We start from the raw sequence: 60,948 nt of genomic DNA, 5'->3' as shown, positions 1-60,948 counted from the left end.
TCCCAGATGAGGTAGCTCAGATGCCACTGCAGCATTTTCAGTGTTCAGGGTGGTAGCATCCTTTTGTTTTCTCAGCCTATGGGAGGTAGCAGCCACCTTCAAATACAAATTTTGTGATAAACATACCTTCCTCTTTAACTTTTCCTGATCTATCATCTCCTTTAAACCAAATCCTTGCATTAAATTTAAATTTTACAAGTACTAGAATTTTCCATATTGGATATGAACTAACAGCTCTACATAGTGCTTTCAGTTTCACCAATTTCTTGATCCTGTTTCTTGGATTGCTTAAAACTATTACAGAACATGATTAAGCCGATAGAGGGGGGAGGTATGGCACAAACTTAGCCCCATAGTTTTTGGGTTCTTTCTACTCAGTTCCAGGCTTCTATACCTTATTTCTTTATTATCTCTTCAGCCTGCTGAACAGAATTGAGCAGAATCCATTTGGGAGATAGATCACTAATTAGAAGTATAATCAGTCCTATGTTGTTTCTAAAATCATTTTTTTAATTGTCTCTATTTCTTTGGTTTAGAAGATGGATTATTGCTCCACTTTTCTGGAAGCTTTCTCACACTGTTTCTCCAGGGATGCTGGATAAAATGCTGAACGCCCAGCTAAATTTGAATTTCAGATAAATATTTCACAAGTTATATTTATAATTAAAATATTTTTGTTTATATAAATTCAAATTTAATTAGATGTCTTGGAAGTTTGTTAAAAATGCCCCACTGTGTTCCAGTCAGACCTACTGATTCCAAAACTCTGGGGTTGGAGCCCAGCAATCTGTGTTTTAACAAACCTCCCAGGAATTTGTAACAGGAGCTGGAGTTTGAGAACCACTGCCTTAATGTTGGCAAACACAGAGCACCTCTAATTTTACTTCCTATTTCTTTGCCTTTGATGAAAGTTTTAATTTCTTGATTATATTATTTCCCACTATATCTGTTCTAGTCCAAGAATATTTCTTGCTGTAATTCCTTAGGAAGACACTACTAATTTATTTCCCAATGCATTATTATCTCAGAGTATACTTTTAACTTCTCATCCTCAAATTTTGGAACCTAAAACTTACTTTTTTCTGATATAATGCCTTATATCCTGAAATATTCTTCCTTGCAATCTGCCAGGTGATTCAGCCCCCCTGCAGCCCAGATTTGGGCTGTTTATTTAGCTCTAAGTTTCCATTGAAGATGAATCAAAAAGGACTACATGGCTAGTGAGTTAAAAGAGCCTCATGTGTTAATGCTGGCTTCTGGCACGACAAGGTACCACAATGCACACTTGAAAGCACTGAAATTCATTGTCATTATAATGACAGAATGTAAGACACTGTGGGTGGAAAGTTACATAAGTTATTTAGGTTAAGAAAGATTTAACAGTGGCCTGCAAATCACACTGAAACAAGTAACCATTTGTTTCGTCTACTCGTAAATTATGTTTTTGGTCTGTTTCTAATGGGAGCTGCCCTGCCTGGTTTCAGGAGCTGTAAACCCCCATTGCTAAGGCTGAGTGAGTGACCTTTGGACCATAAGCCACTAAGGATACAAAGCTTATCTCTCTGGCAGGAGCGCCACTTCTGCTCCTTTTTTCATAACTGGCCCCAATGCTTGATCAGTTAGCCAATGACGAGTAAGATTCCCCAAGGAGGGAACCACCTAAGACAGGCATGATCACGTGGAGGTCCCAGGGAAGGACTTAGGGGGCTATGGAGAAAGGGGGTGATGGACCCTCACCCCTCAGCTTTGATGAAGCCTGAGTCTTCATTTCTCCTAATTCCTTGGCTATCTTGCCTCCTCTGCCTGACTTAAGCCTGAAAAAATGACAGAGGGTAGTACAACCCTGTGCTAGAAAGGGCCAGCTCCCCAAGTGCTCATGCCTGAGAAAGAATACCTAAAATCCTGTGAAGCCTGCTTTGCTAAGAATGCTCTTAATTAAATGATAAAGATCTGGAAAGGAAATGTGTTTATTTCCCAAAGTTTTGTAGCCCTTTAGCTAATAGACCCTGACTCAGAATAGGCCCTCATAGTTCTTTGTATGCTATCTATTGTCTGATCCTTACTGCCTGACAATGAGTAATGAACTTTACCTGTATTCCTGCGCTAATTGAACCCAATAAAACCTGTCTCTGCAAGGGTCAGTATGCTCTCCCCCCGAGAGAGTAGCCAAGCCATTCTGAGCTGCTCCCCACTTGAGGGAGTAGCCATGCAGTTCCTTTTCCTCCACAGAACTCGGTAGTCCATGTGAATTTGTCTCATACCTCATCCATGACACCATAGGCACTGAGGGCCAGTGCCCACATCATGTTTCCTTAGGGAAATCTGGAATATAAAATGTTTGTGATGGATCCATTTAGGTTGATTTGGAGATTTTGATAGAGGCACTGTTTGAATTCACAGAGAAGAAATCTCATTTTTTTTACAGGTAAATAATTCTTGAAATAGGCATTATAAATTATGATGTGGCTTATTTACCATCAATACACACCCCCTTAGTTAGGTGTTGAATGGATCAATTGCAAGACAGCATTGGTCCAGGTAAATGTTAGAAAATAAATGTTGCTGGGCAAGGTGATTTTTAATGAATAAGATTGAAATGATTTCTTTTTCTACAGAGGAAGGATTCATGCTTCCAGAACACATACTTTAACTGAGAGAAATGTCGGACTTGAGCATTGGTTTCAAATTATGCAGACACTGATCAACCTCATTACTAATACAAATATTCTCATTAAAACAATAATGAGATAGTATTTTTCATTGATGTTATTGGCAATTTAAAAAACATCAACAAAAGATTATAGACTATCAAAAGTATAGTGAGATCTAAATGCTTAGATTCTTCTTATAGGAATGTTAGCATAAATTTTATGAAGGTTAATTTGATTGTATATATCAAAATTTTTCCAATATTCCCTTTGACTCAGTAATTCAATCAATTGTGTTTCATCTTAAATAACTAGACATTAGGAAATATTTATGTACCAGAAAGTTCCTTAAAATTTTTAAAAATAACAAAAGTTTAGAAATGTCTCACTTGAATGTCTAACAGTAATAGAATGGCCAAATAAATTATGGTGTTTATAAGACAGAATCATTATATGATAATTAAATACTTTTTATATAAAATTCTTGTGATATAATGTGAGATGAAAAGAAGGATAAAATATGATACAAGGAGGTGGGAGGAGATAATGAGGGGAAGGATTTTCAGGAACTACTATAAAGGACACATAGAAAAAACCAAGAGTGGGTGGAAGCAAGAGGGGGAGGTGGGTTTGGCTGGAGTGGTGGGGAGTGGTGGGGAATAAATGCAAATAACTGTAATTGAACAACAATAAAATAATTTTTCCTTTTCTTAATTTTTATTTGTTTTTATTTTTTATTGTAATTCAAGTACAGTTTTCTGCTCTTTACCCCCACCCCAGCCCACCACCTCATCCATCTCCACCTCCCTCCCCTGTTTCCACCTCCCCTGGTTATGATCCTTGTTTCCTTTATAATTTTTCCTGCAAACCCTTCACCCTTTTCTCCTAAAATTCCCTCCCCGTCCCCTCTGGTCCCTGTAAGCCTGTTCTCAATTTCAGTGTCTTTGGATATATTTTGCTTGTTTGTTTGTTTTATTGATTAGGTTCCTGTTAAAGGTGAGATCATATGGTATTTGTCTTTCACTGCCTGGCTTATTTTGCTTAGCATAATGCTTTCTAGTTCCATCCATACTGTTTCAAAGGGTAGGAGCTCATTCTTTCTTTCTGCTGCATAGAATTCCATAGTGTAAATCTACCATAGTTTTTTTATCCATTCATTTACTGATGGGCGCTTGGGTTGCTTCCAACACTGGCTATTGTAAATTCTGCTGCTATGAAGATGGGGGTGCATAGGTTCTTTTGGATTGGTGTTTCAGGGTTCTTAGGATATACTCCCAACAATCAGATAATTTTTTAAAAAAGAATATTATACATAAACTATCTCAATTTTGTGTATATATACACAAGTGTGTGTGTTCATAATAAAATGGAGAATAAAACACATTAAAATGCTGATAACTACTTTCTGTAATTGATAGTTTTAGTATCTGCCATCTTCCTTCATATACCTTCCCCTGTATTTTCTAATATTTAAAAATAATAATTTATTACATTTAAATTGAAAATAAAATTGTATGCTGTTTTATTAAAAAGTTTTATTGAAATTTTCCCAGGAATCCCAGAATTAGTCTAATAATTTAATTATTTATTATGTTATAAAACTAGCTTTTATTGAGTGCCTATTATGTGCTAAGCACAATAATACACATGAACACATACACATGCACAGATAAACTATCTCAGGCAGTGATAAGTATTATGAGAACATAATGTAGGATATAAAAAATAAAGAATAGAAAGTGATGGAGTTGGGATACCATTTTTTTTGAGGGGAGAGAAGGCCTCTTCTATGAGACTTACACAAAATAAAGAAACTGGCTGGACAGCTATCTGAAGGAAGAATATTTCAAGCAGAGACAAGCACAAGGTAGAAAGGTCCTTGGGTTGACAGTGTGTTTGGCATGTTTAAAGTATACAAAAAGGCCAATGTGACTGGAGAGATTTGAGCAATGAAAAAAAAATTAGAAAATTAAGGTGGAGCCAGAATATAGGACATTGTAAGACCTAAAAAATGTCATTCTTCTGTTAATGACAATGGAAAACCAATGGAAAATTCTGAGCAGACAATTGACCTTATCTAACTGGTTTGAGAAATATTATTCAATATAGTGAATAAAGAGGCTATAGAGAGAGGAAAAGTGGAAAAAGACCAGTCTTCCTAACTGGAAGCTTGAAAGACTAGTTAGAAAGCTTTCAGTATGATTAACTTGAAAGATAATGATTGTTTTGATAAGGATGGTGGCAATAGAAGAAGTGAGACATGGTCAGATTCTGGATGTAGTTGAAAATACAGCCAATTAGATTTTTTTTTAAGATTTTATTTAGTTTTTTAGATAGGGGAAGGGAGGGAGAAAGAGTTGGAAAGAAACATCAATGTATGATTGCCCCTCAAATGCCCCTCACTAGGGACCTCTCCCTCAACCCAGGCATGTGCCCTGACTAGGAATTGTACCAGCTACCCTTTGGTTCGCAGGCCAACACTGAATCCACTAAGCCACATCAGCCAGGGCATAATTAGCCTTTTTGATGGAATAGATGTCAGGCATAAGAGAGGAGTCAGGATCATGCCAAGATTTTGAGCTAACCAATTTGAAGAATGAAGTTGCCTTAATAAAATAGAGAATACCATAAGAGAAACAGATTGATGATTTGGGAGGGATGGACAGAGAATCAAGAATTTTGTTTTGGATACGTTTAATTTAAAGTACCTATTAGGGCAAGTGTGTTTTTCTCTTCATGCCACCTGCACCTATGGCTCTCTGGGAACGTGGCATGTAGCCTTTTCTCTGTGGACACCGAGTACGTGTCAGTCGTGACACCAACATCTTCTTCCTGCTCGACGACTCCTTACGTGTGGGCCTTGGTCTCCACTAGTGCACCATTCTTGTCTTCAGTATCTGAACTGTGGGGCAGGTTACTATTCTATGGTGTGCCCATTGGAGCTTCAGAATGAAACAACCTTTTTGGACCGCTTGGGAGAATTTATAGTGCTGGATGAACAGATAAACTCTTTCCTTCCTAGAGGAGGGAAGATGGTGATGGAGTAGGAAGGAGCAGATTCCATTTCCCCCACACACATGGGAGAAAATCTTGGCTGATCTATGGAGGAACAGCGCAAACAGCCAACAGTTCCCCAGAATATATGAAAATAAGAGACCAGAAACTGTAATGGACACTGAAAAAAAGACAGTTAGGAGACTGCTACATGATGGTAGAGTCTTAGGGACCAGAGCAAAGACAGGAGCAGCAGTGGCCTCAGCCGGTGCCCAGTGCCTGGAACCCAGTGCCGGGTGCCCAGCACCCAGCTCCCAGTGCACCTCAGCCAGTGCCCAGCGCCGGGTGCATCTACCACGGACTCTTTGGGAGTCCAGTGCCTGCTGAAGGGTCCTTGGGAGAGAGCTGGGTTATCAGCTCCTTCCCTCCCCAGCCAAGCAAGGTTGGGCACTGGGAGAGACCTGTTGGCTTAAGTTTGCAGAGACTGTGATAATGACAAAGGGCAGAGATCAACCTTGGACTCTGTGGTCGCCAGCTCAGGAAAATTGAGAGGTGCAGTGTCGAGCTCTAACTCACGGGTCTGGCTGGGGAATTAGGCTCTGCTGAGAGGCAGGCTTTCTTAAGGAGACATTTTTGGAAAAGTAAACTGAAGGATTCTCCTTTGACAGCCAGCCTTTGGCCTGCTCCCCACCCAGCCTGGCAGCGATCCAGAGATTGGGTGGAAGCCCTTGAATTCCCCCACAGAACTGGGAAGGTCCCTACCAGATCCCGAGGGACCCAGGCAGCCTGGCTGGCATGCAAATGCGCCTGCACCCCAGCCCACAGCGAGGACCCTGGGGAAAGTACTCTGGAAAGGACTTAGATCCCCTTCGTGGGGCTCTGGGGAGAGGCGCCAGGTTAGCTCTTGGGAGAGCACTCCCAGAAAGACCACACAAATCACTCCTCACCTACTACAGCCAGAAAAACCAGTTTGGCCAGTTTGAAACCAACAGGAGATTTTTTTTAAGCAATCTTTTATCTTTTTAATTTTATTATTGTTTTGTATTTCAATACTTTCCCCTCTCTTTTCTTCTTTCCTGTTTTATTCCTTCCTCCCTTCTTTCCAAACTTATTGCTTTTTCCTCCCTTCTCCTGCCTTTTTAAAATTTTGTTTTGTTTTCTTTTACCCACAAGTGAAACAAACAACTTGGAACTGAGAAAAGACCAGAGTTGGAACCAAAGAGGGGGCATCCCAACAGTAGAGACAGAGAGACTAATTTCACTTTGCTATAGCAGAGAAGACACAAGTTCCTGCATATCTGTATCATTATTTTTTATTATTCTCACTTCTTTTATATTTTAATAGTGTCTTTATATTCCTCCTCTCTCTGTATAGGCTTCTTTGCCTTGGCTGGTTATATTGTATCATTTGACAGGTTTTCCCTGTTCTCTCCTCCACAGTGTATTGCTAATTTTCTATACGTCACCCCACTTGTTTTTGTTTAGCCCACTACCCAAAGTTCTATACCCCCTATTCATATTATCTAGATCACATAGAGTCTGTCATATGATTGTTACTCTAATATTACTATAAATAATAGCTGTTCTGTACAACTGTAAATACTTCACAATCTATATCTCCCAGATCCACATCACCCACTTCACAGTTTCCTGAATTCTATTACTGGAGTGATTAATTCTATTTGCCCACACACTACACCTATTTACTATCCTTTACTCTCACCTTACCTCAGAATCTGACCTCCAACAACCTTACTGCTTTGTGGATCCAACTCACAAGCCTTCTCTCTCCAACAAGAAATTTATCGTTTGTCCATCCTTTCTTAAAAGTGGCAAGTTGGGTTGAAATTATGGTTAACATTATATATAGCCTAAAAATTTTCTATCTCTTCTCTACCAGCTGTGACTGTAAATATCATAAAATACTCTCCTGCTGTCATAAACTATTTTGCCTCCCACTCCAACAAACACACACACAAAAAGGAGTAGGTGAAAGCAGAGAACACCAGGATACCCAAAGGAGACTGCACCACTGAATTTCACAGGTATTCTACCACAGAAGTTCACACCATAAAACCAGGGAGTCAGAACAAATCAATTTAAGAAGCTGAGAGTAACAAGATGAATCTCACAAACAATGGGAAGACAAAGAAACAATCCCCAAATGAAATAAAAGGTGGAAGCCTCAAAAAGAATGTGAGATGAAATACAGGCAAGTCAACTATCAGATATTGAATTCAAAGCACTGGTTATCAGGAATTTTAAAGAGTTCACAATGAGCTACCAGAAACTAGAGGGTAGCTACAATGAACTCACTGCAAACTTTATCAACATGAAAAAGGAAATAGAAACTATCATCAAGGGGAAATGAAGAATACAATTTCTTAACTGAAGAACACAGAGGAAGGAATCAAAAGCAGGATCCATGAAGCAGAAGATTGGATCAGTGAGTTGGAGGACAAAGTAGAAAAAAACTCCCAGAATAAGCAAGAAAAGAAAAAGATCAGAAAGAATGAAGAGGGATTAAGAGAAATGCAAGACATGTGAAACATAATAATATCTGAATAATAGGGATACCAGAAGGAGAAGAAGAAGAACGAGAGATAGAAAACCTATTTGAAAAAGTAATGATGGAAAACTTCCCTAATTTGATGAGAGAAAAAGTCTCTCAAATCCAGGAAACACAGAAAGTCCCAATCAAGAAGAACCCAAAGAGGCCCACTTCAAGACACATCATCATTAAAATGGCAAAGTTCCAAGACAAAGAGAGAATCTTAAAGGTGGCAGGGGAGAAACAGGAAGTAACATGCAAGGGATTTTAACACCAATAAGGATAGCTGCTTTCTTCTCAATGGAAACACTCCAAACAAGAAGAGAATGGTAAGAAATATTCCAAGTAATGAGAACCAGAGGCCTGCAACCAAGGCTACTTTACCCAGCAAGGCTCTCAATCAAGATAGAAGGCCAAATAAAGAACTTCCAAGACAAAAGAAGTCTAAAAGAATATGCCTCCACCAAACCAGATCTGAAAGAGATACTAAAAGGACTGCTTTAATAAAAAGAAGGAAAAAAGAGAGAGAGAGATAAGAACACAGGTACAAAAATCGCTGCCTGACTTATTTCAGGCCCTTATTTTGATCCTAGTGCATTTCAATTATATCTGGAACTGAATGGATTTTTTCTCTCCAAAAAGTGATGCATTTAAAAAGACTTATCAATAATAACTTTAAACATAAATGGATTAAATGTTTCAATCAAAAGACACAGAATAGCTGAATGGATAAGAAACCATGACCCACATATATACTGCCTGCAAGAGATCCACCTCAGGACAAAGACCTACTCAAACTAAAAGTGAAAGGCTGGAAACAAATTTTTCCAAGGAAACACACAAGAAAAAAAAGCTGTGGTACAAATACTCATATCAGACAAAATAGAATTCAAAAAAGGGCCATAACAAGAGACCCAGGAGGTCACTTCATGACACTCAAAGGAAGAATCCACCAAGAAGACATTAACATCATAAATATATATGCACCCAACATAGGAGCACCCAAATAGATAAAGAAAATCTTGAAGGACTTCAAGAAAGATATTGACACCAACACAATTACAGTATAGGATTTTAACACCTCACTGTCAAAAATGGACAGATCTTCCAAACAAAATATCAACAAAGATGTAGCGGCATTAAACAACACCCTAGATGAAATGGACTTAACTGATATATATAGACCCCTTCATCCCAAAGACGCTAAATACACATTCTTTTCAAATGCACATGGGACATTTTCAAAGATAGATAACGTGATAGGACACAAAACAAGCCTCAACAAATTCAAGAAAATTGAAATCATACCAAGCATTTTCTCCAACCACAAAGGACTAAAAATGGAAACCAACCCCAAAGGAAAAACCCAAAACACCCCAAATCATGGAGATTGAATGGCATGCTATTAAACAATGTCAAGAATGAAATTAGGAAAGAAATCAAAAAGTTTCTGGAAAATAATGAAATTGAACTCACAACGACCTAAAAGTTATGGGACACAGTAAAGGCAGTCCTGAGACAGAAGTTCATAGCAATACAGGCCTATCTAAAAAAGAAACATTTCAAACAAATAACCTAACCCTATGCCTACAAGTACCCAAGGAACAACAACAAAGACAGCCAAGAGCAAATAGAAAGAAGGAAATAACCAAGATCAGAGCAGAATTAAATAACATGGAGACTAAAAGCACAATTCTAAGTATCAATGAGTCCAAGAGTTAGTTTTTTGAAAAGATAAATAAAATCGGCATGCCTTTAAGTAGGCTCATCAGGAAAAGAAGAGAGAGGACCCAAATAAACACAATCAGAAATGAAAGAGAAGAGATTACAACTGACACCACGGAAATACAAATGATTGTAAGAAATTACTATGAAGAATTGTATGCCAAGAAATTGGAAAACCTAGGTAAAATGGACAAATTTCTAGAAAACTATAATCTTCCAAAACTCAATGAAAAGGAAGCAGAAAACCTGAACAGACCAATAACAGCAGATGAAGTTGAAGCAGTAATCAAAAAACTCCCATCACACAAAAGCCCTGGACCAGATGGTTTCGCAGGAGAATTCTACAAAGCATTTAAGGAAGAGCTAACTTATATTCTTCGCAGGGTATTCCAAAAATCCCAAAATGGTGGAAGACTCCCAAACTCTTTTTGTGAAGCCAGCATCATTCTAATTCCAAAACCAGATAAAGACACAACAAAGAAGAAAACCTTCGGGCCAATATTGCTGATGAACATAGACTCCAAATCCTCAACAAAATATTGGCAAACCACATCCAACATACATTAAAAAGATCATTCACCATGACCAAACAGGATTTATCCCAGGGGTGCAAGGATGGTCAAATATTTGCAAATCAGTAAGTGAGTACACATCACATAAACAAAAGCAAAGACAAAAAACACATGATCCTATCAACAGGTGTGGAAAAGGCTTTTGATAAGGTATAACAACCATTTATGATAAAAAAAACACTCAGCAAAGTGGGAATGGAGGGGGCATTCCTCAATATAAAGAGGCCATATATGAGAGACCTACAGATAATATCACACTCAATGGGCAAAAACTAAAATCTTTCCCACCAAGATCAGAAACAAGACAAGGTTGTCCACTTTCACCACTTCTATTCAATATAGTATTGGAAGTGTTAGCCACAACAATCAGACAAGAAAAGAAAATAAAAGGCATCCAAATCAAAAAGGAGGAAACAAAACTGTCATTGTTTGCAGACGACTTGATAGTGTACATGTGAAAGTCTATAGACTCTACCCAAAAACTGCTCAAACTAACAAATGAATTTGGCAAAGGAGCCAGATACAAAGTCAATATCCAGAAATTAAAGGCGTTTTTCTATACTAACAATGAAACAACAGAAGCAGAAATCAAGAAAAAAATCCCATCCCATATAGCAAAAAAAGAAAAAAGAATATCTGGGAATAAACCTAACCAAGGAGTTAAAAGACCTATACACAGAAAACTACAAAACACTGAAGAAAGAAATCAAGGAAGACATAAACAAATGGAAACAGATACTGTGTTCATGGATCAAAGGAACTAACACCATCAAAATGTCCATACTACCCGAAGCAATTTACAGATTCAATGAAATACCTATTAAAGTACCAATGGCATATCTCACAGACATAGAACAAACACTTCAAAAATCTATATGGAACCATAAACCACCCTGAATAGATGCTACAATTTTTAGAAAGAACAAAGTAGAAGGGATCACAATACCTGATACCAAACTGTATTACAAGGCCACTGTAATCAAAACAGCCTGGTACTGGCATAAAAACAGACACATAGACCAATGGAACAGAACAGAGAGCCCAGATATTAACCCAACTCTCTATAGGCAATTAATATTCGACAAAGGGGGCAGTAAAATGGAGTAAAGCATAAACATAAAATGGAGTAAAAATAGCCTTTTCAACAAATCGTGTTGGGAGAACTGGACAGCTACATGCAAAAAAAAAAAAAAATGAAACTTGAGCACTAACTTACACCACACCACAAAATAAATTTAAGGTGGATAAAAGACTTAAATATAAGCCGTGACACAATTAAAGTCCTAGAGGAAAACATTGGCAGGAAAATCTCAGATATTTCAAGCAGCAATATTTTTCCTGATATGTACCCTAGAACGAGGGACATAAGGGAAAGAATAAACAAATGGGATCTCATCAAAATAAAAAGCTTCTGCATGGCCAAAGAAAACAGTATTAAAATGAAGAGAAGAGACTGTATGGGAAAACATATTTGCCATTGATACCTCAGACAAAGATTTAATCTCCAAAATATACAAAGAACTCACACGACTCCACTGTAAGAAAACAAAGAACCCAACTTAAAAATGGGCCAAGGTCTTGAACTGGCACTTCTCCAAGGAGTACATACAGAGGATCCAGAGACACATGAAGAGATGCTCAATATTGCTTGCTATCAGAGAGATGCAAATTAAAACCACAATGAGATACCACTTTACACTGGTCAGAATGGCCATCATAAACAGAACAACAAAGAACAAATGTTGGAGAGGTTGTGAGGAAAAGGGGACCCTAGTTCACTGTTGGTGGGATTGCAGACTGGTACAACCATTATGGAAAATAATATGGAATTTTCTAAGAAAACTAAAGATGAACATGCCTTTTGACCCAGCAATCCCAGTGTTAGGAGTATATCCTAAGAACCCTGAAACACCAATCCAAAAGAACCTATGCACCCCAATGTTGATAGCAGCACAATTTACAATAGCCAAGTGTTGGAAACTACCTAGGTGTCAATCAGTAAATGACTGGATCAAAAAACTATGGTACATTTACACAATGGAATTCTATGCAGCAGAAAGAAAGAAGGAGCTCCTACCCTTTGCAACTGCATGGATGGAAATGGAAAGCATGCTGAGTGAAATAAGCCAGGTGTTGAAGGACAAATACCATATGATCTCACGTTTAACAGGAAGCTAAACAACAAAGCAAACAAGCAAGCAAAATATAACCAAAGACATTGAAATACAGAACAGGCTGACAAGGACCAGAGGGGAAAGGGGAGGGAATTTCAGGGGGAAAGGCTAAGAATTCACAGAAACTAGTATAAAGGACACATGGACAAAAACTAAGGGAGGTGGAAATAGGAGAGTGGGGGGAAGCACTTGGGGAGGTGGGCTGGGATGGGAGTAAAAGACGGAAAACTGCCCTTGAACAAGAATTAAATTTTTAAAAAAGGTACCCCATTAGATACTCAAGTGGTGATATACAGTATACAGTAGAGTATAACTGGATGCAAATATCTGAAGTGTATGAAAAAGGATGTAATGGGAAATTTATGATTGGCACTGCAGTTCTACAAAATATTTAAAGGGAAGAGACTAGATGATCTAAACTAAAGTTTTGAGTGCAGATATAGCACATGTTGGAAGATGAAGATTTAGGGCCTCCCGGTGTTAGAAGTTAGGCAGGCAAATAGGAATTGTCAAAGGAGCCAGCATCTGCAGCCTATGTGAAACCATTATCTAGGGTAGAGATTCTTGAATTTTAATGTATATATGAATCACCTCAGTATTGCATTAAAATGCAAATTCTGACACTGAATCAGGATGTCATTTGTGATTCTGCTTTTATAACAACAGGCTTCCAGGCAATGCCTATTCTGCTGGTCCTTGGACCACACATTGAATGATAATGACCTACGAGAGAATGGCAGAATAAATTGATTAGGGGAATATTCTTGTATCTCTGGCAAGTTCTAAAGGTTCACATAAAATTCATGATCATGAATTTAGACTGAAATTAGCACTGTTATGTGTTTCTTTAAGGCCACTTAGCTATTTTGGTGCAGGTGTAAAGTAGGTGCAGGTCATATTTAAACTGGGTTCCGTTTTTCTAAATGAGTAAGAAGGAGGGTGAGAGGGACCAAAGAGCAGACAAACTAAGCAAGGGAGTGATTGTAATGTTGGACTATGAAACAGAAGAACAATAGAGAAAAATGAAAATATTAAGGGGTGATTGATCAATGGTAAAATTTTGGTGAGGTCAGTGGTTTGGAGATTGCAGTGTATTGGGACAATGTTAGGGTTGGAAGATGAGATGGGCTAAGATAGAAAGACTGGAAGTGTTAACAGAAGCATGACATGCTTGAGATTATGGAGGGATTGCAGTCATTTCAAAGTCCAGGTTATATCATAGTGGCCAATAATTGAGGTGGAATGATAATAAAGACAACTAACTAAGTGGCAGATATTGGAAATATATCTATGTAAAAATTAACATCCCTAAGTATTGAAACAAAAAATGTGGAAGAGAGAGAGGGGGTGGGGAGAGAAATGAACTATATACTAAAATTTTAAGGAATCAAGGACAATTGTTCTGAGATTTGCAGATAACTGAAAAAGGGAAGGACAGTGGCGGTGGAGAAGGAGAGTAGTTATTGAAGTTCAGAAATATTTTCCATTCTCCTCGTACAAGTTGTTTGGTAGAAATTCCCCAAAGAAGTTATGACTGTTCATACAAATCACTTGGCTCCATTAATGTGAGTGTAAGATGTCACATCTTTAAGAGCCAGTATGAGTCTCCATCTCTCCTTATCTCTGTCACAATGAGTCATTAGATGTAGGTTCTATCTATCTGGCCTCCAAGTGATGGTGACATAGAATAAAAATTTCCATTGACCAGAGGTGGAATCATTAGATGAATAAACTTCTGTTGTTTTAAGCCAGTAAAATACTGGATTGGTTGTTAATGAATGATAATGAATGCCATCTTAATTAATATGCTTAATTTGAAGTATGAACTTCAAAGAAACTTGAAATTCTTAGAGAATAGCTTTGATGTGTTATTAAGAGCAAGGAAGTTAATATTTCCTGTTCTGGGCTTAAAGCTACCAGCTGTGTGGGAGAGAAAAGAGAGAAATTATATCTTCAGAAGGCGAGGAAAGAGAGACAATTTAGAGAATTTTGCTCAGCATTTGAAAGGGGTATTTGAAAGGGGTAGCTAAATAAAGGGGATATTTGGAAAAAGAGTAGGAGTGTGCTGGGAGACTTGCAGTAATCAACAATACAGGACAGAGGTCGCCAAACTTTTCCTTTATAGGACCAACTAGTAAATATTTCAGACTTTATGGGTCAAGAGTCAAAGTCAAAGATATTATGGGTGCTTATGTAACCACTTAAAATGTAATTATTAAAATATATTTTTAAGCATTCTTAACTCTCAGGACATACAAAGCCAGAAGGTGGGATGTAGTTTACTGACTCCTGATCCGGAGCATAACAGATGAGGTCCTCCTTGGTTTTCAAGAATGTTACCGTAATCAGTATATAATTACTGTTAAGCATTCTCCCACTAGGCTGTTTCTGCTGCTGTGCCTGTAACATCCACTCCCACCTCCATTAACTGTCACTGCCAGCACCACAATAAACAATAGAGGATTACTATTATTCCTTCAACATTATCATTCTGAGTACTTCGAGCATTACCTACCACTTCTTAGTGCTTGTTTTTTTCTATGCTTTCTGTGTAGAATCATTAGCTCATTTATGGTTTACCATAATCCTGTGAGGCTGGTGGTATTGTTTTCATCAAAGACCTGAAAAAACTCTGACTTAGAAAAAATTAAATTCTGGTCTGAAGCCAGAAAGTTGGGACACTGAGACGGCCTTCATGTGCTGATCACCGCTGCCCAGCAGCAGTGGTCTGCTCAAGCAACTAGAACCAGAGCACAGAGATGCACAACATTTTTAGCAAATTGAAATCGTGTCTGGCTCTTTGGAACATGAGAGATTCACATGAAGCTTCTGGGGCCAGTACCCCAAAAGCCCAATGTTTATTATTTCAAAACCACATATGATGAGATGTACAATGGTCTACTAACAAAAACCAAGGAACTCTTACCAACAAAATGGCATTTTACACATGTTGGACAGAAATAAGCAAATCAAGCCCCAGCCAGAAGGGTTCCAGAACTGCAAACACTTGTTTGACTTGATCCTCACCTGCAGAGAGATGGAAGACCTGAATTCTGGTAAGCAGGAGACTTGCCCACCAGTTCATGTGACCAACATGGACATCCAGAACAACCAAGAAGAGTCCACCCTGGAGACATCTCTCACCTGTGAGCTCCACCAGTGCATTCAGCACAGGAGGACTAGAGAATGAGACAGAAGAGATGCTGAAGTTCAAGTAGAAGAGCAGCCATATCTTCCTACACATTGTCTGCTTCTACTGAGCAGCCATTGTTCCTCCTCTTGTTAATACTTGTTACTTCCTGACCCCTGTTTTGACTCTAAGGGCCACTGCCTGTGGATGGCCACCTCTGCACTGTAGATTGAGTTGAGAAGACAGATATGAGTGCAGATCCGCAACTATGAAGTTTAGTATCCCACTCTTACTTACAAGTGCAATATTGATTATAAAGTTTTTTTTCTTTAACAAACACAGAAAAACACTGTTTGTAGTTCATTGTCACCCAATATATGTTTCCTTCATTGTGCATTCTTCCCCTCCCTCGTATCTGGCTAGAATATACAAACATCTATAGGGAAAGAACCTGCAATTGTCCAATGAACAGATGCTGCTGGTCAGAAAGAAAGGAAAATTAAATTCTTTCCATACTTGTGGATACCAATACAAACAATATTCCCTTTTCTACAAAATGTCACATCTAAAAGTTATATTGTGTTGCTCATTAATACAGTTCCTCCTTTTCAAGACATTAGGTATGTTTCAACTTCCCCTGTTCAGAAGGAATACCGGTAGCAAGAAAGACAAGCTATACAATTTGCTCTAAATGTTATGAATCCTGTGACCATTGATATGTTGAAGTGTTCTTCTGTCCTGCCCTCTTTTGACCTACGTTATGATCTCCCCCAAATTGGTTGATTTGGGGCCTGAAATGGCTGCCTTTATGTTAGTTTGATCTCACAAAGTCAGTACTTGAGGTTTTAAATATTTAAAATCAATGAACAGCTTGAGAAGAAGAGGACTGATCAAATGAGAGGTATGTGACCTCAATTTCTTCAATCTATTTGAAGTTGACTTTGATTTCCTAAAGGAAGATAAAAAAGATTGAAAGTAAAATAGAAAAGTGTACTTTTGTTGTAGCCAGATAATGCGCTTGAGCTATCCGACCTGTCTCAGAGAAAAGAAAAGCCAATTGAATAATATGATGAGGCCTATTGAAGAGGACTAGGCAGGCAGATAAGACACAACAGGATAGCCACATAGGATAGGATAACCTCTCAACATTCACTGTCCATTCACCTTACATGCAGTTAAAACAACAGCAGCGGTGTAATAACACTATTTATATTCTTGCAACTTGCTTATCCTCTTAGTCATCATTTTGGGGGTATTTTTTAATTTGTAAGTATCTTTATTAAACATTTGTGACAAAAATTACATAGTGTTACATGGTATGAATTTTATATCTGTATCTACATCTAACTCCTTTTTAATATACAGGCTATTAACAACTTTTATATATTAGCATTTCCATTATGTTTTAGTATTTGCAGCCATTTATGGTTATTTTCTTAGAACAATTTCCTACAGATTGAATTTCCTATTAGAGCTTAAAAGTCAACAGTTTTCTTAAGATCCGTGTAATCACCAAACTGTAATTATTGAAAATAAGAAGCTCCTTGAATTTTAAGGAAGTATTTCAAAAGGTTTTTTTAATCTGGTTTACTTGCATGGGAGTTGGGGGACAGGATAACATTGGAATGAAAGATGGTAATAGGTGAATATCCCAGATAAGAGATACTGTATTTTCTAAGTTCCGATATTTTCTAAAACGTTCACAGATTTTGAGTTATCAGTACAAACATTGAGCTTCTTTCAACTATTCTAATTGTTCTATATATTTTGTATGTAACATATTGTATAATACATACATATGATACCATATCATCTCAATAAATTGTGGTTAGTGGTTAGTGTGTATGGCGAGTGGCAACTTTTCTTCTCGGGATGCTTAGGTTTGCTTTAACACTTTACATTGAAATAATTTTATCAAATGATAATATAGCTAATTAATGACAAATTTGTTTCTAGACCCTCTGCACTCTATTGCTGCATTCTCCAATATCCATTTGACTTTTAGTCCCATAAACAAATCATCACCTTTTAAAATTAAATGGTTTTGAGTGACAGGTATAAGTTATTTTGGTGAAATATGTGGATGGAAAGTGTCGTTTTTTGTAAATAATTGATAAAAGATAAGTTATATGTATACTGAGTTTTAAAAAACTCAGTTTTATGCTGTGAAATGCAGCATATTTTAAATGTACTAAATAAAATGACTTTTTTAAAAGATTATTTAATAATTCTTTTAAGTAATTATTAGATGTTTTCTCAGATCTAATCCGGTACCAACATTCTTTGAAATCAAAAAACAATTCCACATATAGAGGACTCTGAGATTTCCCTGATCATGTTCCAGTAAGTGACATTTCTATATAGCTCGGGGTGCTATCTTAGAGAGCTACAAGGGACAATTGTTTCATTTTTATTATGGGTATTTCCAGGCTGATGGGATTTCATAAACCCTGAGACTTGAAAGATGGACAAGTTAATAAAGTAATGAACATTTGTTTGAAAAACTTTTAAAGACTGCTCTCGAAGAATAAAAGTGAAAAGTGAAGAGACATCAAAAGGGTTACTCATGAGGTCTGAAGTTGATTAATTCATCTTTCTACTATTTGGGGGTCAAATGCCAGACATTTAATGGAAGAGATTGTATACGTTATTAAGCAATAGAACCAGAGGGGGTCTTAGAAACTAGTTAGCCTAAGTCTCCCATTTTGTAGATGATGAAGCTGAGATCCAGGGACTTCCTAAAGGGCATTTGTGGGTTGTAATGGGCTGCGATTAGATCCAAGGTCTCCTGTTTCTCAGTCCCAAGCTCTTTCCTCGTGTTGGCTTTATTGTGAGACACATACCCAATTGTGCAAATAAATACTGAGTTTGTACTTTCACTGAAGGATCATATGGGTTGATTCCTCTCGGTGTTTGAGTGAGTAAGTTATATTAATGACCTCGTCTCTCCAACCCAGGTGTCATTCTGTGAAAGAATAGACTGCCTCATTTAATCCCCTCTTGTCTTCAAGTTTTATTTTCTTTTTATCTGTCTGCTAGGCAATTTTTGTTATGGGCATTGTTAGGCCCTTTCTGTGATTGAATTTATATGTCCTTCTTTCACTTTCACTTTCACTTTCTTTTTGTCAGTTCATACACATTCATTAGATATTCCGTTTGCTGAGCTCTTTTGTTATTTGGAGCCTATCACTTAATTTTATTTTCTTTCAGTCTCAAGCTCATTTTGAGTAATGTGTTTTTCTTATCCTCTTCTCCCAGGGAAACAAAGAGGAAATACAAGACAAAGGGGGAAAACATTCTTTTTGCAAAGAGTGAAAGCTAATCTCAGTTTAGTTGGCACTGTCTTCTTTTATTCATCTTTAGTTTTGCAAAAAAAAAAATTTAGAAGTGAAGAGTATTCTCCTGAATTACAGGTTATACCTAAATTCTGAGACATTTTTCATTTACTAATAGGCTCATTAATAATTTTTTTACCTACTTAAAAATATTACATAAGGAACTAGTCGAAATAAATTAAGAAGTAAAATTAAGATAAATTTTACTAATAAATGTACCCCTTTTATTGCCAATACTGTAAAAAAGCATGACTATAATGTGAAGCTTATTAAAAAACACATTGATCTATTCATAATAAAACTTTCTTTTAAATAAATCATATTAAGAGACTGGTTGACTGTCTTGATATTTTGTTGCCCAAGATATGTTTGGAAGTAATTTCTGAGCCCCATAAGGAAAGTAGTTCCAATGCTTTATGATGGCATCCTATTTTCAGACTCTCAGTGCCCATCATGATTTCAATGACTTTGGCAAGAGGATAACCTTCAAATCACATTGGAGGTTTATAAAAATCATATATACATGTACAGAGTGGAATAAGGGTTTGCACTCAGTGATAGTCTGTAATGAACTTCTGTAAATGATTGTTTACATGTCTAAAGATATATATTAGCTTGTGCACATGTCTTCACTGCAGAGATGTTTGTGGGGCCATGTCTTTGGGAGCAAATGCACGTTTTGCCAACCATCAGTTTTAGTGCATTTCTGAGATGCCGTAAAATAGATGAAAATCTTCTCTTATACTTTGTTCTATCCATTTTTGAATAGATAATGCCATCTTGTATATTTCTATCTCTACAGTTAGTTTTTTCAATCATTCACAGACTTCTAAATAAATAGATTTTATTTGTAATTTTTAAGGCTTGCCTCATAAATTTTTACCGCCTTATCTTCAAACTCAATATTAATCTAAGTCAGTGTTTTCAGGTCTTTCTCTCCATGTCTTTCTCCCAACCTCTATCTCCTCGCCGTTGCACTCATTCCTTCCACCTCTTGGATTGTCTACGTGCTTCTGCATTAAGCCCATATCTTAACACTAAGGACCTATTACTTCAGATTTAACTTACTCAAATCAGTTATTTAAACCACAGAACTTAGAATTCTCTCCTTGAATTCTCTCCTTTTCTCATACCTTGAGTCTAATCCATCAGTAAATTCTGGGGGTTCTGCCTTCAGGTTCTTCTACTGCAATCACACTGATACAAGCTATCATATTTCTCATCGAGATTATTGCAATTACCTTCTAATTGGTTTTCTTGCTTCTACGCTTACCTCTAGTGTTAGTAGTGAGGCTAGAATGAATCTTTTAGGGTGACAGTCAGATCATGCCACAGCTTTTCTTCAGACTTGCCAGTGACATCTTATACCACACTCAGAGAAAAGTCCTTGCAGTGGCTTCTGGGTCCATCACTGATATGCCTCCCTACTATTTCTCTAATTTTATCTCCCACCATTCTTGTCTGATCAGATTCCCTGCTCTTTCTTGGACTTGCAAACATTGTCTTGCCTTAGATCTTTCCCACCTACTATTTTCTCTCACTGGAATGTTCTCACTCCAAATGCATGCATGGCTGCCTGGACATTTTCCTAAGGAGCTGTTCAGTTGCCACCTTATCAACTCAGAGAAAGTTATGATACTGATGCTTTTCTGCTGCCCAGAGGTGACCACCTGCTTAAAATAGTATCACCCTCTGCTGCACTCCCTCTTCCTTCTCTCTTTGCTTTCTTTATCTCCCCCACAGATTTATTATCTGGATATATCTGTGTATTTTGTTCCTGGTCTGTCTTGTGCCTCCAAGAATGTAAACCTTGTGAGAGCAAAAGCTTTCACTTAACACATACAAAGTGTTTTTAAAAATTTGCTTAAAGAATAAAATTGAATGAAAGAAAAGATGTTAGTAATGTGTCTAAAAACATAATCATTGGTGTAACAAATGCTTACATAGGATTATGCTACTGCTGCTGCTTTGCTGTCTCTTGAATTTGCATCTTGGCCTAATGAATGACAGAGCAAGTCCTGAACCCTCCTCTTAGGGGAAGATATGTTCAGTGTCACAGACCCTCCCTTCTTTCAGGATATCTTGATAGCATAAGCACCTGTTCATCTGGGCTCATAAGGTATATTTTGTTATCGCAAGACTTTTTTAAGATACTTTATCTCTGTGATGTACATCTCATTTTACTAAGCCATTTATTAAAATCAACAACGATAGAGCCTCTGACCTTGCTCTTTTTTTACTGCTGAAATCAGATCAGGAAATTAATAAAACCAAAAGAAAATAAATCTTTAAAATCCATTTGAAGTTAACAACTTCAAGGAGAAACTTGAAGTTTCTGGAATGAGAATATTTATTATTATTGCCAGGTGAATAACTGCTTTTTCTATGTCACATCTTTCTTTCAAAAGTATCAGACATGGGAGATTTTTGCTTCATGTAACCCTGCAGTTAAAGAGTTAAAGATCTATTAACTAAAATTGAAAACTTTCAACCCTCTTGACCTTTGAGAACATGTTATATTTGTAAGAAACAGTGGGAGTGGGGCTTTGTAATCAGGAGGGAGGCCAGTTTCTAGAGATAGAAATGATAGAAGAAAAGTTTGACATGTAATTTTTACCTAATAAAACCTTTTAATTTGTTTAGATTTATCAGAAATGTTTTCTAGTGCAAATACACTTTACTAAACTGGTGTACTCCTTGATCAAAGCTACTATTGTTTGGGAATGATCTTAATAAATAATATTGATAAAGAGAACTATCTCAGGCATAGCCACTACTTTCTAAGTAACTGTTTGCTCTAGGCTAGGCATTGTTCTAGCCTCTTGGTAAATATTACATCAACAGACCCTCACATCAATACAATGACTTAGCTGTTATTTGTCATACACTGTGGATGAAAAAAAAAGCATGGCAGGATAGTATAGCTAGCAAGTGGCAGAAAGTCTGTATTTCACTACTGGACCACCCTAGACAGTAAGGCTTAGGCTTTTGCTTTAATGTTTCCCAACAGAAACCTGAATCACTTATAATATGTGCTTGATAGTAGATGGATTTACAATTTACTAGTGGCACAGAGAGGATCATTGGATCAGGACTCCTCTCGGCCAGGTACAAAGACTTTCTTGATCTCACTTGTCATTCATATTGGGCTTTGACTTTGGATTACTAGTTACTTCCAGACACTTTATAGTGTGAACAGGTATGTCCTTGGAAATCTATATGCTTTTTTTTCTGTGCCCCTTGAATTTGCACCTTTACAAATCCTCAAAATTTTAGTGGCTTAAAAAATGAATATATATTTTATTCTCATTATATGTATGGGGTTTGTTTAATTTAGATAGGACTTGGTTGGACCAGACTGGACTCTAGCATTCTGGCTGAGTTTCAGATTTGTGTTTTCACTCCCTCCAACATTTCTTTCCAAGGTGGATCTCAGGAAGACAAGAGAGGGAGCTATATGATATGTGATGTTTATATATCCTCAGTCTAGAACTGGCCCATTGTTACTTGCACCCACATTCTTTTTGCCAAAGCAAGTTTCCATCAGTGGCATGGGGATATGTTCTCCACCAGCCTGGATGTGGAATTCCAACACAGGAAGGGAGGGAGGAAGTGAAGAAGTGAGAATAATGTGGAAACCAAGTGTTGACTCCGAAGTTCATGCTGGATTTATGGCATGGCTTTATCTACTGAAATGTAAGTAAAAGCATTTATCTCATGGATATCTGGTAAAGATAAAACGACATAATCTATATATATATACTGCAGGGGACGTTATCTAGCATCATAAACAATCAGTAGTAGCTTTTGTTTTTCAAACTGCACTTCCATTATTTTTATATCACTAGCCTCTTCAATGCATGCAAATCAACAGATTCCTAATCACTTATTTTACCTTTAATAAAAATTATTAAATAAATGCTTATTGAACTACTACTCTGGGTTAACCTTTTACATTAGTAACTAAATCTGTTTTTTCATCTGCTTCCTTGCATAGTTTCTAAACATTTTCATATTCAGATTCCTGATACATTATTTCTTCTCTAACTTGCCACTATTAGCTTAATTTCTGACTGTGGCTTTGCTTGAGTATATGTGAGTTGCTTTTGACAGCTTGTGACTATTTTTTATGTATACTAAATATGTGAATTTTAATTATTTATAACATTTGGGTTTTCGTACTCTAATTTGCCATTTCCCTATTATTTAAGCTTCTTTATATGGCATGTCCCCCAACAAACAAACAAACAAACAATAAAAAATGGGAACTGGCTTAAGCAAATGGGCAGTTTACCTGAACATTCCAGGAGTGAGGGCAAATTATTCCAGAAGTAAGAACACATCATTTCAGGGGCAAGGGCACATCTCAGGAAAGTTTATGGCAGAATCCACTTTCTTTCTCTTACTGTTCCTGCCATCCATCTGGCTGATTTGTCTCTATTCTCGTTCAGAATCCACTTCGCCATTTGGAGCAAGATGATTTCAACTGCTCTAGACTAAATGCTAGCTGATAACCCTGTGAAGAGGAACATTGTTTTATGTAACATTATCTCAAGCATTCATGACAGATTGTTGGCTATTTATCAATGGTAACTATTTGCTGATTGAAAGTGGGAAGCAATAATATTCATCTGACCAGTTTTCTCTTAAAACCACTTCCATGACATGATGGGACTTAATTATATTTTTTTTCAGTCACTCCTGATAAATAACAAATTTGAAGAAATAAAAAATATCTGAAATACAAGAAAAATTACTGCTGTTTAGAAGTTTCTGCTCAAGTTTAATTTTCTCTTAACTGACTGTATAGAAAAAACAAATCTATCTCTGAATGGACTACCATGGACTGAAAAAATATTTTGATTGGCTTAAACCTAAATTCCATTCTCTACTCCAGGAACTAAGGGCTGATCTCAGCCTCATCTATGTTCATGGGCTAAAAACAGGGCAAGGATAGTTCTCAAAAATCAACACTGAGGGACAAAAAAAAAAAAAACAGTAACAAAAACAAAAAAACTGTTTAGTGCATGCCTTTTCTTTATTTTATCTATTATTTTTAATGTGCTGGGTCTAGGTCTTTACCTCACTGAAGTAAAGATTCAGCAAATAATGAGGTGCACTTGTGTAGACAGAGGAGTGTGTTTTATAGGTACCCCTCTCTTCTCCATCTACCCCAATTCTTTCTACCCCTCTGGTCTTTCCGACTCCTATCAACTATTTATATACTATGGCCAACTTATCAGTACCTGTTACTGATCACAAAGATACAAATGTTAAAACACATGTATGTAACATTATACTTTACTGAACACTTTCTCACCTGTTCTTTTATTTAAGCCTCATAAAAATTTGGCAAGCAAGTATTACCAATAATTGTAATTTGTATAAGGCCATACAAGGACTAAGGCTTAGTTATCTGTCTTTATATTTAATATTCACCCCACTGCACTACTCTATGGTCTAAAACAAGCAAACAAAAAGACAACTCATCTTAGAGGCCTTAAAAAATGGATGCTTATATACATTTGAAAAATTATGTGGAATAGAAAATATTACCCTCGACAAACTTTTGTCTTTGAAGTAAATTTCATTAATAAAACCACTGATTTCAACAAAGTCAGAACACAGATATAGCTATATTTTAAAAGTTTGAAAGGGTTATATGTGGGTTCTAAATCAATTAGTTTACAGGCTCTGCTTTTTATGTTCGCCATTAATGTACTGTTAGAACACATTTTACATTAGGAGTTTTGCCATGTATTAGAAATCATAGGCTCTGTAATTATTATATAATTCATCTAGGCAAATTACAATGCTAGGTAATATACTATTACGACCATATATAACCTAATCTTGCTTGACTAGACTAGAATCAATAAAGTATTTTCAATACCATTCCTTTGCCTGTGAATGGAAATGTTTTATTTGCTTAGTTCTTATCAATCTGTTGAATTGGGATACTTTCATGCTATTGTACAAATAAGACTATAGAATCTTCTTTATTATAAAAACTTATTTATTCTTTTCAGTAAGTTACTGAAAATAACTAATTCCTAACTTAATTGTAGCACAATTCACTGGGAAATGATTTTGCATATCACTAAGTTATTTCAAACTTATAATAAAATTGTTGTTAGCATTTTTGTATAAATAAACTTACAGAATAATTTCCTCAAAACACTATTTTTCTTTTTCTAAGGAGTGTTTGTTGGTAGTTCAGGCATCTAAATATGGAAATTTCGTGATAATTGTGAGGAGTGGAGGCACTGTTATCTTAGTCTTATAGAATAGGAGAGGACTCAGATCAAACAGAGAAAGATTTTTTAAATTTCTTTTTCTCATCTAAAGATTTTTATTTAATGTTGGTTCACTGGTAGGGCACTGGATTTTGGTTTTTTGCTTTTCTTTTTTCATTCTACAAAAAAAATTAATTTTTATTTTTTTCAAGCCCAGTTGTCTCCACTTTCCCCCCACCACTCTCCTGTACCCCTCTTACCACTACTTCCTGCCATCAATCCTACCCGCCTTTGGCTTTGTCCATGGGTCCTTTATACTTTTCTTTTTTTGCTTGTGAAAAACAAACTCAAAGTGATAAAAGTAATTCCAAATAAATATGAGCATATCCGAGCAAGTGAGCCAGCAGCTGCAGCAGTGGGGCAGCAACAGAGACTCCAGGGAGCCTCCACCCACCTCTTGTGCTGTCTTAACAACCTTCACATGGTTGAGACACCAACTTACAGAAAAGTAAAGCAGGCTTCTTGTCAGTAGTAAGATGTATAGTAAGAATATTAATGAAAGCTTTATATATTGTTTTCTTTTGTGACCCAGATAACCTCTAACACAAGCGACATCCTGGGTCAATTTGACTCCTGTGTTACCTGATAATTAAGGGTCAATTATTACAATTTTTATCCTTAAGGAAATGTAGAATCTAGGGGAAAAGAGATTTTTCTTTATGAAAATATTTATATATGGTAATAAAGTTTAAAACAACTTGAAATGAAGACATAAATGAAAACAACATGTATCTGTAAAAAAATGGAAGAAGCATGGGGCCTGGTGAAGTTACCTTCAACAGAAGTGAGCCCACTTCTGTGGGTAGCAGGACCCACCATGCTGACTTCTATTTTGGGAAGTGGGTTTAGTTGATGAAAATTCAATTTCAGGGAGAGATCTGTCTAATTCATTTACTTATCTTGTTTGTTTGTTTGTTTGTTCATTCATTTTAGTTATTCATTGTGGTCTTCTGCCCTACTTTATAACCTTTTGAAAGCCCTTGTTTCTTCCCCAAATGTGAAGATATCATAATAATGTTTTCTTAGTACTTGAAATTTAGATTTGGAACTCAGAAAACTTAATTCAAAATTTCAAATATTCATTAATATTTATTATTTTCTACAAAAATAATAGATAATTCAGCAAATATTTATTTATTTTTCTTTAAAGATAGGAGGTCTTCAGTTTCCTCTCTTTATTATTTCTTTCTTTCTCCTTCCTTCTTGGAGGAGATGTAGTTTTCCTCATGAGAGAAGATATCAAAAAAATGTCCCTAGATGAGAAAATAGAAGTGCTATTTTTGTTGATTGAATACAAGTATCGTATGCAAATGTAGTTTTATTGCTGTGAATTTGGGGGGTTATAAAGCTAGCTATGAAAGGTTGATAGTGCAGGAGTTTTGTCAGAACTCTGAAAATCCCAGGTATAAATTGGAATGTGGATTGGGTACCCACCAGCATTGAAAACAGGAAACTGATGGGACTTGCGAGTGGCAGTAAAATAGAGGGCATCATAGATGTAAGTTAAATAAGGTGTGTTGTCAACAAGTATAAAATGTGGGTGAGTGATAGGGAGATGAAGAGATCTACCAAGACAAAGAGACATATCTTCCCTATCCACCTTGCAGAGTGGCACTTCACATAACCAGTCCACCCTCTGTGGGTCACTGCTGGCCTGTATCCAGCTGAGTCCATCAGGTTGTTGTCAGGGAGCCACTCTGGGCTCTCATGTGTACCCACTCCTGAATGTGTATGCTTAACTGAAGTCAGAGAAAGGTGGTGTTAACATTGTGTTGTAGTATCAAGAACCCCAAGAAAGGTCTGATAACCTACTTCTTTGCCCCAAATAGCATCTATGTCTCTGGCTAATTCCTCCTCTCACAACTTTATCCCATAAGATCTTCATTGCTTAAGTGATACCTCCAAAATCTAAACTAAGCAAGTTGCTTCTCCGTGAGACCCTTCTACAGGTCCCACTTGCCTGCAACATAAATGTCAAACTCCTGGCATGAAGCACAGGTCATTTTTATTTGGTCTCTCTGTGTTTGGTCTTACCTAATATTCTATCAGCCTCCGTATCTTCTAACCATAAACACTAGTTTTGTCTGGAGGCACTTTTTCTCAGCTTAAGAATAATTTCCTACATTAATCCCTGGTCTCAGTGTCTCCTGGTAAGCAATAACTCATTCCTCATGACACAACTCACCCATCACCTCTTTGCTGAACTTTACCTGATTCACTCATTGTTTCATATGTATGAGAGTAGAGCAGGTATTCTTTTCCTCTTTCTTCTGTACTTTCAGTTTTTTCATGACCTGCGTCCATGGAACTGAGTTTCCTGAGGTTCAGAGCAAGTGCTGTACCTGTCTTGTTTGCCATCATCTTGCCAGCGCTTGGCACTGGACCTGGTACATATTAAGTTCTCAATAAATTTTGTTTGAATGAATAATTATGGGAAAACTCTAAATGCTAATATGAGGTGCTATTTGAATTAGCTTAAAAGTGTACTTGCAGTTAATTTAAGTAAAAAATAACAATATGTAAGGTTTTCTAAAATATTATAAATTTCAGAATCATTATAATCTAAAATAATGGAGAAACTCTGGTTTAGGCAAGAGAGGAGGAAGCCTCAGTATGTGAGGTCTTAATGCTGGTTTTTGAGAAGTGAAAACATGTAAAGAGGATGAAGGTAAGCCTGGTACCAATTCCCCAACTGCTTGTCTGTGATCTACTCGAGGGCAATAGCTACATCCAGACGGGTTCTTTGGACCTCAGTGCCTACCTCAGCAAAAAGTTCATAGTTCTTGTTCATTAAATATTTGTTGAAAAATAAAAATAAAAAGGGGACTTGCAGCCAAGATGGAGGTGTAGGTAGATGCATTGTGCCTCCTTGTACAACCAAAAGAAGGACAATAAATTTAAAAACAAAATGCAAACAGAACTGCAAGAAAATTGAACTGTATGGAAATCTGACAAGCAAGAAGTTAAAGAAGAAATATTCCTTCAGAATAGTAGGAGGGGCAGAGACAGCCAGCTGGGGCAGAGAGGATTCATGGCAAGGCAGTAGAAAGAGGACCAGGGCAGGTGAGGTGGTAGCTGGCGGAGCGTGCGCATAAACTGGCAGAAACAACTAAGGAGTGACAGAGATTGCATAACTCAGGGTTCCAACACAAGGAAATAAAGCCTCAAAACCTCTGACTGAAAAAAACCTGTGGGGTGGGGGGAGGGTGTGAGAAACTGCCAGCCTCACAGGAGAGTTCACTGCAGAAACCCACAGGGTTCTAGAGTGTACACAAACCCACCCACCTGGGGATCAGCATCAGAAGGGTCCAGTTCGTTTGTGGGTAGTGGGGGAAGTGACTGAAAGCCAGCTAAGAGTGGAGCAAAGGGCATTGTTCCCTCTCAGACCCCTCCCCCACATAATGCGCCATGATACAGTGTGATGGTTTGCACTACCCTGGCGAATACCTAAGGCTCCACCTCTCACAATGTGACAGGCATCCCAAGACAAAAAAAAAAAAATGGCCCAAATGAAAGAACAGATCAAAGCTCCAGAAAAAATACAACTAAGCAATGAAGAGAAAGCCAACCTATCAGATGCACAGTATGCACAGTTCAAAACACTGGTAGTCAGGACGCTCACAGAAATGATTCAGTATCGTCACAAAAAGTGAAGGCTATGCAAATGAAATAAGAAAAAATGTACAAGGAACCAACAATGAAGAGAAGAAAACTGGGCTCAAATCAATGGTTTGGAATAGAAGGAAGAAATAAACATCCAACCAGAACAGAATGAAGAAACAAGAATTCAAAAAAATGAGAAGCATAGGAACCTCAAGGACAGCTTTAAACATTCCAATATCCAAATCATAGGGTTGCCAGAAAGAGAAAAGGAAGAGCAAGGCAATGAAAATTTATTTTAATGAATAATAATGGAGAACTTCCCTATTATGGCAATGGAAATAGACTTCCAGGAAGAGTCTATTCAGACTCAGAGTCCCAAAGAAGTTGGATCCAAGAAAACACACACCATGGCACATAATAATTATATTACCTAAGACTAAAGATAAGGAGAGAATCTTAGAAGCAGCAAGAGTAAAGGAAAGAGTTACCTACAAAAAGGAGTGCCCATTAGACCATCAGCTGATTTCTCAAAAGAAACCTTGCAAGCAAGAAGGGGCTAGAAAAAAGCACTCGAAGTCATGAAAGGCAAGGACCTCTATCCAAGACTACTCTCTCCAGCAAAGCTCTCGTTTAGAGTGGAAGGGCAGATGAAGTGCTTCCCATATAAGGTCAAGTTAAAGCAGTTCATCATCACCAAGCCCTTATTATATGAAATGTTAAAGGGACTTAGCTAAGAAATTTAAAAAGATCAAAAACTATGAACAATAAAATGACAGCAAACTCACAATTATTAACAACCAAACCTAAAAAACAAAAACAAAAACAAACTAAGCAAACAACTGGAACAGAAACAGAATCACATAAATGGAGATTACATGGAGGGTTGTCAGTGGGGAAGGGGCAAGAGAGAATGCAGGGGAAGGTACAGGGAATAAGACGCATATATGATAAGTACAAAATAGGCAGGGGAAGGTTAAGAATAGTATGGGAAATGGAGAAGCCAAAGAACTTATATGTATGACTCACGGAAATGAACTAATGTGGGGGAATGATGGTGGGAGGGAGAGTACAGGGAAGAGGACAATAAAGGGGAGAAAAAAATGAAACAACTGTAATAGCATAATCAATAAAATGTATTTTAAAATCTCACAAAAATACAAAGCATACACATTCCAATCTTAGGTATGGAAAAAGAGTCATTGTTTTTATTAACTTATGCTTTAGTAGATAGCAGTTACCATCTGGATTCAGTGTTTGTCAGTCTCAATATACTTGTTCATTTCAGTGTTGCAACACAGACTAGATTTGCCTCCTTGTGTAGGGCTAAATTTCAGAAGTATTGGTGTCAACCTGTCTTTAGGGGTTATTTTTTATTATTTTCTTCTTTTTCTGATTTCAGATTTTTTGTGTCTCCTACCCCAACTTCTGTCACGTGCACATTCTCAACTGTTCTCACTTCATACCTATAAAATTCTTAAATGTAAGCAGGTTTCCTCCTCTAAAAAGAATGTTATAAAAACTTACAGATGGACCAAGAACTGGGATCTTCATATCTACTGACTTTAGTAGGTTCCCTTGGATTCTAGAATACTTTTGATTTATACTAGCTTGCCTCATCATAATTTATACATTTATAGTCTCTTAACTCCAGGCTGTCCAAGTAGTTTTAACCATTATCTACCATGATTATTATACAACCTCCAGATGTTTATTATGCTTCATACTTCCCTCTTTCCAGCTTTCAGTGCAGAGGTTTCCTTACTGTAGACTTGTAGGTGCTCATCATTTCAGAAATGACAAAATAAAAAGATATGATTAGGCCATTGTTACACCTCTGAAGACCATCAAGACTTTTGACTAGGTTGGATTCCCTTTGAATCCAGAAGTATCAATCTCCTGCTACACTGATGGCTGCAGAAATAGGTATGTCTAGTTTTATAACATATTTACAAACTCGCTGGCTTATTATTTCTTTTTAAATAAGAAGGTTTCCACCCTGGCTGGTGTAGCTCAGTGGATTGAGCGCAGGCCTTCGAACCAGACGATCATGGTTTGATTCCCAGTCAGGGCATATGCCTGGGTTGCAAGCCAGTTCCCAGCAGGGGACGCATGAGAAGCAACCATACATTGATATTTCTCTCCCTCTCTCCTTCCCTTCCCCTCTAAAAGATAAACAAATAAAAATCTTTAAAAAATAAGGTTTCCTTGAGATAACAGTACTTCTCAGAGAGAGGCTCTGGAATAAGTTGTGGTAGAAGAATGGGTGTGAGGTCCAGTGGCCTAAAAGGTTGGTTTATCTTCTTAGTGCCTCGGACTACCACCTTTAAAACATTTTAGTTCTCACAATTTAATAAACATTTCCAGAGTGCCTCCCATGAACCTATGCGCTGTGTACACCAAGGAGAAAAAGACATAATCTGTACCTCTGAATGTCATATAGAAGAATAGGTAGGCAAATGTGGGGTTACAACATAATAATGTGAATGAATGTACAGTGACACAGATGAGTAAAAGCTGGTATAGAAACACAGCAAAGGGACTTATTTTCTAACCAAATGATTCTCAAATTTTGGTGTGCATCAGAATAATTCAGAGAGCTGACTAAAACATGGCTGGGCCCACCCCAAGAGTCCCTGATTCAGTAGGTCTGGCACTGGACCCAGAATTTGCATTTCTAAAGCATGCCCAGGTAATACACCTGATGCTGGTGTATTGGGCTGTACTTAGGGGTACTGAGGAAGGCTTTCTGAAGGAGGAAATGTCCAAGCAAGTTTAAAAGGATGAATGAAAGCCAAAAGAGGGGATTTCCAAAAATGAAAGAGAAGGCACAAAGTGATATGCGCAGGGCATAACAATATTTCAGGAGAGAACAGAGCAGAAAATAAGGTAGAGACCTCAATCAATAAGCTGTGGGACTTCTTTCCCTCTGGCATCCAGTGCTAAAGTGCTTACTGTAACATTCTAAATCTGTACAACTGAAAAGAATCACAGAACTGCCAAAATTACGGGCAACTCTTTGCTCCTGGGCCACATTCAGAGACTGGTCTTATTTAATATGTCTCTGAAAGGTAAAAATTTTACGAGTGTTTTAAGAAGGCTGGAAAAATTTAGATGTACTATGATTACAGGCTACATGAAAATAATGTAGAAACTCAGCGATATTCTATACAATGCCTGTCAAAAACAGAGGATTAAAAATACTTGTTTGGTAAAATTCAAGTGTATACCTGATTGAATGTCATAGTGTGAGTCTGAAGCACACTTTTGTGACTATTGTTTGCCATTTCCAGTTATAGCATCAAAAAAAAATTCAGAAGATAAAGTAAAATAAAATGACATCCAGTCTAGAAAAATCTTTTTATTTTTTGGTTTTACCACTCATAAATGAAAGTGGAGCTTCCATGTATATAAAGAAAAAAATGTCAGGTGATACATATGAAGTAGGAGTTTTTATTCTATACATTTTAAGGTTTTATTTTCATTAATATTTTCAACAATAAAATACATCACACAAAAAGTGTCTACAGAAAATAGGCGTGATTTAAATAATACTAATACTATGAATCAAATTATTCACTTTAGGACATAATCCATTATTTTTGAGGCATCCAGTTTACCTCTACCCAGTCACATGCCCCTTCGTCCTTCCCAGAAGTAAACACTAGCTTTACTTTTGTTTCAATAATTTTCCTTATTTTAATTACAAGCCAGAATATTCCTCATTGTAATTGCAAGCCACCACTTGTGTATTTAGAAGCTATACTTCTCCAGTTCTTTTTTGAAATGGAACTAAATGGAACATCACTGTATGTATTCTTAGATTCCTTAAAATTTTCCTTAACATAATGTTGTTGAGAATTGGATATGTAGACATATGTAGCAGTAGGTCATTCATTTTCACAGCTATAGATATTCCATTTTATAAAACATAACAACTTATTTGTCCAACTAAGTTTAATGAACTTTGGGTGGTTTCCATTTACATGTGTATCATAACAAGTAGTATTATTATAAGCTTTGAGCATGCTGACTGAGTTGTAGGCTATGTGCATGTATAGCTTTATTAGGTAATGTTAAATACTTTTAAAAATTATTTGCTACAAATTTTTTATTTTCTCTGGAGGTGAATGGGAGGAGTTCCCATTCTTTGTGTCCTCTGGTAGAATTTTTTACTTTTCAATCAAATTAGAAATATGTTAAATGATTTTTAATCAGCATTTCCCTGAATAATAGTGAAGTGGATCATTTACATTTATATCTTTACTTGTGTTTTTTCTTCTATAAACCACTTGTTCATATCTTGTGTCCATTTTTTATTTAGGTTGACTATTTATTGATTCATATGATTATATAAAAGCCTAGAGAATTTTTTGTCACATATATATTTCAAATATCTTTTCTTAGTTCTAACACACACACATATATACTATATACATAGTCCAACAGAAATAACTCCTGCTCGAGTATGGTTGGTAGAATAATAATATGATGTAATAATTTATAGTGTTAATTTGAACATTTCACCTAAAATGTCATATAGTGTGCTCGAGTGTGATAGTGCTATATTACAGAATTACATGCTTTTGATTTTCTAATGAAAGATTTTGTAGTAAAAAGGGATGTTATTTGTGCCAGACTCTGTATGTGTGTAATATATATGCATGAGATCTGTCCAGAAGATATCCAACCATGTAATGGGAAAAATAGAGATATTTCTCAAAAACAATTCAAGAAACATTGCACACAGGACAATGGTACCTCAGTCCCCTACAAAGTAGGCACCTTGGGACCTCACACACTTTGGCCAGTCGCCATTAGCTGCCCCATCATATTTTTCTGAATCTCTCTGACCATCTAAAATCCTTTCCTTTCAAAGGTGATTTTAGTTTTGGGAAAAACCAGGAGTTGCAGGATATCAAATCTGGGCTGTAGGGGAATTGAGTCACCTGGGTGATTTGGTGTTTCACCAAAAACCTCTGCACAAAATTTGATGCATGAGTGGTTGTGTTGTCATGATGAAGCTCCCAATCAGCAGTTCCCTATAGCTGTGGCTTTCTGAAACATTTAATTAGTTTCCATGGAGAAATGTTCAAATTTAATGCAAAATTTAATGCAGATTCATTGCTTTATTTACTCAGTCATTTTGAATGTGACAGCCATACAGTACACATGCTCACTCAACAATGTCTACCACCCATACTGACTAGTACAGTGAAGTCATCATTGTTCATACATACTCATTCCAATCGGCTCTCCTGGGCTGTCAGGTTACATTAATGTCACACAAACTGTTCGAGTTACATAAACAATGGTTGGACTTCTTCTGGACAGATCTCATGTATATATATTTTCCCCTTGGAATTTCTCATACCTCATATAGTTGAAGGTATCAAACTCTTCTTTCACAGTTTGTGCTTTCTAAGCAAAATCTCCAAAAGCGTTTTAGACTTTCTTCCAAAAGTTTCTAGGTTTCGTGTTTTTCCTTTTACTGATTACATTTGAAATTTGTGATATAAAAAATCCATTAGAATATTTTTAAATGGGTAATCAGTTGTTTAAACATTTTATATATATGCATATACATACAAGTATATGTGTGTATAAACATATGTATGTATGTATAAAAATGTATTTTATGTATACATATGTATGTATGTATATACAAAATATATTTGTATGCATACATATATATGTATTTTATTATATCTTTTAGTTTTATTGATTTGTTAGTTTACCTATATGACACTCTCACACTTTATCAGTTACTATAGCTTATAAGTGAAATGATATTATTTAAGGTAATTTCCCATACCTGGTTATTTTTTTCCAGGAATGTATCAGCTATTTAAACACTTTTATATCCATATATATTTTAAAGTTTGACTTCTCAATTTCATTAAAACAAGGCTGAAATTTAATTGAAGATTTCTGTGAATCTGTAGATAATTTTGGAAAAATAGCATTTTTGCAATATTGTTTCCACATAGCATATTTTTCTATTTAGTTTTTTATATACTATTGATTAGGTTTTATAATTTTTGAAATATGCATTTCATTTTTTCATTCTTATTGCTAGATTTCTTATATTTTGTTGGAACAATTATGGTATCTTTTTAAAAATTTGATTCTGAGGAATTTATTGTTGTATACAAATGCAATAGACTTTTCTACATTGACCTTACATCTGGCAAATTTCTTAAACTAGTCTTAACTCATTCTTTTTATTTATTAATGAAGTTGGTTGGATACTAGGTAGAGAATCTTATATTCTGTGGCTAAAAATAGCACTGTTTCTTTCTTTATAATCCTTATATCTCTGTTTCATTTTTGTTGTTTTAGTATGCTACCATGACCTCTAATATTTACATGTAGTAGAATGCTTACTATCAATGGCTGGTAGATATCCTTTATCAAGTATATCAGTCAAGATAACCTTACTTACCTAAACAAACAACTTTAAAATTTAATAGTTTAACCAATCCAAAAGAACCTATGCACCCCGATGTTCATAGCAGCACAATTCACAATAGCCAAGAGTTGGAAGCAACCTAGATGCCCATCGTTAAATGACTGGATCAAAAAGCTATGGTACATTTACACAATGGAATTCTATGCTGCAGAAAGGAAGAAGGAGCTCCTACCCTTTGCAACATCGTGGATGGAACTGGAAAGCATTATGCTGAGCGAAATAAGCCAGGCAGTGAAAGACAAATATCATACGGTATCACTGTTAACAGGAATCTAAACAACAAAACAAACAAGCAAGCAAAATATGACCAATGACACTCAAATACAGAACATGCTGACAGAGTCCAGAGGGGAGAGGGGAGAGAATCATAGGGGAAAAGGGGTGGACTCACATGAACAAGTATAAAGGACACAAGGACAATAACTAAGGGTTGTGGGCAGAAATGGGAGGGAGGTGGGGAGCACTGGGTGGGGGGCAGGCAGGGCTGGGAATATAAGACAGAAAACTGTACTTGAACAAGAATTAAATAAAAAATAAATTAAAAAATAAAATTTAATAGTTTAAAATGTAGGAGTTTAAAACTGTGTTCTAAGCACGTATCTTATACCACAGACCAAGATTCTGCAAACAATAGCCCTGGTGTCAAATCTGGCTTGCTGTCTGACTTTGTAAATAAAGTCTTGCTGAAACACAGCCACACCCATTTGTTTACTTACTGTCTATGGGTGATTTCAAGCTACAGAGGCAGAATGGGATAGCTACACTAAAAATCCTTTCAGCTCCAACTACTAAAATATTTACTCTCTGGCACTTCACAGAAAATAATTTTGCTGCCCACTGATATAAACCACAGCATTTGGTCCACTGTTTTCAAATATACTAACAAACAAAAAATACATAGAGATTACAAATCTGTTTTCCTTCTTTTCTTCCTCCCTCACTCCCTCTCTCCCTCCCTCCCTTCCTTCCTCCCTTCCTTCTTTCTATCCTTCCTTCAATTCTTTAATTCTTTCTGTCCTTTCTTTTCTATTTTTCTTTTCATTTTCTTGTCACAAATAAAGGTACCTTTCCTACTGAAGTCTTCGTTTCATTTTATTTCTCTTAGTTGGATCCATCATATAGAAGGAAAGTATGCAAAGAACACAAGGAAGAACACATAGCAGAGAGTAGGTACATATTTACTAAACATTACATGGAACCCATTTATGGCTTCTGAAAGTTGAACCCTTTCATATGTTTTTAGCTGCATAAAATGTCTTCACACAAAACTCAAACAAAAATATTTTTAAAAGTTTGTAATAACGGCGCACTTCCTGGCTGGTGGGCCTTACTATTAATGACCTGGCTGAGAGGGAGTAATTTTTATAAATTCTCCTAGCTGGAATGAAGGGATGTGGGATGCACTCAAATTCAGAGACATCTAAGATAAGCTTGGTGCTCCTAATTAAAGCCCTGCTTAGGTGCTGAAGGACAGGTATCAGAAAAAAGCAGCCTGATGCATACGGTAAGATATGGAACTGCAAACTCTTGAAAGAACTGCAAATGCATGCTGTGCCAGAATGTCACCTGGGCACTTTCCAGGTAACCTGTTCTGTCTCCCAGTCAGTGTTCTACATTATACAACAATGCATATGTGGAAGAGGATAGGTATAGCGTGAGAAATTCAGACACAGAGAGGTTTGCAAATACGTGAAGACTACTCAAATGAGAACAAACAGAGGCTAACTCAGAACTCACTGTAACAAGGAAGTCAGCCAATATCCCGAATTTGGAAAATACTCAAAATGCATTTTATGAATACATACAAGATAGGCAGAGGAGTGGGGAAGCTTTACAGTGAAAAAAAGGTGGGGTCAATGCCTCCAATACGCACTGATCGAAGGTTGTCAACGTAGGAAAGCTGCAGGTGGGTTAACAAAAAATGAGGTATCTCATGTGATGGTTTGGGAAACATATTTGGCTTTCTCTGCTTGGCTCTAAGTTGGAAGCTGGTGCAAAGAATAGAGAAGTTGGCAGTCAATAATGAAGTTCTAAGTGTTCTGGGCAATTGCCATAGACACTGTGGTTTGGTTTCTCTGATAGGTTGCTGCAGAAGTTGTGAGTTAGAGATTTATTGTCATATATGATCTGGGCAGTGTTTATTTGTATATTTAGTCTCTTAGAGAAAAAGAAAAGTATTTGTACAGAAGTTTTTGCATAAATGCACAGGGGAAAACAAAATGGTTGAAGAAGAAAAGATAAAGGAAGAAAGATGACTAAGGATAAAGGGAATGGTTACTACATCTCTGGTTAGATCATTGATATTATTTAAGTGGAGAAGAGAGTAGAAATGAAAATCTAAAATATCTAAGACAAAAGTTTGTGCTTTTTATGCCCCTTCAATGAAGAACTAAAGTTCTGTGCCCTGGCTGCTGCAGTTCAGTAGATTGAGTTCTGGCCTGTGAAGCAGAAGTTTGCTGGTTCAATTCCCAGTTAGGACACATGCCTGGGTTTCAGGCCATGTCCCCAGTAAGGGACACATGAGAGGCAACCACACATTGATGTTTCTCTTCCCCTCTTTCTCTTTCCTTTCCCCTCTAAAAATAAAGAAAATCTTTTTAAAAAAAGAACTAAAGGTCTGTGTTTTGTTAGTTTATTAATGTATTTTTTACTTCCACTCACTGAAGTGAGACTTACAAGTTGTTTCTGATTCTTCAAGCCAGCATTTTGATTAAAAGATCAGATGCCTTCACATGCTGTAAAAAAATAAAATATAAAAGCACAATTGGATAGATTTCTCAGAACTGCTTCTAGCAGTGTGTTATAGCACCTCACAGAGCACTCCTCCTCTTGAAATTTTGTTGAAATTTCATTACCCATCCGGCAAAGTAAGGTTATAACTCAGCTCTCCTAATTTCCACTAACTGAAACTTTAGTACCCAAAATATTTTAACTTAAGTGTACCACCCCTCCACAATTTTAGTAAAGGGAATATAGGTTGTCTTTCCATTCTTGAGTTTTAGAACAGATTTTTCTTGGTCTGTACCATTCTTGCTTGGAGCTCAACTGTCAATAATAAATAATGTATGTAAGAAATAATTACAGAAATTTACACAGAACCAGCATTGAAGATGGACTAATTTTTATGGTTTCCAACTCATAAATGGCCTAATTTTTAGCAATTTTCTGCTCATGAGAAAACCTTTTAAAAAATCAGCTTGTCTTTGAAGCAGAACATACACAGTGGTTCTTTTCACTCACAATGGCATTGAGCTTCTAAATGTTGATTGGTGTTTCATAAGAAATCTGGCCTTTTTTTCTCCCTCACCTGCTGAGGAAAGCAAACTTATAGCAAATTACACAAGTGAAATTCCTTATTATCCTTTGTTAGCTAGGTTCTGAAAACAAAGACAGAGCTCTTTATAGCTCATTTGAAATTCATGGATGCTAAATAAAATGGTGTTTGTTGAGTAGTCACATCCCATAAATGTTTGAATATTTATAAATATCCACTGAAGTTTAGCCTTTCATTTAGTTATGATTCTGAAACGTTTTATTCTTGGTCTCTAGCTGGCATCAGCTCTCCCTTAGCTTATCTCTGTAGGCAATAAAACAACATAATAATATTTCCTCATTTGCTGGCACAGAGCAAATGCAATCCTGGCATCAGAGTCAAGAGGACTGTGTTCTGGACTTTTTCCCTGCCACTAACAGACACATGATTGTTGGAATTCCTTGAACTTCCTGAACTGTAGTTTGTTCACCTACTAAATGACAGATCTGCATTAGGTAACTCAGGTAAAACTTTTAGGGGTGCTATTTCACAACTGTAAAAAAAGTGACTAACTGGCTAGCAGCTGACCTTCCCCAAATTTAATGAGTTTTTTAAGAGCTGAAGTGCCATACTAATGGTCTCTGTGACCTTTGAGCAAAACGGTTAATTTTATAATATTATCAACATGTCTTCACATAATTGTTACAATAGCATCCTTGTTTCCCACAAAATAAAATAATGGACAAGTGAAATAAACAAATGTTTTCAAGACAACATTTAAAAGGAAGAGAAAGCAAACAGAAAAAAGTGGTAATCAATATTTATGCATAGGATATTCCCATCTATACAGCTGACAGAAAATGTCACAGTCACGGCTGTGATGAGGGGATTAAAGAAATTATCAGCTTCTTTCTCAATAAGTCATTCACTTACTTATTCACTCATTCACTTATCTATTCATTCAACAATTTTTCTTCTAGACACTATGTATACATATAACACAGGCAAGATTTCCACATGTATAAAACTTACATTATAGTGAGGACTGACAATGAACAGGTGACAAAGATTAAATAATAAATATTACATAATATATACTAAATAATAAATTTTTCAAGGAGTGATGGTGCTATGAAGAAAATAAAATAACTTGGTTGGTGATCATACAGTACAGTATGCAGATTATAGAATTGTATAGAATTATATACAATTCTATAGTATTGTATTATAGAATTGTATAACTTAAACTTACAATAATTTTATTAACCAGTGTCACCCCAATAAATTGAATAAAAATGTATTTAAAGAGTTCAAAATGAATAAAACATAAGTATGATAATGAATAGTGTGGGGTTGAAGAGCAAGAGACTCCAAGAGGCTGCAGATTGGATGGTTAGGAAAGGAGACAATTATTTAAAGATCAGGGAGGAGAGGGTTTCAGGTAAAGGTAGCAATAGGTACTAAGGCTCAGAAAAGAGAGACCTTGGGGTTTCCAAAAGAAAAGCAAGAGTAGGAGTTCCAGTCAAGATGGAGGCATAGGTAGAAACCCTTTCCTTCCTTGCACAGCCAAAAGGAGGATAACAACCAATCTAAAATCAATAAACAACCAAAAGTAACAGAAAATCAAACTGCAAGGAATTCCACCAACCAAGGAATTAAATGGTCAACCAGACCAACCAGACGAATAAGACAGTGGATGGAAAGAAAAAAGGCAAGGCAGTGGACCATATATGGGATGTTGGCTGAAGGGGAAACTGAGACTCAGAGCTGACTGTGGACTATGGTGGGGGTTGTCATATTGGGAGAAACTCCCACTCTCACATGAGGGTGTTGCAAAGTGGGCCAGAGCCGAGCAGGCGAGCTGCATTGTTCCCTCTCTGTCCTCTCCCCCGCAGACAGTGCCCAGTATAGCCAGGAGGGTTGCCCTGCCCTGGTGAATGCCTACGGCTCTGCCCCCTTACAACTTAACAGGTGCAACAAGACAAAGAAATAGTGTCCAAATGAAAGGACAGATCAAAACTCCAGAAAGAGGGCTAAGTGAAGAGATAACCAACCTATCTGATAGAGAATTTAAAGCCCTGGTAGTCAAAATGCTCACAAAACTGACTGAGTTTGGTCAAAAAATGAAAGAACAAATGAAGACTACCCAAAGTGAAATAAAGCAAAATATTCAGGGAACCAACGATGACAGAAAGAAAATCAGAACTCAAATCAACCATTTGGAACAAAAGGAAGAAACAATCATTCAACTGGGACAGAATGAAGAAAGAAGAATTCAGAAAAATGAAGAGAGGCTTAGGAACCTCTGGGATAACTTTAAACATCCCAATATCCAAATTATAGGAGTGCCACAAGGAGAAGAGAAGAAATCGAAAACTTATTTGAACAAATAATGAAGGAAAACTTTCCCAATCTGGGGAAGAAAATAGACTTCCAGGAAATCCAGAAAGCCCAGAGAGTCCCAAAGAAGTTGGACCCAAAGAGGAACACACCAATGCACATTAAGTTATCCAAGATTAAAAATAAAGAGAGAATCTTAAAAGCAGCAAGACAAAAGGAGAGTTACCTACAAAGGAGTGTCCATTAGACCATCAGCTGATTTCTCAAAAGAAACCTTGCAGGCAAGAAGGGGCTGGAAAGAAGTACTCGAAGTCATGAAAGGCAAGGACCTCTATCCAAGACTACTCTATCCATCAAAGCTCTCATTTAGAATGGAAGGGCAGATGAAGTGCTTCCTAGATAAGGTCAAGTTAAAGCAGTTCATTATCACCAAACCCTTATTATATGAAATGTTAAAGTGACTTATCTAAGGAATTTAAGATCAAAAACTATGAACAGTAAAATGACAACAAACTCACAACTATCAAAAGAATGAACCTAAAAAACAAACAAACAAAAAATAATGAAAACAAAAACTAAGCAAACTACTAGAACAGAAACAGAATCAGAGAAATGAACATCACATGGAGGGTTTTCAGTGGGGAGAGGGAAGGAACGAATAGGGGAGAAAGATACAGGGAATAAGAGTCATAATTGGTAGGCATAAAAGAGATGGGAAGAGATCACAAATAGTATTGGAAAGAGAGAGTTCAAAGAACTTATAGGTACAACCCATGGACATGAACTAAGGGGACAGGGAATGCTGGAGGGTTGGGGGGATGCAGGGCAGAGTGGAGATAAAGCAGGAAAAATTGGGAAAACTATAATAGCATGATCAACAGAATAAATTTAATAAAAGAAAAGAAAAACTGCTATTGTAGCTGGAGTCCAGTGAGCCGAAAGAAGAATTGTTTGAGGTGAGATATGGAAAGAGCCAAGTGCAAATTGCACAGAGCCTTGTAGGAACTATTAAATCATCTGGATTTTTGAAATTCCTCCAAATATACCTCTGTGCCCCTATGGCATCTAAGAAGGTAAATGTGATACATATATGATTAGATACTGTCTCAGCAGACATCTATAATAATAATAATAATAACAACAACAACTAACTTTTATTGAGTACTACTTTTAATTGGCTAGCCATTGTTCAGAGAGCTTTTATGTATTAATTCAGGTACGTCTTATACAACCCTTAGGTAATTTTCACCAGATCCCTTTATAAACAAGAAAGCTGAAGCCATAGTTTCTACATGCCTTGTTAAAATAGACATAACTAAAAAGTGAAAGATCAAGATCAGAACCCAGGATTCTGATCCATAGCCTAATTTAGATGCATTTAAAATGTGATGGGCATAGGAGAGATTGGGGCCGGGGGAGATATTTGGTTAGAATAAAAGCTCTGTGATGGAAGAGATCTTTGTTGTGATGAGACCAGCAAGACATAGAGAAGTACCTCTCACATCATTGGCACTCAAAAAGACATTGATTACATAAGTCTAAAATTTTCAGGTTTTAATGTAACTGGGAAGGAGGGAAAGAGACTGGATGCCATTTGGCATTTTTTTCCTAAAGTTCACATTATTTTTTCTCTCCAAAAAGTGTCTTATTTTCCTCTGACGCCCTTTTTCTCCTGTTTATTTAACCTATTGACTCCTATGACTTCTATGATGAACATCTCTATCCTGACTCCTCCATTTTCTTGTCCCACTGTAGGGTTCCTTCTCAAAGTTTCTTTCTACTAGGCATCTGTCAATTTACTCAATTTCTGGTTGAGGTACTGTACATACTCTCTCGCTGGAATCCAGTCCCTGCTTCATTATATCAGGATCTGATTACAAGCAGTGTACCCACTTTACTTAGCAATAACCATGTCCCCTCAATGTGGTGAGCCTTGGAACAGATGCCCACAAAGCTGGTGTTCTTGCCAATTATATCTGGAACTGAGTAAAAGCAGGATCAGGTTACTGGGAGAGGAAAAATAAGCACGGAATTTGAGGAGACACTGAACAGGCAAAGGTAAAGACTCAAATGTCTTATCAGAGGCCAGATAACAAATACAAGGATGCATTTGTTATATGTAAAGCAGCATAATCAAGCAACAATTTCAAGAATTGGTGAGTGTCCATAAACTTGGGTCTGTATCTTCCTAGGAAGTACAGAGCAAGGTAGGTGGTCAGAGGGGCTGCTGACCTAAAAAAAAAAAAAAAAAAAAAAAAAAAACAGAAGTGAAACAGAAGCTGAGTATGAATAAACGACTCTAAGGTCAACAGATAATTACCTGCATTTCTATTCCAATATTAGTTAACATTTATTTCTTGCTTTCTGAGAGCCAGTCCTGAGTAAGAGTGGCATGTAGGGAGTATTAACTGATACTAGGAAAGAATGAACATAGTTCCTCTGATGACCTGTGTGCCACATGAACCTATCTGCCAAGGACTGGCAGAAAAGCTGGAGTGGGGCTTATGGAAAAGGCAAACCAGCTTCATAAAAGTCTCTCTTCGTTTCTTTTTCTTTATTCACAATCTCATTTATTTCATTCTATCTAGGATGGCAATTTGACATCAGGTCAAGGAGAAATATCTGTTAACACAGAAATTCTTCTAGGGCTGATCAATTAATGATAGCTTTAGAATGCTATTAATATTAGAAAATGTAAATTTTAATTTCCTTTTTATTTACCATTCTTGTGACGTTCAAGACATTCCTTGGCCAGGCCCCAGTCTTTCCCTTAACATTAAGTTTCCTGTATTTTCAGAGTTTTGTGTCTTCCAAGGGTTCTTGGTCTGGCAAGTTTGGATTTAGGCAACCAAGGCGAACTTCAGGGAGTCCATGAGTTCTGGGTAACTTCACATAAATTATATGGAATTATACATGTGCATTTATTTGGCTTCTTAAAGGGGTCTGTGACTCCCCACAAAGTTAAAAACTGTTATGTTATTCCCTCAGCCTCAAATGATTATTTCTTTATTACTATTATCAGGTGACATTTTTTGTTCTTATTCTTTAAGACCTGGCTGATGCCAACCCCATTCTAGAATTGCAGGGCAAAACCAAATCAACCTTTACTCCCAACTGACATCATGGTTTGGATGAACCTCTAATGAAAACATATTTCTATTTGCCTCATGGTAAAATCAATAATTAAATGCCTGTGTATCCTGAAGGATTGATAGTTCCTTGGGGAGAGGAAAACTTATACTATATTTACTTTTGTGTACACTGGTTGTAGCAGTACTTTATAAATATTAAATACAAAAAATAATTTATGTGATGAATTGAACAGGAATATGCTCACTTTTATTGCATTTAACAAATTTTGGAATGTATCTTTCTGGGTTTATGGTCCTCGTTCTACTTATTTTTTCTGCCTTTGACCTCTATTTGATTTAAATTCCATTGGCTTAACTGTAGCCATGCCTTAGCCATGCCTCATTCCATACTCTCACTCCCAACCCTCATATGGCATGGCATGGCTCTACTTCTAGCCCTAAGCCCAGGTTTCTGCCCATCAGTTTCTGCAGTTCTGTTGTGAACTTCAGCCTCCAGTCAGACTCTCACCAATTATTCAACAAATATCTTTGGGACAATTATATACCAGAGCCTGGACCTAGTGTTGAGGTTCAACAGGTAAGTAAGTATAAACACTGACTTACAACAACCACTTATCATTTGCAGAACTTTTGAGTGTTGATTTTGCTCCTTGATATATCATCCTTATTCTGCATTTAAATTTCTCAATGATTTTGTCCACCCTACTCTTTGTGAGGCACAAGAAGATAGTTGTGAATATTGACTTTGTTGGCCTCTAAAAGGCCCTGGAATATTGTGTTGCATTTCTTATAATGTGGTATTGCATATTTAACTAAAGTTTGGTAGCCACACCATTTTTGGCTACTTTTACAATTTTGTTTTGCTGCCATGATGGACTGTCTTGTCCTACAGCAGAAGAATTCTACATTAGGATGAGAGATGTTTCCTCTAAATATGGAATAGTTGCAAAGCAGTCATAATAATGAAATGGATAGTCAATGTAATATGCCTGTGTTTTCTCATTATGGCATATTTTGCTGTGATGTTTCTGTAGTGAATGTACCACTTGTATGTATGAAAATGATATAAGTGATTATAGAAATATCTTTTTCACATGATAATATTGAGGACTGCTTTCTTAGTGGAAAGGGTACTGTCACTTGGAAGTTAAATGTTCAAGTGGATTCCCTTGTTTGTAATGTATAAGTAATAAAAAGAAGTTTAATAGAACACTTCCTTCACTTCTCTTCTTTATCTGTTGTCTCTCATTTGCTCTTATGTCTTTAAGGCTCACAATTACGCCAGGATCATTTCCACATCTAGATGGGTCTGATTAGCCAGTGCTATAAAGAGCCTCTGAAAAGCCTAGACCTACCTGAGGAAAAGAAACCTAGACTTTGTCTTATATAGAGAATAAAAGAAAAAATGTAGGGACTCCTTCATTTTTTGAAATAAACAGGAGAAATAAATCAGCATCAGAGGATGACCACCTTCTCTTTCTGTTTCACCTTCCTTCTATATCTCTTTTCATTGAGCTGTGTAAGCAATAGTTATCACTAGTGTATTTGTTATGATCATTGAGGCCTCTTGCTATTTAATTTCCAGGGTCTGTAGCTCTGAGGAATATGGGATATTTGGATAAATTCTGGCTGTTGTTCTTATTCATGACACAACATCCATATCATCCATTTATGCTGAATTTACATTGCTTATACCACCATTTTTCAACTTGACTTCAATGCCAGTTTAACTTTTCCTTACTTTTAAATGTATCTCACCCTATAATTTCTTTTCTGAATTCCTTACTTCCAGTCACTCTCAAGTGGTTTAGGTTTTAGTTGCTTTCTAATTTTCACATGTGTATGCCATAATTTATTACATATGTTACTTTGGGTAAGTCACATAATTGTTCTCAGCTTCTGTTACCTTCTATGGAAAGTGGATATAATATTACTGACTTTAATGGGTTCTCCAAGATGATGCCTCTCTTCTTTGTGTCAGATTCATAATTTAGTCTCCAGAGAAATGAAATTCAGCCTTATTTTTTCTTCTGCCAAAGTGCTCCAGAAATGTCTTTTACATAGCTCTCCACCTACTTGCTTTCATCACCAAGAAAGGATCTGTTTTTATAGTTGAAAAGTTCACCTTCATTGGGTCGCATTTCATCTTTGTGTAGAGTTACTGTATTCACATTGAGTGCTCCCTTGACTTGTCTTTTTTTCCCTGGACCTGCATTGATCAGGTGAAGTGGGTGCCCTACTTCTACTTCCTACAACCAAGACACAAGCACACTGAGAAAAGGTTATTGCATGAAAGAGTTTTCTGTTGTTGCTGTGCATGTTCATGAGAGTTTGTGAGGAATGCCTGTTCCTCTTGCAGATGGTTGGGAAAGCAATAGTCTATTCTGTAGACCTACCACTTGCTGCAGGTGGGCCCTCAATATTAGGTTAAAGAGCAGCAAAAAGATACCTTTGCTTTGTCCTTATTTCCCAACCTATTCCTTCCCATCCAGCTATAGCCAAAGCCTTGTTTTTTAGGAATAGCTTGACCTAACAGTAAAGCTAACACATGGGTTTCACTTGATCTCTTAGTGTCTGTTTCCCCATTATTTAGAAACCAAAAAGTGGAAATGGGGGTATCAATGAATTTTATACTCAGACTCCCCCATACTCAATGAAACCTCAACAAATTATTGTGAAAATTAAGTGAGATATCATATGTAAGAACATTTGCATTCCTTACACATTAGTGTAATCTTTCATTTTGAAAAGGATTTCCATTTGTTTTCCTTTCATGGTATATTTTGTGTATGTAAGGTGCATAGTGACACATTGGACATCTAGAATGCTCAATGAAGTTAGTTTTTACTAACTGACTGGCTTTTAGATGTTCATAAGACTCAAGACTCATGTCTTTCCTAGCAATATAAAGGATTCATTTTGTTCTTTTTTTATTTTTTGTTTTGACTTTTACTTCATCTAATGGCATAATTTTACCTTTATAAATCCTCTAATTTAAAATATTTTACCAACATGTTAATTTGTTTCTGCCATAAAATGTGACAGGTTTCAATTCAGTTCAATATTTTCTGTGCAATTAAATACACATTTTACACATGCTATACAAATAAATATATATCATTTCTTCCACCTAGTGTTTTTAAAAATATTATTTGAGTAGATAAGACTGCTTTACATTAATTTTGCTTTTTAAATATTTGATTTTTTATTAATCTTTTAAATAAGTAATGCAGAAACATGGTTTAAATATCAAAACTCTAACAACCATATATTAAGTCTGGCTCCTACTCTCCTACTCTGGCTTTCCATCCACTCTGAATCCCTATCTTTCCCAACAAGCAACTGTATCATTTGTGTACCCTTGTAGTGTTTTTTTTTCTTTTAAAATTACAGTTGACATATGATATTGTATTAGTTTCAAGTGTACAACCCCAAGATTAGACATTTATATAACTTGCACAGTGATCACCCTGACAATATAGTACCATCTGACACCTGATATAATTATTATAATATTATTGACTGTATTCCCTGTACTGTATTTTACATCCCCATGACTATCCCATAACAGCAATTTGTACCTCTAAACCCCTTCACCTTTTTTACACATCTCACACAAGGACACAAAGAACACACAAAGACAAAGAAGGTCAAAAACATGTTACTAAACAACAAATAGGTTAACACTGAGATCAAGGAAAATGTCAAAAGACACCTTGAAATGAATAAAAATTGGAACACAACAACAGAAAATTTATGGGACACAGTAAAAGCAGTCCTAAGAAGGATTTATAGCATTACATGCCTACCTACACACACACACACACCAAAACTCAAACAAAAAAATATAATGCTACATTAAAAAGAACTACAAAAAGAATAAGAAATGAAGCCCAAAGTGACTAAAAAGAAGGAAATAATAAAGATCAGAGCAGAAGTAAACAAAACAGAGTCTAAAAAAACAATACCAAAGATCAGTGAAACCAAGACTTGTCCTTTGAAAAGCTAAACAAAATTGATGAAACTTTAACCAGGCTTACCAAGAGAAAAAGAGAGAGGACCTAAATAAATACAATCAGAAATGAAAAAGTAGAAATAACAACTGACACCAAAGAAATACAAAGAATTACTAAGAAAAATATTACAACCAACTATATGCCAACAAATTGGACAATCTAGATGAAATGTATAAACTCCTAGAAACATACAGTCTTCCAATACTGAATCAAGAGCAAACAGAGAATCTGACCAGACCATGTATAACTAATGAAATAGAAGAATTGGTAAAAATGAAACACTTCCAACAAACAAAAAATCTGGACCAAATAGCTGCACAGGTGGATTTTACTGATCATTCCAAGAAAAACTAACAGTTATCTTTCAACCACTCTAAAAAATTTGAAAGAATGGGAGACTTCCAAACTCATTCTACAAGCCCAGTATTATCCTAATTCTAAAACTAGATATGGATACTACAAGGAAAAAAATTTTAGGCCAATATTCCTGATGAACAAAAATAATAAAATCCTCAACAAAATACAGAAAGCCAAATCCAGCAATATATTAAAAAGACTTTATATCATGATCAAGTAATATTATATTACAGGAATGCAAGGTTGGTACAATATCTGCAAATCACCACATAAACAAAAGTAGGAATACAAGAACTGTTCATCAACATAATAAAGCCATATGTGACAAACCCATAGTAAACATCATACTTGATGGGCAAAAACTGCAGGCATTTTTCCCTTAAGATTGGGAACAATGGAGGAGAGGGAAATGGCGGCGGAGTAGGATGGAGCGACTCCAGTTCTCATACCCCTGGGAGAAAATCCTGGCAGATTTACTGAAGAACAGCTCAATCAATTCCCCAACCAACAATTCCCCAACATTTATGAAAATAAGAGACCAGAGATAGTGACGAACCAAACAGCTACAGGTTGTTGGGGTCTCAGGGACGCAAGTAAGGACGGAGGCGGCCAGGCCATCGGCAGTTTACAGGTTTATGAATTCTATTACTGTAGTGATTAACTCTATTTGCTCACACGCTACACCTATTTACTATTCTTTACTCTCACCTTATCTCAAAATCTGACCACCCGCAAGCTCACTGCTTTCTAGATACAACTCACAAGACTTCCCTCTCCAACCAGAGACTTATCTTTGGTCTATCCTTTCCTAGAGGTGGAAAATTGGGTTGAAGATTACAGTTAACACCATATATAGCCTAAAGATCTTCTATCTCTTCTCTACCGGCTGTGACTGTAAATATCATAAAGTACTCTCCTGCTGTCATAAACCATTTGGCCTCCGCCTCCAACTGATCTCAATACACACAAAGAAAGGAGTAGATGAAAGAGGAGAACATCAAGATACCTGCAGGAGACTGCACCACTGAATTTCACAGGGATTCTACCACAGAAGTTCACACCATAAACCCAGGGAGTCAGAACAGATCAATTTAAGAAACTGAGGGTAACAAGAAGAGTCACATAAGCCATGGGAAGACAAAGAAACAATGCCCAAATGAAAGAAAAGTTGGAAGTCTCAGAAATAATGTCAGATGAAAGAGAGGCAAGTCAGCTATCAGATATTGAATTCAAAGCACTAGTTATCAGGAAATTCAAAGAGCTCACAATGAGCTACCAGAAACTAGAGGGGAGCTACCAGAAATTAGAGGGGAGCCACAATGAACTCTCCACAAACTATATCAACATGAAAAAGGAAATAGAAAATATCAGCAAAGGCCAAGGGGAAGTGAAGAATACAATTTGAGAACTGAAGAGCACAGTAGAAAGAATGAAAAGCAGGATCAATGATGCAGAAGATTAGATCAGTGAGTTGGAGGACAAAGTAGAAAGAAACTCCCAGAAAGAGCAAGAAAAGAAAAAGAGACTCAGAAAGAATGAAGAGGGACTAAGAGAAATGCAAGAGAGTATGAAATGCAATAATATCCAAATAATAGGAATATCAGAAGAAGAACAACAAAGGATAGAAAACCTATCTGAAAGAGCAATGATGGAATATTTTCCTAACTTGATGAGAGAAAAAGTTACATGAAGCCAGGAATCACAGAGAGTCCCATTCAAGAGGAACCCAAAGAGGCCCACTTCAAGACACATCATCATTAAAATGGCAAAGTTCCAAAACAAAGAGAGAATCCTAAAGGCAGCAAGGGAGAAACAGGAGGTAATATGCAAGGGATTTTAACCCCAATAAAGCTGCTGACTTCTCAATAGAAACACTCCAAGCAAGAAGACAATAGCAAAAATTATTAAAAGTAATGAGAACCAGAGGCCTACAGCTAAGGCTATTTTACCCAGCAAGGCTCTCAATCAAGATAGAAGGCCAAATAAAGAGCTTCCAAGACAAAAGAAGTCTAAAAGAATACGCTTCCATCAAACCAGCTCTATAAGAAATACGAAAAGGACTGCTTTAAGGAAAGGAAGGAAAAGAGAGAGACAGAGAGGAACTGTGGTACAAAAATGGCAATGGATAAGTACCTATCAATAATAACCTTAAATGTAAATGGACTAAATGTTCCTATCAAAAGACATAGAATAGCTGAATGGATAAGAAAGCATGACCCACACATATTCTGCCTGCCGGACACCCACATCAGGACAAAAGACCATCACAGACTAAAAGTGAAAGGCTAGAAACAAATTTTCCAAGCAAATGGTCAAGAAAAAAAAGCTGGGGTAGCGATTCTAATATCAGACAAAATAGACTTAAAAAAAAGGGCCATAAAGAGAGACCCAGAAGGTCACTTCATAATATTCAAAGGAAGAATCCACCAAGAACACATTAACATCGTAAATATATATGCACCCGACATAGGAGCACCCAAATATATAAAGAAAATCCTAGAGGACCTCAAAAACGATATTGACAGCAACACAATTATAGTAGGGGATTTTAAAACCCCACTGTCAAAAATGGACAGATCTTCAAACAAAATATCAACAAAGATACTGCAGCATTAAACAACACCCTAGATGAAATGGTCCTAATGATATACATAGAGTCCTCCATCTCAAAGAAGCTAAATACACATTCTTTTCAAATGCACATAGAACATTGTCCAAGATAGACCACATGATAAGACACAAAACGAGTCTCAACAAATTCAGGAAACCAGAAATCATACCAAGTATTTTCTTTGATCACAAGGGATTGAAATTGGAAACCAACCAAAAAGGAAAAAACCCAAAACGCCCAAAATCATGGAGACTGAATGGTATGCTATTAAACAATGAATGGGTCAAGATTGAAATTAGTGAAGAAATCAAAAAGCTTCTGGAAACAACTGAAAATGAACTCACAACAACCCAAAACTTATGGGACACGACAAAGGCAGTCCTGAGAGGGAAGTTGATAGCAATACAGGCTTACCTAAAGAAAACAGAAACATTTCAAACAAACAACCTAACCCGATGCCTGCAAGAACTGAAAGAACGACAACAAAGACAGCCCAGAACAAGTAGAAGGAAGGAAATAACCAAGATCAGAGCAGAATGAAATGACATAGAGACTAAAAGCACAATTCTAAGGATCTATGAATCCAGGAGGTTTTTTTTGAAAAGATAAACAAAATAGACTAGCCTTTAAGTAGGCTCATTAGGAAAAGAAGAGAGAGAACACAAATAAACACAATCAGAAATGAAAGAGGAGAAATTACAACTGATATCACAGAAATAGAAGGTATTGTAAGAAATTACTATGAAGAATTGTATGCCAAGAAATTTGAAAACCTAGGTGAAATGGACAAATTTCTAGGAAAATATAATCTTCCAAAACTCAATGAAAAAGAAGTGGAAAACGTGAACAGGCCAATAACAGCAGATGAAATTGAAGCAGTAATCAAAAAACTCCCATCACACAAAAGCCCTGGACCAGATGGTTTCACAGGAGAATTCTACAAAGCGTTTAAGGAAGATCTAACCCCGATTCTTCACAGACTATTCCAAAAAATCCAAAATGATGGGAAACTCCCCAACTCTTTTTATGAAACCAGCAGCATCCTAATTCCAACACCAGATAGAGACACAAGGAAAAGAAAACTTCAGGCCAATATTGCCGATGAACATAGATGCTAAAATCCTCAACAAAATATTGGCAAATTTCATCCAACAATACATCAAAAAGGTCCTACACCACGACCAAGTGGGATTTATCCCAGGGATGCAAGGATGGTTAAATATCCACAAATCAGTAAATATAATACACCACATAAACAAAAGCAAACACAAAAACCACATGGTCATATCAATAGATGCAGAAAAAGATTTTGATAAGGTACAACACCCATTTATGATAAAGGTACTCAGCAAAGTGGGAATAGAAGGAGCATTCCTCAATATAATAAAGGCCATATATGAAAGACCTACAGCCAACATCATACTCAATGGGCAAAAACTAAAAGCTCTACCCCTAAGATAAGGAACAAGACAAGGTTGTCCACTTTCACCACTTCTATTTAATATATATTGGAAGTTTTAGCCTCAGCGATCAGGCAAGAAAAGGAAATAAAAGGCATTCAAATTGGAAAGGAGGAAACAAAACTGTCATTGTTTGCAGGTGACATGATGGTGTACATGGAAAATCCTATAGACTCTACCAAAAAACTGCTCAAACTAATAACTGAAGTTGGAGAAACAGCAAGATACAAAGTCAATATCCAGAAATCAAAGGCATTTCTGTATACTAACAATGAAACAGCAGAAGCAGACATCAAGAAAAACATCCCACTCGATATAGCAAAAACAAAAATAAAATATCTGGGAATAAATCTAACCAAGGAGGTAAAAGACTTGTATGCAGAAAAACTACACAACACTGAAGAAAGAAATCAAGGAAGAAACAAACAAATGGAAACATATACCATGTTCATGGATTGGAAGAATTAACATCATCAAAATGTCCATACTACCCAAAGCAATTTACAGATTCAATGCAATACCTATTAAAGTACCAATGGCATATTTCACAGACATAGAACAAACACTTCAAAAATTTGTATGGAACCATAAAAGTCCCTGAATAGCAGCTGCAATGTTAAGAAAGAAGAACAAAGTAGGAGGGATCACAATACCTGATATCAAACTGTATTCCAAGGCCACTGTAATCAAAACAGCCTGGTACTGGCACAAAAACAGGCACATAGACCAATGGAACAAAATAGAGAGCCCAGAAATAAACCCAACTTTCTACAGTCAATTAATATTTGACAAAGGGGGAAGTATCATAAAATGGGGTAAAGATAGCCTCTTCAACAAATGGTGTTCGGAGAACTGGACAGCTACATGCAAAAAAATGAAACTCGAGCACCACTTACACCATACATGAAAATAAATTCAAGGTGGATAAAAGACTTAAATATAAGCCGTGACACCATTAAAGTCCTAGGGGAGAACATTGGCAGGAAAATCTCAGATATTTCACACAGCAACATTTTTACTGATATGTCCCCTAGAGCAAGGGATATAAAGGAAAGAATAAACAAATGGGATCTCATCAAAATAAAAAGCTTCTGTGTGGCTAAAGAAAACAGCATTAAAATAAAAAGACAACCAACTGTATGGGAAAACATATCTGCCAATGATACCTCAGACAAAGGTTTAATCTCCAAAATATACAAAGAACTCACACGGCTTCACTCTAAGAAGACAACTGACCCAATTAAAAAATAGGGAAAGGACTTGAACAGACACTTCTCCAAGGAGGACATACAGAGGATCCAGAGACACATGAAGAGATGCTCAATTTCGCTAGCTATCAGAGAGATGCAAATTAAAACTACAATGAGATACCACTTACACCGGTGAGAATGGCTATCATAAACAAAGCAATAAACAACAAATGTTGGAGAGGGTGTGGGGAAAAGGGGACTCTGGTCCACTGTTGGTGGGATTGCAGACTGGTACAACCATTATGGAAAACAGTATGGAATTTTCTCAGAAAACTAAAATTGGACTTGCCTTTTGACCCAGCAATTCCACTGCTGGGATTGTATCCTAAGAACCCTAAAACACCAATCCCAAAGAACCTATGCACCCCAATGTTCATAGCAGCACAATTTACAATAGCCAAGAGTTGGAAGCAACCTAGGTGCCCGTCAGTAAATGAATGGATCAAAAAACTATGGTACATATACACAATGGAATTTTATGCTGCAGAAAGAAAGAAGGAGCTCCTACCTTTTGCAACAACATGGATGGAACTGGAAAGCATTATGCTGAGTGAAATAAGCCAGGTGTTGAAGGACAAATACCATATGATCTCACCTCTAACAGGAAGCTAAACAACAAAGCAAACAAGCAAGCAAAATATAACCAAAGACACTGAAATAGAGAACAGGCTGACAGTGACCAGAGGGGAGAGGGGAGGGAATTTCAGGGGAAATAGGGGAGGAATTTAGAGGAACCTATATAAAGTATACATGGACAACAACTGAGAAGGGTGGAAATGGGAGGGAGGGGGGAGGATGGGGGGTGGGTTTGGATGGGAGTAATAGACAGAAAACTATATTTGAAAAATAATTAAATGAAAAAATTGGAAAAAAAATAGAAATGAAGCAGTAAAACTGTCATTGTTTGCAGATGACATAATATTATACATAGAGAACCATAAAGATTCCACTGAAAAACTATTTGTGCTGATAAATGAATTCAGTAAAGTAGCAGGAAACAAATTATAGTAATTGTTTATAGATATAATATTATTGGCATGTTATTATTCATATTTTTATCTTTTTTCTATTCTTCCTCTTCTTAAAGAAGACCCTTAAACATTTCTTATAATACTAGTTTGGTGGTAATGAACTCCTTTAGCTTTTTTTGGCCTGGGAAACTCTTTATATTTCCTTTCATTCTAAATGACAGCAGTGCTGGGTGAAGTAATCTTACCTACAGGTCCTTGGTTTTCAGCAGTTTGAATACTTTGTTCCAGTCCCTCCTAGCCTGCAAAGTTTTTGTTGAGAAATTCGCTGACACTCTTATGGGAGTTCCCTTGTAGATAACTAAATGCTTTTCTCTCACTACTTTTGAGATTCTCTCTCTGTCTTTAACCTTTTGCATTTTAATTATGGTGTGCCTTGGTGTTGGCCTCTTTGGATTCATCTTGTTTGAAACTCTCTGCACTTTTTGGACGTGCATGTCAATTTCTTTCACCAGGTCAGGAAAGTTTTCCATCATTATTTTTCAAATAGTTTTTCAATTTCTATATCTCTTCTCCATATGGTACCCCCATGATATGAACATTAGAATGCTGAGAATTGTCCCAAAGGCTCCTTATATTATAGTCCTTTGAGGGGGAATTCTTTTTTTTCTTTTGCTGTTTTGGTTGGGTGTTTTCTGCTTTCTTCTCTTCCAAATCACTGATTTATCTACTCTACTGTTGATTCCCTATGAGGTATTCTTCATTTCAGATTTTGTATTTCTTATTTCTGTTTTTTCCTATACTTTCTATCTTAATTTTTATGCTTCCCATCTCTTTGTTGAAATTCTCACTATATTCCTCTACTCTTCACCTAAGTTCACCAAGCATCCTTATAAACAGTGTTTTGAATTTGCATCTGGTAGATTGCTTGTCTCCACTTTGTTTTAGGTTTTTCCTGGAGTTTAGTTTTGTTCTTTCATTTGGGATATGTTACTTTGTCTCATGTTGGCTGCTTCCCCATGTTTGTTTTTATGTATTAGGTAGAGCTACTACATCTCTTCATCTTGGTAGAGTGGCCTAATGTACTAGGTGTCATGTAGGGCTTAATGGCACAGTGTCCTCAGTCACCTGAGCTGGGGGGTCCAGGTAAAACCTTCCTATGGGTTGTGTTCACCCTACTGCTGCAGCTGAATATTCACTTCTGTTGGCAGGTAATTGAGAGGAATTTAACCCCAGGATGACTTGCTGTGAGGACAAGCTAAGAACACTGTGGAAGATCTGCTCTGCAGGAGCCAACACCATAGAACAGAATCCACTTTATCAGGGCTCAGGTACCCACCGGGTCTTCCACAGCAGATATCCCTCCCAATTTTTATCCATCACATGTGAGTGTAGAACCAATCCATTTCATGTCTTTGCTCCTCCTACCAGTATCAATGACTTCTTTTTTATACACTTAGTTATAGATTTCAGGTGGTTCTGAATAATGATTGTTCTGTAGCTTACTTGTAATTTTTATGTGGTTGTGGGATGTCCTAAATATAGCATTTACCTATGCTGCCATCTTGACTGGAAGCTCTAATTCTGCTTTTAAAATTAGCACATTTCATTATTAATTCATCTTTTCAACTTTTCTAAGTATTCTTTGAGTGTACTTTTTATTTGTTTTCATTTCATTTCTTTCTCTTTCTTTCTTGAAAGTATCTGAATTTGAAGGTTGAACTTTTATTCTCTAGTATTATCTGTAGCTATCACATTTTTGGTCTTATTGTATTCACCTCTTTATTCTTTCCTCTAAATAACCTTTGCCTCAAAGGAAACAAAACAGATTTCACAGATGAAGGAACTAAAGTTCATAGGTAAAATAACTGGCCTGAAATCTCATTGTTGGTAAGCAGCATAACAGCTTTTAAAATAAGATTTTTACTTTTGGTTTTAACTACATTGCTTTTTTTACCCACTAAGTGCTCTTAGCTATACAATTACTTGACATCCTCATGGGTCACCCATACTTATTATCAGATTTGGATTGTGTTATAATAGATAAGCCCAACATTATTATTATTTTTAAATATTGTGTTAAATTTATTTATTGATTAGTTGGCTACTTTATGCAAGCAGTGAATCCCAGTTGTGAATTTTGGAAGAAAGATAGCTTTACCCATATAGATATATAGATACATATATAGATATGCTTTTATTAATCAGAAAAAGTCAAAACATTTGAATTTAACATTGTCCTATGTGCTTCCTTATGACAAATTTAGATTTCAAGGAAAGCGTGTCTTTTGTTTCCTATATGCAATATTATATTGGTGTTAATTACTAGTTTTTGGGTAGATCATTAAGTTTAATAAATGTTGTTTCATGTTGCTAACTCAGGAAATTGTCTCTGCTAGTTTCTCCAGAGGAGGAAATCAATGTTCAAAAGAACGGGTACCTTTCCATAAATTAATAGTTTAGCAGAAGCTTAGATACAGGTCTTCTGCCTCCAAATTTTCTCTCCTTTTTTGAAATTAAATATTAGCTCAGGGCCAATCAGAATGAATTTGAAATTTTGCATAAGAGGCTTGATTTTTTCCATTCCAAAGATTTTTAGTTTTCTTTTTATAATTCATATTAGTTTCTAATCTTAACCTATACACAATTGTATCATATATTTGTATATTATATATACATATGTTTGCAGTATATATGTGTATGTATGTATATGTTTCTGCATCTCAATAATATTTGCCTCTTAAAAATATTCTGTATGTGTGTCTCTCTTTTTCAAAACAGTCTCTAAATACTCTACCCCAAATCAAATGAAAAGGACATATGCAGAGTAAGTTGCTTGACGATCATGATCCCCATGTGGAACACTAAGTATCTGACAAAGTGACTGCAGAAACATGACAGAGCCGGAAAGCTATTCTAATTGGCTTCTATCCTTCTTTAGATACTTAGAACTGATACTAACTTGGATGTATGTATGTACATGCTTATACTACAGGGATTAGTGCATTTGTTTAGCTTTCATAGGAAAATTCAAGTGAGCTTTATGGTGGTTGAATAAAATAATCGAAAACTTGTTTAGTCCAGCATGTTGTAGAAGCTGAGTTAATTTTTGTAAGTAAACTGCAGGCTCCATATGTTTAGTTTTGTCCAGTAGAAGGGCTAGAAATGTAATATTTAAGGTATTGTGGCCTAAGCACCTAAAATTACATGGATGACTTACCAGAATATCTTCAAGTTTTGTTAAATAAAAGTAGACCTAAGAGCTAAATACATTTGAAATGATTATTTTTACAAATAGCTGAATAAAAGTGTCACTAAAACTATAGGATATTGTGAACTGTTCTTGCTTGGCCTCTTGATTTTTTTGGTCAAACTTATTGATGTCCAATTAATGCCAAATGTTAATTAGTAACTAGACACATAATCTTGATTTCACATGGATCCTTACTGAATAATATGTATACTTTCATGGGGGCACTGCTGAAGAATTGTTTTTATATCACATCTTCAGTGGTCAAATTACATTTATTTTGTCAATTGGCATATTTGTTTGGAAATTTATGGTTCTATAAAATACTTACTGATTTATTCTCCTGAAATCATGAATTCCCTAAGACGGTTTTAAGAATTCATTGGTCTTGACCCTGATTAGTCATTTTCTTCTTCTGTCATATCCTGAGATTTAGTAGAAGAATATTTCTTAAAAAGAAGAATGTGTGTTGCCAAATCTAATAAACTTTTCTCACTAGAGTCAACTTTTTTATTGAAAAAAGAGTACTTGGGTTCCTACCTATTTTTCAGGAGTTTTGCACAGGTCTGGTGATTCAGTGGTGAATGACCAAAGTATGGTGACTTCACCATTCACAGAGCTTCCAGTTTAGCAAAGAACCAAAAATAGTGAAGAGAAGGGAAATGAAAAAGGTGAAGCTTAGAGTTTCATGGGGCATATAGTATATGAAAAAACTGAGGGCTGTAGGCTGAAGGGGACTCAATGGCCACAGTGTTTGGGAAGGAGGAAAGGGAGGAAGAGATATAGATGGCAGAAATTTACAAACTGAAGGACAGGCAGAAAGAGAATCAGAAAAGCAGGAGAATCAGAAAAGCAAAGATGGTGAAAAAATTGTCAGGTTGAAAAAGAAGCTGAACAAACAAAAACTAAATGACGTATAACAAAGATAAAAATGAAGTGACAGGGGTAGGAGATAACGGGTTTGAGAGAGCAGCGTTGAACTCTTGTTTTTGTCTCCTAATTTTTCTTGTCACGGCTGACTTCTTCAGGAATCTCTCCTTTTTGTTAACTGTAAGTTGGGTTTTTCTGACATGTAATTTCAAGCATTCTGACTATATGTGGCTTATAGCAATTGTGAATTGCTGATTTGAGGGAAGTCTGGCAAGGAAGAAATATTTTTTCTTCACTTAGTATAAGAGCCTCTAGTTCCATCCATGCTGTCACAAAAGGTATAAGCTAGTTGGTAAAAGACAAATACCATATGATTTCACTTATACGTGGAATCTAGTGAACAAAATGAGCTAACAAGCAAAATAGAACCAGAGACATAGAAACATGAAATAGACTGAAAGCTGCAAGAGAGGAGGGGGAAGGTGGGAACTGGTTGAAAGAAGGTGTAGGGATTAGCCAAAGAACATAGATGCCTGACCCACGGACATGGACAATGCTGTGGAGATTGACAGTGGGAGTGGTGATGGGCTGAGTAGAGGGGGCAAAGGAGAAAATTTTTGAACAACTTTAGTAGCATAAACAATAAATATTTAAATTAAAAATAAAGTAAAAGAATAGTAAAAAGATTTTAAAGATTCCTTCCTCCTCTTCATGTACTAGTGCTCTGACCCAGTGCTCCCCTAGTCTTAGTGCACAATCCCAGAAGGATTGGTCTGACACTCTAGCATGAGTAGGCTAGGTCTGGGGGCATGCTCCCAGCCTGTCAGACTTCCAGCTCAGATGTGAGCCAGCAATTCCACAACAGGTTAGTGAGGGCCATCCCAGGGATTTTTCCTGGAACTCTCAGAAAAAGTTTGAATCATTCATTGGGCATTAAGTTGTTAGAGAGTATGCTTAGAGTTACTTGTGGGTGTTTATTGAACAATAAATCCAGCCCGGAGAAAAGTAGAGTTAATTTAAGAAAGAGATTACTGGAGATATTGTTTGAGCACCTATACCCAGTCACAACTGATTTCTTCAGGGATCTCTCCTTTTTATTAGCTGTAAGTTGGGTTTTCCTGACATGTAATTCCAAGCATTCTGACTATATGTAGCTTAGGGCAGTTGCAAATCGAGGATTTTAGGTAAGGAAGAAAGATCCGTGTAATTAGAATTGTTTTGCCTGTCACAATGGCAAGTTTTTGGAAGTCAATGTTGTCACTGGGCATTTTCCAAGACTGGGCAGGTCCAGCTCAATTCATGCCTGTAGACTACATTGAGGTATGATGAAGAGTGAAGACCTTCTCTCGATAAAGGAGTCTGTAGCAGGGTGTGCCTTGATCTTAAAGGCACTCCCTTGACAGAGAGTATGTCCTAAAACTAAGGCTTTTGGGCAGCAATGGGGTTGCTGAAACAGAGATTCTGTTTCAGTTTATCTTCATTCTCTCTATGGGTAAAATAAGTAGAAACCAAAAACAATAAATGGCACCAGTGTTGGTAAATAAGTCCAGATATTGGACCAAGGGTCTCACAGGACTTCACAAATGGTTCACTTGGTGCCTATTATGTCCCAATTTTCATTTCAGGTTTCCTCAATCGTATTATTATTGCATAAAAAGTATTGATCTTAAAACTCTCATATAAAAATTACTTAAGACAAGTGTTATATTTTCTTATCTTTTCCTGTTTTGAGTATACCACCACTCAGTCCTTAAAAAAATAGAGCCAGTTCTATATACACATTATTTAATATGTAAAATAAAAGTTATTGTATTTGTCACTTACAAATTTAAAAATCACCAGAAGACAAAAGGTAGAGACCTAGAATCATTCTTATGTATTTATTTTAATCTCATATTTCTTGCTATCTATTTAATGTTGATTTCCATAACACTATAATTTTACCCGAACTTCTCAAGATTTTCAAGGAAATTACAAATACAGT

The 60,948-nt window shown here is 36.5% G+C and overlaps 1 pseudogene; it reads left to right on the top strand.

Annotated features, from left to right (window-relative positions):
• Window positions 1-1,213: 1,213 nt before the first annotated feature.
• LOC118989619 (RNA polymerase II subunit A C-terminal domain phosphatase SSU72-like) lies at window positions 1,214-15,924 on the top strand (annotated as a pseudogene).
• The last annotated feature ends 45,024 nt before the right edge of the window (window positions 15,925-60,948 follow it).

This window comes from Sturnira hondurensis, unplaced genomic scaffold (genome assembly GCF_014824575.4).
Source record: "Sturnira hondurensis isolate 20B ecotype Veracruz unplaced genomic scaffold, ASM1482457v3 Scaffold0006496, whole genome shotgun sequence".
NCBI lineage: Eukaryota > Metazoa > Chordata > Mammalia > Chiroptera > Phyllostomidae > Sturnira > Sturnira hondurensis.
This window is presented reverse-complemented; position numbering and strand designations above follow the sequence as displayed.